At 47.3% G+C, this 60,948-nt stretch overlaps 10 non-coding genes across 10 annotated transcripts; all 10 read left to right on the forward strand.

Moving 5' to 3' along the window:
* The first annotated feature begins 1,463 nt into the window (after window positions 1–1,463).
* On the forward strand, window positions 1,464–1,535 carry trnad-guc (transfer RNA aspartic acid (anticodon GUC)). The gene has a single exon. It is a non-coding gene; the product is annotated as a tRNA-Asp (tRNA).
* Window positions 1,536–18,105: 16,570 nt separating this feature from the next.
* trnad-guc (transfer RNA aspartic acid (anticodon GUC)) lies at window positions 18,106–18,177 on the forward strand. The gene has a single exon. It is a non-coding gene; the product is annotated as a tRNA-Asp (tRNA).
* A 3,258-nt stretch (window positions 18,178–21,435) lies between these two features.
* Window positions 21,436–21,507, forward strand: trnad-guc (transfer RNA aspartic acid (anticodon GUC)). The gene has a single exon. It is a non-coding gene; the product is annotated as a tRNA-Asp (tRNA).
* Window positions 21,508–26,437: 4,930 nt separating this feature from the next.
* trnad-guc (transfer RNA aspartic acid (anticodon GUC)) lies at window positions 26,438–26,509 on the forward strand. Its single transcript has one exon. It is a non-coding gene; the product is annotated as a tRNA-Asp (tRNA).
* Window positions 26,510–28,103: 1,594 nt separating this feature from the next.
* Window positions 28,104–28,175, forward strand: trnad-guc (transfer RNA aspartic acid (anticodon GUC)). The gene has a single exon. It is a non-coding gene; the product is annotated as a tRNA-Asp (tRNA).
* Window positions 28,176–31,435: 3,260 nt separating this feature from the next.
* trnad-guc (transfer RNA aspartic acid (anticodon GUC)) lies at window positions 31,436–31,507 on the forward strand. Its single transcript has one exon. It is a non-coding gene; the product is annotated as a tRNA-Asp (tRNA).
* A 1,584-nt stretch (window positions 31,508–33,091) lies between these two features.
* trnad-auc (transfer RNA aspartic acid (anticodon AUC)) lies at window positions 33,092–33,163 on the forward strand. Its single transcript has one exon. It is a non-coding gene; the product is annotated as a tRNA-Asp (tRNA).
* Window positions 33,164–38,083: 4,920 nt separating this feature from the next.
* Window positions 38,084–38,155, forward strand: trnad-guc (transfer RNA aspartic acid (anticodon GUC)). The gene has a single exon. It is a non-coding gene; the product is annotated as a tRNA-Asp (tRNA).
* Window positions 38,156–48,067: 9,912 nt separating this feature from the next.
* trnad-guc (transfer RNA aspartic acid (anticodon GUC)) lies at window positions 48,068–48,139 on the forward strand. The gene has a single exon. It is a non-coding gene; the product is annotated as a tRNA-Asp (tRNA).
* An 11,580-nt stretch (window positions 48,140–59,719) lies between these two features.
* Window positions 59,720–59,791, forward strand: trnad-guc (transfer RNA aspartic acid (anticodon GUC)). Its single transcript has one exon. It is a non-coding gene; the product is annotated as a tRNA-Asp (tRNA).
* Window positions 59,792–60,948: the final 1,157 nt, after the last annotated feature.

The following is a 60,948-nucleotide window of genomic DNA, read 5'->3' on the forward strand; positions in this document are numbered from 1 at the left end:
TATCAACAGCAAACATGTTCCACACATCCGCCTATCACAATCACCGCACAACATCCGCTCTTTACTCATCAGACTGGCCACTTTCTCTTCTTTGCATTCACAAAGCGGCTCATTCAAAATGCACTAAACACATTTTCCATGGCACATTTCATTGCTTCATTAAACCGCGACGCTTTCTGCAACCAACATGCTTTATAAGCCACGACGCAACACATTTCACTACATCTTTCACGCGGCAGCAACACCATTGCGTTCATAGTCTGACAGCAAAATAACCCTCTAGCAGCCACACACCACCACCTGTTCAAGGCAGATAGACAATCTGAGGAAGAAGGTCACACACCTTGTACGCCATCAAACTTCAGCAAGGGCCACCTGGACGGAAAGAAGTGAAAGGTGGCAAAGGTTAATAACCTCGAATGGCTCAGTAACAAGCGCAACGAGACAAGGTGCTCAGAGGCACTGAAGAAAGTGTTGGGAATGCTACATGCCCAATACACATAGCCTGTGCGATCCCTTTGCAAGAGCTACTCAACGTATTCGAGTGATCAGCCCTCGGCCCTGATTTTTTTTTAAATTCCCTTGCAGCATCCTGCCATTCTCTCTTGAATGTTAACATTCAATCTGAAAGCACACGACTTTCAGTCAGCTCACACAACAACATGCTGCCTAAACTAATCCTTCTTTCCTTGTACGTCTGCTTCGAATGCGAATCACCTTATCTTCTTGTCCTCTGGTTAACCCTTCCCTCCTGCCACAAAAAAGCTTTCTCGCTCAAAACAGTCCTTGTTTGGAACACCAAGATCAAAACTTCTGTGAGCACGAGAGAACAACGCCCACCTTGCACTTTTGCACACCGTGTACCTGAAGTCATCCACGGCGAGCCCATGGTGCCAATCCTTCTCGATACCCACACGAAGGATTTCTTTCTAAAGTGTGGTGTCGGGAAAGGGGAAAAGAATAATGCAGCGTGGGCCAAAACATTGAACTCCAAGTATTTTGCATATCGTGCTTGCTTCTGTTGCAAAGCCAGGAAAAGAGAGAAAAACAAAGAAGTCAAGAAGGAAAGAAACAAACAAACAAACAAGCAAAAAAATTCATATGTGTTTCCTGCTTGCCTGTAGTGGCCGATGATGTGCAATATAAAGCCCGCAAAAGTGCGAATCCGACGTCCAGATCTCTGCAGCTGTCACAGGACTGAACTGGATGAAAGTGTTGAATGTATGCCATCACAGAGAGGAGGCAAATCACTGTGCGATGTAACATCAATGATGTGGGATGAGGGATAAAATTGAATTGATTGAGTCAAGAGCTTTAGCGGTGGTACTGCGTCGGCTGCCTGGCTCCAAAGTAGAAGCCTAAATGGTGATGGAAACGTGCCCCTTCCAAGCTGACACAACATCTCTGAAGCCCAAAGGTGGCTGACAATCTCTGGCAAACTGTCGGAAACGTTTCTGTGTGCTTCCTCGTTAGTATAGTGGTGAGTATCCTCGCCTGTCACGCGGGAGACCGGGGTTCAATTCCCCGATGGGGAGGCGTGAGCGTCGATGAGGCCACCCGAGAGCTGTTAGGGGGAACTTTTTGAATTCCAAATCGCTTTGCACTGCCGCATGGAGACTCTCATCCACAACACGTACGCGGCCCGCCACCCGTTTTATCAAAACTATCAACAGCAAACATGTTCCACACATCCGCCTATCACAATCACCGCACAACTTCCGCTCTTTACTCATCAGACTGGCCACTTTCTCTTCTTTGCATTCTCAAAGCGGCTCATTCAAAATGCACTAAACACATTTTCCTTGGCACATTTCATTGCTTCATTAAACCGCGACGCTTTCCACAACCAACATGCTTTATAAGCCACGACGCAACACATTTCACTACATCTTTCACGCGGCAGCAACACCATTGCGTTCATAGTCTGACAGCAAAATGACCCTCTAGCAGCCACACACCACCACCTGTTCAAGGCAGATAGACAATCTGAGGAGGAAGGTCACACACCTTGTACGCCATCAAACTTCAGCAAGGGCCACCTGGACGGAAAGAAGTGAAAGGTGGCAAAGGTTAATAACCTCGAATGGCTCAGTAACAAGCGCAACGAGACAAGGTGCTCAGAGGCACTGAAGAAAGTGTTGGGAATGCTACATGCCCAATACACATAGCCTGTGCGATCCCTTTGCAAGAGCTACTCAACGTATTCGAGTGATCAGCCCTCGGCCCTGATTTTTTTTTAATTCCCTTGCAGCATCCTGCCATTCTCTCTTGAATGTTAACATTCAATCTGAAAGCACACGCCTTTCAGTCAGCTCACACAACAACATGCTGCCTAAACTAATCCTTCTTTCCTTGTCCGTCTGCTTCGACTGCGAATCACCTTATCTTCTTGTCCTCTGGTTAACCCTTCCCTCCTGCCACAAAAAAGCTTTCTCGCTCAAAACAGTCCTTGTTTGGAACACCAAGATCAAAACTTCTGTGAGCACGAGAGAACAACGCCGATCTTGCACTTTTGCACACCGTGTACCTGAAGTCATCCACGGCGAGCCCATGGTGCCAATCCTTCTCGATACCCACACGAAGGATTTCTTTCTAAAGTGTGGTGTCGGGAAAGGGGAAAAGAATAATGCAGCGTGGGCCAAAACATTGAACTCCAAGTATTTTGCATATCGTGCTTGCTTCTGTTGCAAAGCCAGGAAAAGAGAGAAAAACAAACAAGTAAAGAAAGAAAGAAAGAAACAAGCAAACAAGCAAAAAAAAAACCATATGCGTTTCCTGCTTGCCTGCAGTGGCCGATGATGTGCAATATCAAGCCCGCAAAAGTGCGAATCCGCCGTCCAGATCTCTGCAGCTGTCACAGGACTGAACTGGATGAAAGTGTTGAATGTATGCCATCACAGAGAGGAGGCAAATCACTGTGCGATGTAACATCAATGATGTGGGATGAGGGATAAAATTGAATTGATTGAGTCAAGCCTTTAGCGGTGGTACTGCGTCGGCTGCCTGGCTCCAAAGTAGAAGCCTAAATGGTGATGGAAACGTGCCCCCTCCAAGCTGACACAACATCTCTGAAGCCCAAAGGTGGCTGGCAATCTCTGGCAAACTGTCGGAAGCCTTTCTGTGTGCTTCCTCGTTAGTATAGTGGTGAGTATCCCCGCCTGTCACGCGGGAAACCGGGGTTCAATTCCCCGACGGCTAGGCGTGAGCGTTGATGAGGCCACCCGAGAGCTGTTAGGGGAAACTTTTTGAATTCCAAATCGCTTTGCACTGCCGCATGGAGACTCTCATCCACAACACGTCCGCGGCCCGCCGCCCGTTTTATCAAAACTATCAACAGCAAACATGTTCCACACATCCGCCTATCACAATCACCGCACAACATCCGCTCTTTACTCATCAGACTGGCCACTTTCTAACCTTTGCATTCTCAAAGCGGCTCATTCAAAATGCACTAAACACATTTTCCTTGGCACATTTCATTGCTTCATTAAACCGCGACGCTTTCTACAACCAACATGCTTTATAAGCCACGACGCAACACATTTCACTACATCTTTCACGCGGCAGCAACACCATTGCGTTCATAGTCTGACAGCAAAATGACCCTCCAGCAGCTACACACCACCACCTGTTCAAGGCAGATAGATAATCTGAGGAGGAAGGTCACACACCTTGTACGCCATCAAACTTCAGCAAGGGCCACCTGGACGGAAAGAAGTGAAAGGTGGCAAAGGTTAATAACCTCGAATGGCTCAGTAACAAGCGCAACGAGACAAGGTGCTCAGAGGCACTGAAGAAAGTGTTGGGAATGCTACATGCCCAATACACATAGCCTGTGCGATCCCTTTGCAAGAGCTACTCAACGTATTCGAGTGATCAGCCCTCGGCCCTGATTTTTTTTAAATTCCCTTGCAGCATCCTGCCATTCTCTCTTGAATGTTAACATTCAATCTGAAAGCACACGACTTTCAGTCAGCTCACACAACAACATGCTGCCTAAACTAATCCTTCTTTCCTTGTCCGTCTGCTTCGACTGCGTATCACCTTATCTTCTTGTCCTCTGGTTAACCCTTCCCTCCTGCCACAAAAAAGCTTTCTCGCTCAAAACAGTCCTTGTTTGGAATACCAAGATCAAAACTTCTGTGAGCACGAGAGAACAACGCCGATCTTGCACTTTTGCACACCGTGTACCTGAAGTCATCCACGGCGAGCCCATGGTGCCAATCCTTCTCGATACCCACACGAAGGATTTCTTTCTAAAGTGTGGTGTCGGGAAAGGGGAAAAGAATAATGCAGCGTGGGCCAAAACATTGAACTCCAAGTATTTTGCATATCGTGCTTGCTTCTGTTGCAAAGCCAGGAAAAGAGAGAAAAACAAACAAGTAAAGAAAGAAAGAAAGAAACAAGCAAACAAGCAAAAAAAAACCATATGCGTTTCCTGCTTGCCTGCAGTGGCCGATGATGTGCAATATCAAGCCCGCAAAAGTGCGAATCCGCCGTCCAGATCTCTGCAGCTGTCACAGGACTGAACTGGATGAAAGTGTTGAATGTATGCCATCACAGAGAGGAGGCAAATCACTGTGCGATGTAACATCAATGATGTGGGATGAGGGATAAAATTGAATTGATTGAGTCAAGAGCTTTAGCGGTGGTACTGCGTCGGCTGCCTGGCTCCAAAGTAGAAGCCTAAATGGTGATGGAAACGTGCCCCCTCCAAGCTGACACAACATCTCTGAAGCGCAAAGGTGGCTGGCAATCTCTGGCAAACTGTCGGAAGCCTTTCTGTGTGCTTCCTCGTTAGTATAGTGGTGAGTATCCCCGCATGTCACGCGGGAGACTGGGGTTCAATTCCCCGACGGGGAGGCGTGAGCGTTGCTGAGGCCACCCGAGAGCTGCTAGGGGAAACTTTTTTAATTCCAAATCGCTTTGCACTGCCGCATGGAGACTCTCATCCACAACACGTACGCGGCCCGCCACCCGTTTTATCAAAACTATCAACAGCAAACATGTTCCACACATCCGCCTATCACAATCACCGCACAACATCCGCTCTTTACTCATCAGACTGGCCACTTTCTCTTCTTTGCATTCTCAAAGCGGCTCATTCAAAATGCACTAAACACATTTTCCTTGGCACATTTCATTGCTTCATTAAACCGCGACGCTTTCCACAACCAACATGCTTTATAAGCCACGACGCAACACATTTCACTACATCTTTCACGCGGCAGCAACACCATTGCGTTCATAGTCTGACAGCAAAATGACCCTCTAGCAGCCACACACCACCACCTGTTCAAGGCAGATAGACAATCTGAGGAGGAAGGTCACACACCTTGTACGCCATCAAACTTCAGCAAGGGCCACCTGGACGGAAAGAAGTGAAAGGTGGCAAAGGTTAATAACCTCGGATGGCTCAGTAACAAGCGCAACGAGACAAGGTGCTCAGAGGCACTGAAGAAAGTGTTGGGAATGCTACATGCCCAATACACATAGCCTGTGCGATCCCTTTGCAAGAGCTACTCAACGTATTCAAGTGATCAGCCCTCGGCCCTGATTTTATTTTAATTCCCTTGCAGCATCCTGCCATTCTCTCTTGAATGTTAACATTCAATCTGAAAGCACACGACTTTCAGTCAGCTCACACAACAACATGCTGCCTAAACTAATCCTTCTTTCCTTGTCCGTCTGCTTCGACTGCGAATCACCTTATCTTCTTGTCCTCTGGTTAACCCTTCCCTCCTGCCACAAAAAAGCTTTCTCGCTCAAAACAGTCCTTGTTTGGAACACCAAGATCAAAACTTCTGTGAGCACGATAGAACAACGCCGATCTTGCACTTTTGCACACCGTGTACCTGAAGTCATCCACGGCGAGCCCATGGTGCCAATCCTTCTCGATACCCACACGAAGGATTTCTTTCTAAAGTGTGGTGTCGGGAAAGGGGAAAAGAATAATGCAGCGTGGGCCAAAACATTGAACTCCAAGTATTTTGCATATCGTGCTTGCTTCTGTTGCAAAGCCAGGAAAAGAGAGAAAAACAAACAAGTAAAGAAAGAAAGAAAGAAACAAGCAAACAAGCAAAAAAAAACCATATGCGTTTCCTGCTTGCCTGCAGTGGCCGATGATGTGCAATATCAAGCCCGCAAAAGTGCGAATCCGCCGTCCAGATCTCTGCAGCTGTCACAGGACTGAACTGGATGAAAGTGTTGAATGTATGCCATCACAGAGAGGCGGCAAATCACTGTGCGATGTAACATCAATGATGTGGGATGAGGGATAAAATTGAATTGATTGAGTCAAGAGCTTTAGCGGTGGTACTGCGTCGGCTGCCTGGCTCCAAAGTAGAAGCCTAAATGGTGATGGAAACGTGCCCCCTCCAAGCTGACACAACATCTCTGAAGCCCAAAGGTGGCTGGCAATCTCTGGCAAACTGTCGGAAGCCTTTCTGTGTGCTTCCTCGTTAATATAGTGGTGAGTATCCCCGCATGTCACGCGGTAGACCGGGGTTCAATTCCCCGACGGTGAGGCGTGAGCGTTGCTGAGGCCACCCGAGAGCTGTTAGGGGAAACTTTTTTAATTCCAAATCGCTTTGCACTGCCGCATGGAGACTCTCATCCACAACACGTACGCGGCCCGCCACCCGTTTTATCAAAACTATCAACAGCAAACATGTTCCACACATCCGCCTATCACAATCACCGCACAACATCCGCTCTTTACTCATCAGACTGGCCACTTTCTCTTCTTTGCATTCTCAAAGCGGCTCATTCAAAATGCACTAAACACATTTTCCTTGGCACATTTCATTGCTTCATTAAACCGAGACGCTTTCCACAACCAACATGCTTTATAAGCCACGACGCAACACATTTCACTACATCTTTCACACGGCAGCAACACCATTGCCTTCATAGTCTGACAGCAAAATGACCCTCTAGCAGCCACACACCACCACCTGTTCAAGGCAGATAGACAATCTGAGGAGGAAGGTCACACACCTTGTACGCCATCAAACTTCAGCAAGGGCCACCTGGACGGAAAGAAGTGAAAGGTGGCAAAGGTTAGTAACCTCGAATGGCTCAGTAACAAGCGCAACGAGACAAGGTGCTCAGAGGCACTGAAGAAAGTGTTGGGAATGCTACATGCCCAATACACATAGCCTGTGCGATCCCTTTGCATGAGCTACTCAACGTATTCGAGTGATCAGCCCTCGGCCCTGATTTTTTTTTAATTCCCTTGCAGCATCCTGCCATTCTCTCTTGAATGTTAACATTCAATCTGAAAGCACACGACTTTCAGTCAGCTCACACAACAACATGCTGCCTAAACTAATCCTTCTTTCCTTGTACGTCTGCTTCGAATGCGAATCACCTTATCCTCTTGTCCTCTGGTTAACCCTTCCCTCCTGCAACAAAAAAGCTTTCTCGCTCAAAACAGTCCTTGTTTGGAACACCAAGATCAAAACTTCTGTGAGCACGAGAGAACAACGCCGATCTTGCACTTTTGCACACCGTGTACCTGAAGTCATCCACGGCGAGCCCATGGTGCCAATCCTTCTCGATACCCACACGAAGGATTTCTTTCTAAAGTGTGGTGTCGGGAAAGGGGAAAAGAATAATGCAGCGTGGGCCAAAACATTGAACTCCAAGTATTTTGCATATCGTGCTTGCTTCTGTTGCAAAGCCAGGAAAAGAGAGAAAAACAAACAAGTAAAGAAAGAAGGAAACAAACAAGCAAACAAGCAAAAAAAACCATATGCGTTTCCTGCTTGCCTGCAGTGGCCGATGATGTGCAATATCAAGCCCGCAAAAGTGCGAATCCGCCGTCCAGATCTCTGCAGCTGTCACAGGACTGAACTGGATGAAAGTGTTGAATGTATGCCATCACAGAGAGGAGGAAAATCACTGTGCGATGTAACATCAATGATGTGGGATGAGGGATAAAATTGAATTGATTGAGCTTTAGCGGTGGTACTGCGTCGGCTGCCTGGCTCCAAAGTAGAAGCCTAAATGGTGATGGAAACGTGCCCCCTCCAAGCTGACACAACATCTCTGAAGCCCAATGGTGGCTGGCAATCTCTGGCAAACTGTAAAAAGCATTGCTGTGTGCTTCCACGTTAGTATAGTGGTGAGTATCATCGCCTGACACGCGGGAGACCGGGGTTCAATTCCCCGACGGGGAGGCGTGAGCGTTGCTGAGGCCACCCGAGAGCTGTTCGGGGAAACTTTTTGAATTCCAAATCGCTTTGCACTGCCGCATGGAGACTCTCATCCACAACACGTACGCGGCCCGCCACCCGTTTTATCAAAACTATCAACAGCAAACATGTTCCACACATCCGCCTATCACAATCACCGCACAACATCCGCTCTTTACTCATCAGACTGGCCACTTTCTCTTCTTTGCATTCTCAAAGCGGCTCATTCAAAATGCACTAAACACATTTTCCTTGGCACATTTCATTGCTTCATTAAACCGCGACGCTTTCGACAACCAACATGCTTTATAAGCCACGACGCAACACATTTCACTGCATCTTTCACGCGGCAGCAACACCATTGCGTTCATAGTCTGACAGCAAAATGACCCTCTAGCAGCCACACACCACCACCTGTTCAAGGCAGATAGACAATCTGAGGAGGAAGGTCACACACCTTGTACGCCATCAAACTTCAGTAAGGGCCACCTGGACGGAAAGAAGTGAAAGGTGGCAAAGGTTAATAACCTCGAATGGCTCAGTAACAAGCGCAACGAGACAAGGTGCTCAGAGGCACTGAAGAAAGTGTTGGGAATGCTACATGCCCAATACACATAGCCTGTGCGATCCCTTTGCAAGAGCTACTCAACGTATTCGAGTGATCAGCCCTCGGCCCTGATTTTTTTTTAATTCCCTTGCAGCATCCTGCCATTCTCTCTTGAATGTTAACATTCAGTCTGAAAGCACACGACTTTCAGTCAGCTCACACAACAACATGCTGCCTAAACTAATCCTTCTTGCCTTGTACGTCTGCTTCGAATGCGAATCACCTTATCTTCTTGTCCTCTGGTTAACCCTTCCCTCCTGCCACAAAAAAGCTTGCTCGCTCAAAACAGTCCTTGTTTGGAACACCAAGATCAAACCTTCTGTGAGCATGATAGAACAACGCCCATCTTGCACTTTTGCACACCGTGTACCTGAAGACATCCACGGCGAGCCCATGGTGCCAATCCTTCTCGATACCCACACGAAGGATTTCTTTCTAAAGTGTGGTGTCGGGAAAGGGGAAAAGAATAATGCAGCGTGGGCCAAAACATTGAACTCCAAGTATTTTGCATATCGTGCTTGCTTCTGTTGCAAAGCCAGGAAAAGAGAGAAAAACAAACAAGTAAAGAAAGAAAGAAAGAAACAAACAAACAAGCAAAAAAAAAATCATATGCATTTCCTGTTTGCCTGTAGTGGCCGATGATGTGCAATATCAAGCCCGCAAAAGTGCGAATCCGCCGTCCAGATCTCTGCAGCTGTCACAGGACTGAACTGGATGAAAGTGTTGAATGTATGCCATCACAGAGAGGAGGCAAATCACTGTGCGATGTAACATCAATGATGTGGGATGGGGGATAAAATTGAATTGATTGAGTCAAGAGCTTTAGCGGTGGTACTGCGTCGGCTGCCTGGCTCCAAAGTAGAAGCCTAAATGGTGATGGAAACGTGCCCCCTCCAAGCTGACACAACATCTCTGAAGCCCAATGGTGGCTGGCAATCTCTGGCAAACTGTCGGAAGCCTTTCAGTGTGCTTCTTCGTTAGTATAGTGGTGAGTATCCCCGCCTGTCTCGCGGGAGACCGGGTTTCAATTCCCGCGACGGGGAGGCGTGTACGTTGCTGAGGCCACCCGAGATCTGTTAGGGGAAACTTTTTGAATTCCAAATCGCTTTGCACTGCCGCATGGAGACTCTCATCCACAACACGTACGCGGCCCGCCACCCGTTTTATCAAAACTATCAACAGCAAACATGTTCCACACATCCGCCTATCACAATCACCGCACAACATCCGCTCTTTACTCATCAGACTGGCCACTTTCTCTTCTTTGCATTCACAAAGCGGCTCATTCAAAATGCACTAAACACATTTTCCTTGGCACATTTCATTGCTTCATTAAACCGCGACGCTTTCTACAACCAACATGCTTTATAAGCCACGACGCAACACATTTCACTACATCTTTCACGCGGAGGCAACACCATTGCGTTCATAGTCTGACAGCAAAATAGCCCTCTAGCAGCCACACACCACCACCTGTTCAAGGCAGATAGACAATCTGAGGAGGAAGGTCACACACCTTGTACGCCATCAAACTTCAGCAAGGGCCACCTGGACGGAAAGAAGTGAAAGGTGGCAAAGGTTAATAACCTCGAATGGCTCAGTAACAAGCGCAACGAGACAAGGTGCTCAGAGGCACTGAAGAAAGTGTTGGGAATGCTACATGCCCAATACACATAGCCTGTGCGATCCCTTTGCAAGAGCTACTCAACGTATTCGAGTGATCAGCCCTCGGCCCTGATTTTTTTTTTAATTCCCTTGCAGCATCCTGCCATTCTCTCTTGAATGTTAACATTCAATCTGAAAGCACACGACTTTCAGTCAGCTCACACAACAACATGCTGCCTAAACTAATCCTTCTTTCCTTGTCCGTCTGCTTCGAATGCGAATCACCTTATCTTCTTGTCCTCTGGTTAACCCTTCCCTCCTGCCACAAAAAAGCTTTCTCGCTCAAAACAGTCCTTGTTTGGAACACCAAGATCAAAACTTCTGTGAGCACGAGAGAACAACGCCCACCTTGCACTTTTGCACACCGTGTACCTGAAGTCATCCACGGCGAGCCCATGGTGCCAATCCTTCTCGATACCCACACGAAGGATTTCTTTCTAAAGTGTGGTGTCGGGAAAGGGGAAAAGAATAATGCAGCGTGGGCCAAAACATTGAACTCCAAGTATTTTGCATATCGTGCTTGCTTCTGTTGCAAAGCCAGGAAAAGAGAGAAAAACAAACAAGTAAAGAAAGAAAGAAACAAACAAGCAAACAAGCAAAAAAAAACCATATGCGTTTCCTGCTTGCCTGTAGTGGCCGATGATGTGCAATATCAAGCCCGCAAAAGTGCGAATCCGCCGTCCAGATCTCTGCAGCTGTCACAGGACTGAACTGGATGAAAGTGTTGAATGTATGCCATCACAGAGAGGAGGCAAATCACTGTGCGATGTAACATCAATGATGTGGGATGAGGGATAAAATTGAATTGATTGAGTCAAGAGCTTTAGCGGTGGTACTGCGTCGGCTGCCTGGCTCCAAAGTAGAAGCCGAAATGGTGATGGAAACGTGCCCCCTCCAAGCTGACACAACATCTCTGAAGCCCAAAGGTGGCTGGCAATCTCTGGCAAACTGTAGGAAGCCTTTCTGTGTGTTCCATCGTTAGTATAGTGGTGAGTGTCCCCGCCTGTCACGCGGGAGAGTGGGTTTCAATTCCCCGACGGGGAGGCGTGAGCCTTGCTGAGGCCACCCGAGAGCGATCAGGGGAAACTTTCTGAATTCCAAATCGCTTTGCACTGCCGCATGGAGACTCTCATCCACAACACGTACTTTTCCCACCACCTGTTTTATCAAAACTATCAACAGCAAACATGTTCCACACATCCGCCTATCACAATCACCGCACAACATCCGCTCTTTACTCATCAGACTGGCCACTTTCTCTTCTTTGCATTCACAAAGCGGCTCATTCAAAATGCACTAAACACATTTTCCTTGGCACATTTCATTGCTTCATTAAACCGCGACGCTTTCTACAACCAACATGCTTTATAAGCCACGACGCAACACATTTCACTACATCTTTCACGGGGCAGCAACACCATTGCGTTCATAGTCTGACAGCAAAATGACCCTCTAGCAGCCACACACCACCACCTGTTCAAGGCAGATAGACAATCTGAGGAGGAAGGTCACACACCTTGTACGCCATCAAACTTCAGCAAGGGCCACCTGGACGGAAAGAAGTGAAAGGTGGCAAAGGTTAATAACCTCGAATGGCTCAGTAACAAGCGCAACGAGACAAGGTGCTCAGAGGCACTGAAGAAAGTGTTGGGAATGCCACATGCCCAATACACATAGCCTGTGCGATCCCTTTGCAAGAGCTACTCAACGTATTCGAGTGATCAGCCCTCGGCCCTGATTTTTTTTTTAATTCCCTTGCAGCATCCTGCCATTCTCTCTTGAATGTTAACATTCAATCTGAAAGCACACGACTTTCAGTCAGCTCACACAACAACATGCTGCCTAAACTAATCCTTCTTTCCTTGTCCGTCTGCTTCGAATGCGAATCACCTTATCTTCTTGTCCTCTGGTTAACCCTTCCCTCCTGCCACAAAAAAGCTTTCTCGCTCAAAACAGTCCTTGTTTAGAACACCAAGATCAAAACTTCCGTGAGCACGAGAGAACAACGCCCACCTTGCACTTTTGCACACCGTGCACCTGAAGTCATCCACGGCGAGCCCATGGTGCCAATCCTTCTCGATACCCACACGAAGGATTTCTTTCTAAAGTGTGGTGTCGGGAAAGGGGAAAAGAATAATGCAGCGTGGGCCAAAACATTGAACTCCAAGTATTTTGCATATCGTGCTTGCTTCTGTTGCAAAGCCAGGAAAAGAGAGAAAAACAAACAAGTAAAGAAAGAAAGAAAGAAACAAGCAAACAAGCAAAAAAAAAAACCATATGCGTTTCCTGCTTGCCTGTAGTGGCCGATGATGTGCAATATCAAGCCCGAAAAAGTGCGAATCCGCAAGTCCAGATCTCTGCAGCTGTCACAGGACTGAACTGGATGAAAGTGTTGAATGTATGCCATCACAGAGAGGAGGCAAATCACTGTGCGATGTAACATCAATGATGTGGGATGAGGGATAAAATTGAATTGATTGAGTCAAGAGCTTTAGCGGTGGTACAGCTTCGGCTGCCTGGCTCCAAAGTAGAAGCCTAAATGGTGATGGAAACGTGCCCCCTCCAAGCTGACACAACATCTCTGAAGCCCAAAGGTGGCTGGCAATCTCTGGCAAACTGTAGGAAGATTTTCTGTGTGCTTCCTCGTTAGTATAGTGGTGAGTGTCCCCGCCTGTTATTCGGGAGAGCGGGGTTCAATTCACCGACGGTGAGGCGTGAGCGTTGCTGAGGTCACCCGAGAGCTGTTAGGGGAAACTTTTTGAATTCGAAATCGCTTTGCACTGCCGCATGGAGACTCTCATCCACAACACGTACGCGGCCCGCCACCCGTTTTATCAAAACTATCAACAGCAAACATGTTCCACACATCCGCCTATCACAATCACCGCACAACATCCGCTCTTTACTCATCAGACTGGCCACTTTCTCTTCTTTGCATTCACAAAGCGGCTCATTCAAAATGCACTAAACACATTTTCCTTGGCACATTTCATTGCTTCATTAAACCGCGACGCTTTCTACAACCAACATGCTTTATAAGCCACGACGCAACACATTTCACTACATCTTTCACGCGGCAGCAACACCATTGCGTTCATAGTCTGACAGCAAAATAGCCCTCTAGCAGCCACACACCACCACCTGTTCAAGGCAGATAGACAATCTGAGGAGGAAGGTCACACACCTTGTACGCCATCAAACTTCAGCAAGGGCCACCTGGACGGAAAGAAGTGAAAGGTGGCAAATGTTAATAACCTCGAATGGCTCAGTAACAAGCGCAACGAGACAAGGTGCTCAGAGGCACTGAAGAAAGTGTTGGGAATGCTACATGCCCAATACACATAGCCTGTGCGATCCCTTTGCAAGAGCTACTCAACGTATTCGAGTGATCAGCCCTCGGCCCTGATTTTTTTTTTAATTCCCTTGCAGCATCCTGCCATTCTCTCTTGAATGTTAACATTCAATCTGAAAGCACACGACTTTCAGTCAGCTCACACAACAACATGCTGCCTAAACTAATCCTTCTTTCCTTGTACGTCTGCTTCGAATGCGAATCACCTTATCTTCTTGTCCTCTGGTTAACCCTTCCCTCCTGCCACAAAAAAGATTTCTCGCTCAAAACAGTCCTTGTTTGGAACACCAAGATCAAAACTTCTGTGAGCACGAGAGAACAACGCCCATCTTGCACTTTTGCACACCGTGTACCTGAAGTCATCCACGGCGAGCCCATGGTGCCAATCCTTCTCGATACCCACACGAAGGATTTCTTTCTAAAGTGTGGTGTCGGGAAAGGGGAAAAGAATAATGCAGCATGGGCCAAAACATTGAACTCCAAGTATTTTGCATATCGTGCTTGCTTCTGTTGCAAAGCCAGGAAAAGAGAGAAAAACAAACAAGTAAAGAAAGAAAGAAACAAACAAGCAAACAAGCAAAAAAAAACCATATGCGTTTCCTGCTTGCCTGTAGTGGCCGATGATGTGCAATATCAAGCCCGCAAAAGTGCGAATCCGCCGTCCAGATCTCTGCAGCTGTCACAGGACTGAACTGGATGAAAGTGTTGAATGTATGCCATCACAGAGAGGAGGCAAATCACTGTGCGATGTAACATCAATGATGTGGGATGAGGGATAAAATTGAATTGATTGAGTCAAGAGCTTTAGCGGTGGTACTGCGTCGGCTGCCTGGCTCCAAAGTAGAAGCCTAAATGGTGATGGAAACGTGCCCCCTCCAAGCTGACACAACATCTCTGAAGCCCAAAGGTGGCTGGCAATCTCTGGCAAACTGTAGGAAGCCTTCCTGTGTGTTTCATCGTTAGTATAGTGGTGAGTGACCCCGCCTGTCACGCGGGAGACTGGGGTTCAATTCCCCGACGGGGAGGCGTGAGCCTTGCTGAGGCCACCCAAGAGCGGTCAGGGGAAATTTTCTGAATTCCAAATCGCTTTGCACTGCCGCATGGAGACTCTCATCCACAACACGTACTTTTCCCGCCACCCGTTTTATCAAAACTATCAACAGCAAACATGTTCCACACATCCGCCTATCACAATCACCGCACAACATCCGCTCTTTACTCATCAGACTGGCCACTTTCTCTTCTTTGCATTCACAAAGCGGCTCATTCAAAATGCACTAAACACATTTTCCTTGGCACATTTCATTGCTTCATTAAACCGCGACGCTTTCTACAACCAACATGCTTTATAAGCCACGACGCAACACATTTCACTACATCTTTCACGCGGCAGCAACACCATTGCGTTCATAGTCTGACAGCAAAATGACCCTCTAGCAGCCACACACCACCACCTGTTCAAGGCAGATAGACAATCTGAGGAGGAAGGTCACACACCTTGTACGCCATCAAACTTCAGCAAGGGCCACCTGGACGGAAAGAAGTGAAAGGTGGCAAAGGTTAATAACCTCGAATGGCTCAGTAACAAGCGCAACGAGACAAGGTGCTCAGAGGCACTGAAGAAAGTGTTGGGAATGCCACATGCCCAATACACATAGCCTGTGCGATCCCTTTGCAAGAGCTACTCAACGTATTCGAGTGATCAGCCCTCGGCCCTGATTTTTTTTTTAATTCCCTTGCAGCATCCTGCCATTCTCTCTTGAATGTTAACATTCAATCTGAAAGCACACGACTTTCAGTCAGCTCACACAACAACATGCTGCCTAAACTAATCCTTCTTTCCTTGTCCGTCTGCTTCGAATGCGAATCACCTTATCTTCTTGTCCTCTGGTTAACCCTTCCCTCCTGCCACAAAAAAGCTTTCTCGCTCAAAACAGTCCTTGTTTGGAACACCAAGATCAAAACTTCCGTGAGCACGAGAGAACAACGCCCACCTTGCACTTTTGCACACCGTGTACCTGAAGTCATCCACGGCGAGCCCATGGTGCCAATCCTTCTCGATACCCACACGAAGGATTTCTTTCTAAAGTGTGGTGGCGGGAAAGGGGAAAAGAATAATGCAGCGTGGGCCAAAACATTGAACTCCAAGTATTTTGCATATCGTGCTTGCTTCTGTTGCAAAGCCAGGAAAAGAGAGAAAAACAAACAAGTAAAGAAAGAAAGAAAGAAACAAGCAAACAAGTAAATAAAAAACCATATGCGTTTCCTGCTTGCATGTAGTGGCCGATGATGTGCAATATCAAGCCCGCAAAAGTGCGAATCCGCCGTCCAGATCTCTGCAGCTGTCACAGGACTGAACTGAATGAAAGTGTTGAATGTATGCCATCACAGAGAGGAGGCAAATCACTGTGCGATGTAACATCAATGATGTGGGATGAGGGATAAAATTGAATTGATTGAGTCAAGAGCTTTAGCGGTGGTACTGCGTCGGCTGCCTGGCTCCAAAGTAGAAGCCTAAATGGTGATGGAAACGTGCCCCCTCCAAGCTGACACAACATCTCTGAAGCCCAAAGGTGGCTGGCAATCTCTGGCAAACTGTAGGAAGATTTTCTGTGTGCTTCCTCGTTAGTATAGTGGTGAGTGTCCTCGCCTGTCATTCGGGAGAGCGGGGTTCAATTCACCGACGGGGTGGCGTGAGCGTTGCTGAGGCCACCCGAGAGCTGTTAGGGGAAACTTTTTGAATTCCAAATCGCTTTGCACTGCCGCATGGAGACTCTCATCCACAACACGTACGCGGCCCGCCACCCGTTTTATCAAAACTATCAACAGCAAACATGTTCCACACATCCGCCTATCACAATCACCGCACAACATCCGCTCTTTACTCATCAGACTGGCCACTTTCTCTTCTTTGCATTCTCAAAGCGGCTCATTCAAAATGCACTGAACACATTTTCCTTGGCACATTTCATTGCTTCATTAAACCGCGACGCTTTCTACAACCAACATGCTTTATAAGCCACGACGCAACACATTTCACTACATCTTTCACGCGGCAGCAACACCATTGCGTTCATAGTCTGACAGCAAAATGACCCTCTAGCAGCCACACACCACCACCTGTTCAAGGCAGATAGACAATCTGAGGAGGAAGGTCACACACCTTGTACGCCATCAAACTTCAGTAAGGGCCACCTGGACGGAAAGAAGCGAAAGGTGGCAAAGGTTAATAACCTCGAATGGCTCAGTAACAAGCGCAACGAGACAAGGTGCTCAGAGGCACTGAAGAAAGTGTTGGGAATGCTACATGCCCAATACACATAGCCTGTGCGATCCCTTTGCAAGAGCTACTCAACGTATTCGAGTGATCAGCCCTCGGCCCTGATTTTTTTTTAATTCCCTTGCAGCATCCTGCCATTCTCTCTTGAATGTTAACATTCAATCTGAAAGCACACGACTTTCAGTCAGCTCACACAACAACATGCTGCCTAAACTAATCCTTCTTTCCTTGTACGTCTGCTTCGAATGCGAATCACCTTATCTTCTTGTCCTCTGGTTAACCCTTCCCTCCTGCCACAAAAAAGCTTTCTCGCTCAAAACAGTCCTTGTTTGGAACACCAAGATCAAAACTTCTGTGAGCACGAGAGAACAACGCCCATCTTGCACTTTTGCACACCGTGTACCTGAAGTCATCCACGGCGAGCCCATGGTGCCAATCCTTCTCGATACCCACACGAAGGATTTCTTTCTAAAGTGTGGTGTCGGGAAAGGGGAAAAAAATAATGCAGCGTGGGCCAAAACATTGAACTCCAAGTATTTTGCATATCGTGCTTGCTTCTGTTGCAAAGCCAGGAAAAGAGAGAAAAACAAACAAGTAAAGAAAGAAAGAAACAAACAAGCAAACAAGCAAAAAAAAACCATATGCGTTTACTGCTTGCCTGTCGTGGCCGATGATGTGCAATATCAAGCCCGCAAAAGTGCGAATCCGCCGTCCAGATCTCTGCAGCTGTCACAGGACTGAACTGGATGAAAGTGTTGAATGTATGCCATCACAGAGAGGAGGCAAATCACTGTGCGATGTAACATCAATGATGTGGGATGAGGGATAAAATTGAATTGATTGAGTCAAGAGCTTTAGCGGTGGTACTGCGTCGGCTGCCTGGCTCTAAAGTAGAAGCCTAAATGGTGATGGAAACGTGCCCCCTCCAAGCTGACACAACATCTCTGAAGCCCAAAGGTGGCTGGCAATCTCTGGCAAACTGTAGGAAGCCTTTTTGTGTGCTTCCTCGTTAGTATAGTGGTGAGTATCCCCGCCTGTCACGCGGGAGACTGGGGTTCAATTCCCCGACGGGGAGGCGTGAGCGTTGGTGAGGCCACCCGAGAGCTGTCAGGGGTAACTTTTTGAATTTCAAATCGCTTTGCACTGCCGCATGTAGACTCTCATCCACAACACGTACGCGGCCCGCCACCCATTTTATCAAAACTATCAACAGCAAACATGTTCCACACATCTGCCTATCACAATCACCGCACAACATCCGCTCTTTACTCATCAGACTGGCCACTTTCTCTTCTTTGCATTCACAAAGCGGCTCATTCAAAATGCACTAAACACATTTTCCTTGGCACATTTCATTGCTTCATTAAACCGCGACGCTTTCCACAACCAACATGCTTTATTAGCCACGACGCAACACATTTCACTACATCTTTCACGCGGCAGCAACACCATTGCGTTCATAGTCTGACAGCAAAATAACCATCTAGCAGCCACACACCACCACCTGTTCAAGGCAGATAGACAATCTGAGGAGGAAGGTCACACACCTTGTACGCCATCAAACTTCAGCAAGTGCCACCTGGACGGAAAGAAGTGAAAGGTGGCAAAGGTTAATAACCTCGAATGGCTCAGTAACAAGCGCAACGAGACAAGGTGCTCAGAGGCACTGAAGAAAGTGTTGGGAATGCTACATGCCCAATACACATAGCCTGTGCGATCCCTTTGCAAGAGCTACTCAACGTAATCGAGTGATCAGCCCTCGGCCCTGATTTTTTTTAAATTCCCTTGCAGCATCCTGCCATTCTCTCTTGAATGTTAACATTCAATCTGAAAGCACACGACTTTCAGTCAGCTCACACAACAACATGCTGCCTAAACTAATCCTTCTTTCCTTGTACGTCTGCTTCGAATGCGAATCACCTTAACTTCTTGTCCTCTGGTTAACCCTTCCCTCCTGCCACAAAAAAGCTTTCACGCTCAAAACAGTCCTTGTTTGGAACACCAAGATCAAAACTCCTCTGAGAACGGGAGAACAACGCCCATCTTGCACTTTTGCACACCGTGTACCTGAAGTCATCCACGGCGAGCCCATGTTGCCAATCCTTCTCGATACCCACACGAAGGATTTCTTTCTAAAGAGTGGTGTCGGGAAAGGGGAAAAGAATAATGCAGCGTGGGCCAAAACATTGAACTCCAAGTATTTTGCATATCGTGCTTGCTTCTGTTGCAAAGCCAGGAAAAGAGAGAAAAAAAAACAAGTAAAGAAAGAAAGAAACAAACAAGCAAACAAGCAAAAAAAAAATCATATGCGTTTCCTGCTTGCCTGTAGTGGCCGATGATGTGCAATATCAAGCCCGCAAAAGTGCGAATCCGCCGTCCAGATCTCTGCAGCTGTCACAGGACTGAACTGGATGAAAGTGTTGAATGTATGCCATCACAGAGAGGAGGCAAATCACTGTGCGATGTAACATCAATGATGTGGGATGAGGGATAAAATTGAATTGATTGAGTCAAGAGCTTTAGCGGTGGTACTGCGTCGGCTGCCTGGTTCCAAAGTAGAAGCCTAAATGGTGATGGAAACGTGCCCCCTCCAAGCTGACACAACATCTATGAAGCCCAAAGGTGGCTGGCAATCTCTGGCAAACTGTAGAAAGCGTCTCTGTGTGCTTCCTCGTTAGTATAGTGGTGAATATCCCCGCCTGTCACGCGGGACACCGCGGTTCAATTCTCCGACGGGGAGGCGTGAGCGTTGCTGAGGCCACCCGAGAGCGGGAAGAGAAAACTTTTTGAATTCCAAATCGCTTTGCACTGCCGCATGGAGACGCTCATCCACAACACGTACGCGGCCCGCCACCCGTTTTATCAAAACTATCAACAGCAAACATGTTCCACACATCCGCCTATCACAATCACCGCACAACATCCGCTCTTTACTCATCAGACTGGCCACTTTCTCTTCTTTGCATTCACAAAGCGGCTCATTCAAAATGCACTAAACACATTTTCCTTGGCACATTTCATTGCTTCATTAAACCGCGACGCTTTCCACAACCAACATGCTTTATAAGCCAGGACGCAACACATTTCACTACATCTTTCACGCGGCAGCAACACCATTGCGTTCATAGTCTGACAGCAAAATAACCCTCTAGCAGCCACACACCACCACCTGTTCAAGGCAGATAGACAATCTGAGGAGGAAGGTCACACACCTTGTACGCCATCAAACTTCAGCAAGGGCCACCTGGACGGAAAGAAGTGAAAGGTGGCAAAGGTTAATAACCTCGAATGGCTCAGTAACAAGCGCAACGAGACAAGGTGCTCAGAGGCACTGAAGAAAGTGTTGGGAATGCTACATGCCCAATACACATAGCCTGTGCGATCCCTTTGCAAGAGCTACTCAACGTATTCGAGTGATCAGCCCTCGGCCCTGATTTTTTTTTAATTCCCTTGCAGCATCCTGCCATTCTCTCTTGAATGTTAACATTCAATCTGAAAGCACACGACTTTCAGTCAGCTCACACAACAACATGCTGCCTAAACTAATCCTTCTATCCTTGTACGTCTGCTTCGAATGCGAATCACCTTATCTTCTTGTCCTCTGGTTAACCCTTCCCTCCTGCCACAAAAAAGCTTTCTCGCTCAAAACAGTCCTTGTTTGGAACACCAAGATCAAAACTTCTGTGAGCACGAGAGAACAACGCCCATCTTGCACTTTTGCACACCGTGTACCTGAAGTCATCCACGGCGAGCCCATGGTGCCAATCCTTCTCGATACCCACACGAAGGATTTCTTTCTAAAGTGTGGTGTCGGGAAAGGGGAAAAGAATAATGCAGCGTGGGCCAAAACATTGAACTCCAAGTATTTTGCATATCGTGCTTGCTTCTGTTGCAAAGCCAGGAAAAGAGAGAAAAACAAACAAGTAAAGAAAGAAAGAAACAAACAAGCAAACAAGCAAGAAAAAAATCATATGCGTTTCCTGCTTGCCTGCAGTGGCCGATGATGTGCAATATCAAGCCCGCAAAACTGCGAATCCGCCGTCCAGATCTCTGCAGCTGTCACAGGACTGAACTGGATGAAAGTGTTGAATGTATGCCATCACAGAGAGGAGGAAAATCACTGTGCGATGTAACATCAATGATGTGGGATGAGGGATAAAATTGAATTGATTGAGTCAAGAGCTTTAGCGGTGGTACTGCGTCGGCTGCCTGGCTCCAAAGTAGAAGCCTAAATGGTGATGGAAACGTGCCCCCTCCAAGCTGACACAACATCTCTGAAGCCCAATGGTGGCTGGCAATCTCTGGCAAACTGTCGGAAGCATTTCTGTGTGCTTCCTCGTTAGTATAGTGGTGAGTATCCCCGCCTGTCACGCGGGAGACTGGGGTTCAATTCCCCGACGGGGAGGCGTGAGTGTTGCTGAGGCCACCCGAGAGCTGTTAGGGGAAACGTTTTGAATTCCAAATCGCTTTGCACTGCCGCATGGAGACTCTCATCCGCAACACGTACGCGGCCCGCCACCCATTTTATCAAAACTATCAACAGCAAACATGTTCCACACATCCGCCTATCACAATCACCGCACAACATCTGCTCTTTACTCATCAGACTGGCCACTTTCTCTTCTTTGCATTCTCAAAGCGGCTCATTCAAAATGCACCAAACACATTTTCCTTGGCACATTTCATTGCTTCATTAAACCGCGACACTTTCTACAACCAACATGCTTTATAAGCCACGACGCAACACATTTCACTACATCTTTCACGCGGCAGCAACACCATTGCGTTCATAGTCTGACAGCAAAATGACCCTCTAGCAGTCACACACCACCACCTGTTCAAGGCAGATAGACAATCTGAGGAGGAAGGTCACACACCTTGTACGCCATCAAACTTCAGTAAGGGCCACCTGGACGGAAAGAAGTGAAAGGTGGCAAAGGTTAATAACCTCGAATGGCTCAGTAACAAGCGCAACGAGACAAGGTGCTCAGAGGCACTGAAGAAAGTGTTGGGAATGCTACATGCCCAATACACATAGCCTGTGCGATCCCTTTGCAAGAGCTACTCAACGTATTCGAGTGATCAGCCCTCGGCCCTGATTTTTTTTAAATTCCCTTGCAGCATCCTGCCATTCTCTCTTGAATGTGAACATTCAGTCTGAAAGCACACGACTTTCAGTCAGCTCACACAACAACATGCTGCCTAAACTAATCCTTCTTGCCTTGTACGTCTGCTTCGAATGCGAATCACCTTATCTTCTTGTCCTCTGGTTAACCCTTCCCTCCTGCCACAAAAAAGCTTGCTCGCTCAAAACAGTCCTTGTTTGGAACACCAAGATCAAACCTTGTGTGAGCATGATAGAACAACGCCCATCTTGCACTTTTGCACACCGTGTACCTGAAGACATCCACGGCGAGCCCATGGTGCCAATCCTTCTCGATACCCACACGAAGGATTTCTTTCTAAAGTGTGGTGTCGGGAAAGGGGAAAAGAATTATGCAGCGTGGGCCAAAACATTGAACTCCAAGTATTTTTCATATCGTGCTTGCTTCTGTTGCAAAGCCAGGAAAAGAGAGAAAAACAAACAAGTAAAGAAAGAAAGAAAGAAACAAACAACAAGCAAAAAAAAAATCATATGCATTTCCTGTTTGCCTGTAGTGGCCGATGATGTGCAATATCAAGCCCGCAAAAGTGCGAATCCGCCGTCCAGATCTCTGCAGCTGTCACAGGACTGAACTGGATGAAAGTGTTGAATGTATGCCATCACAGAGAGGAGGAAAATCACTGTGCGATGTAACATCAATGATGTGGGATGAGGGATAAAATTGAATTGATTGAGTCAAGAGCTTTAGCGGTGGTACTGCGTCGGCTGCCTGGCTCCAAAGTAGAAGCCTAAATGGTGATGGAAACGTGCCCCCTCCAAGCTGACACAACATCTCTGAAGCCCAATGGTGGCTGGCAATCTCTGGCAAACTGTCGGAAGCCTTTCTGTGTGCTTCCTCGTTAGTATAGTGGTGAGTATCCCCGCCTGTCACGCGGGAGACTGGGGTTCAATTCGCTGACGGGGAGGCGTGAGCGTTGCTGAGGCCACCCGAGAGCTGTTAGGTGGAACGTTTTGAATTCCAAATCGCTTTGCACTGCCGCATGGAGACTCTCATCCGCAACACGTACGCGGCCCGCCACCCGTTTTATCAAAACTATCAACAGCAAACATGTTCCACACATCCGCCTATCACAATCACCGCACAACATCCGCTCTTTACTCATCAGACTGGCCACTTTCTCTTCTTTGCATTCTCAAAGCGGCTCATTCAAAATGCACTAAACACATTTTCCTTGGCACATTTCATTGCTTCATTAAACCGCGACGCTTTCTACAACCAACATGCTTTATAAGCCACGACGCAACACATTTCACTACATCTTTCACGCGGCAGCAACACCATTGCGTTCATAGTCTGACAGCAAAATGACCCTCTAGCAGTCACACACCACCACCTGTTCAAGGCAGATAGATAATCTGAGGAGGAAGGTCACACACCTTGTACGCCATCAAACTTCAGTAAGGGCCTCCTGGACGGAAAGAAGTGAAAGGTGGCAAAGGTTAATAACCTCGAATGGCTCAGTAACAAGCGCAACGAGACAAGGTGCTCAGAGGCACTGAAGAAAGTGTTGGGAATGCTACATGCCCAATACACATAGCCTGTGCGATCCCTTTGCAAGAGCTACTCAACGTATTCGAGTGATCAGCCCTCGGCCCTGATTTTTTTTTAATTCCCTTGCAGCATCCTGCCATTCTCTCTTGAATGTGAACATTCAGTCTGAAAGCACACGACTTTCAGTCAGCTCACACAACAACATGCTGCCTAAACTAATCCTTCTTGCCTTGTACGTCTGCTTCGAATGCGAATCACCTTATCTTCTTGTCCTCTGGTTAACCCTTCCCTCCTGCCACAAAAAAGCTTGCTCGCTCAAAACAGTCCTTGTTTGGAACACCAAGATCAAACCTTCTGTGAGCATGATAGAACAACGCCCATCTTGCACTTTTGCACACCGTGTACCTGAAGACATCCACGGCGAGCCCATGGTGCCAATCCTTCTCGATACCCACACGAAGGATTTCTTTCTAAAGTGTGGTGTCGGGAAAGGGGAAAAGAATAATGCAGCGTGGGCCAAAACATTGAACTCCAAGTATTTTGCATATCGTGCTTGCTTCTGTTGCAAAGCCAGGAAAAGAGAGAAAAACAAACAAGTAAAGAAAGAAAGAAACAAACAAACAAAGAAGCAAAAAAAAAATCATATGCATTTCCTGTTTGCCTGTAGTGGCCGATGATGTGCAATATCAAGCCCGCAAAAGTGCGAATCCGCCGTCCAGATCTCTGCAGCTGTCACAGGACTGAACTGGATGAAAGTGTTGAATGTATGCCATCACAGAGAGGAGGAAAATCACTGTGCGATGTAACATCAATGATGTGGGATGAGGGATAAAATTGAATTGATTGAGTCAAGAGCTTTAGCGGTGGTACTGCGTCGGCTGCCTGGCTCCAAAGTAGAAGCCTAAATGGTGATGGAAACGTGCCCCCTCCAAGCTGACACAACATCTCTGAAGCCCAATGGTGGCTGGCAATCTCTGGCAAACTGTCGGAAGCCTTTCTGTGTGCTTCCTCGTTAGTATAGTGGCTAGTGGCGAGTATCCCCGCCTGTCACGCGGGAGACCGGGTTTCAATTCCCCGACGGGGAGGCGTGAGCGTTGCTGAGGCCACCCGAGAGCTGTTAGGGGAAACTTTTTGAATTCCAAATCGCTTTGCACTGCCGCATGGAGACTCTCATCCACAACACGTACGCGGCCCGCCCCCCGTTTTATCAAAACTATCAACAGCAAACATGTTCCACACATCCGCCTATCACAATCACCGCACAACATCCGCACTTTACTCATCAGACTGGCCACTTTCTCTTCTTTGCATTCTCAAAGCGGCTCATTCAAAATGCACGAAACACATTTTCCTTGGCACATTTCATTGCTTCATTAAACCGCGACGCTTTCTACAACCAACATGCTTTATAAGCCACGACGCAACACATTTCACTACATCTTTCACGCGGCAGCAACACCATTGCGTTCATAGTCTGACAGCAAAATGACCCTCTAGCAGTCACACACCACCACCTGTTCAAGGCAGATAGACAATCTGAGGAGGAAGGTCACACATCTTGTACGCCATCAAACTTCAGCAAGGGCCACCTGGACGGAAAGAAGTGAAAGGTGGCAAAGGTTAATAACCTCGAATGGCTCAGTAACAAGCGCAACGAGACAAGGTGCTCAGAGGCACTGAAGAAAGTGTTGGGAATGCTACATGCCCAATAAACATAGCCTGTGCGATCCCTTTGCAAGAGCTACTCAACGTATTCGAGTGATCAGCCCTCGGCCCTGATTTTTTTTTAAATTCCCTTGCAGCATCCTGCCATTCTCTCTTGAATGTTAACATTCAGTCTGAAAGCACACGACTTTCAGTCAGCTCACACAACAACATGCTGCCTGAACTAATCCTTCTTGCCTTGTACGTCTGCTTCGAATGCGAATCACCTTATCTTCTTGTCCTCTGGTTAACCCTTCCCTCCTGCCACAAAAAAGCTTGCTCGCTCAAAACAGTCCGTGTTTGGAACACCAAGATCAAACCTTCTGTGAGCATGATAGAACAACGCCCATCTTGCACTTTTGCACACCGTGTACCTGAAGACATCCACGGCGAGCCCATGGTGCCAATCCTTCTCGATACCCACACGAAGGATTTCTTTCTAAAGTGTGGTGTCGGGAAAGGGGAAAAGAATAATGCAGCGTGGGCCAAAACATTGAACTCCAAGTATTTTGCATATCGTGCTTGCTTCTGTTGCAAAGCCAGGAAAAGAGAGAAAAACAAACAAGTAAAGAAAGAAAGAAACAAACAAATAAACAAGCAGAAAAAAAAACATATGCGTTTCCTGTTTGCCTGTCGTGGCCGATGATGTGCAATATCAAGCCCGCAAAAGTGCGAATCCGCCGTCCAGATCTCTGCAGCTGTCACAGGACTGAACTGGATGAAAGTGTTGAATGTATGCCATCACAGATAGGAGGAAAATCACTGTGCGATGTAACATCAATGATGTGGGATGAGGGATAAAATTGAATTGATTGAGTCAAGAGCTTTAGCGGTGGTACTGCGTCGGCTGCCTGGCTCCAAAGTAGAAGCCTAAATGGTGATGGAAACGTGCCCCCTCCAAGCTGACACAACATCTCTGAAGCCCAATGGTGGCTGGCAATCTCTGGCAAACTGTCGGAAGCCTTTCTGTGTGCTTCCTCGTTAGTATAGTGGTGAGTATCCCCGCCTGTCACGCGGGAGACCGGGGTTCAATTCCCCGACGGGGAGGCGTGAGCGTTGCTGCGGCCACACGAGAGCTGTTAGGGGAAACTTTTTGAATTCCAAATCGCTTTGCACTGCCGCATGGAGACTCTCATCCACAACACGTACGCGGCTCGCCACCCGTTTTATCAAAACTATCAACAGCAAACATGTTCCACACATCCGCCTATCACAATCACCGCACAACATCCGCTCTTTACTCATCAGACTGGCCACTTTCTCTTCTTTGCATTCTCAAAGCGGCTCATTCAAAATGCACTAAACACATTTTCCTTGGCACATTTCATTGCTTCATTAAACCGCGATGCTTTCTACAACCAACATGCTTTATAAGCCACGACGCAACACATTTCACTACATCTTTCACGCGGCAGCAACACCATTGCGTTCATAGTCTGACAGCAAAATGACCCTCTAGCAGCCACACACCACCACCTGTTCAAGGCAGATAGACAATCTGAGGAGGAAGGTCACACACCTTGTACGCCTTCAAACTTCAGCAAGGGCCACCTGGACGGAAAGAAGTGAAAGGTGGCAAAGGTTAATAACCTCGAATGGCTCAGTAACAAGCGCAATGAGACAAGGTGCTCAGAGGCACTGAAGAAAGTGTTGGGAATGCTACATGCCCAATACACATAGCCTGTGCGATCCCTTTGCAAGAGCTACTCAACGTATTCGAGTGATCAGCCCTCGGCCCTGATTTTTTTTTAAATTCCCTTGCAGCATCCTGCCATTCTCTCTTGAATGCTAACATTCAATCTGAAAGCACACGACTTTCAGTCAGCTCACACAACAACATGCTGCCTAAACTAATCCTTCTTTCCTTGTACGTCTGCTTCGAATGCGAATCACCTTATCTTCTTGTCCTCTGGTTAACCCTTCCCTCCTGCCACAAAAAAGCTTTCTCGCTCAAAACAGTCCTTGTTTGGAACACCAAGATCAAAACTTCTGTGAGCACGAGAGAACAACGCCCACCTTGCACTTTTGCACACCGTGTACCTGAAGTCATACACGGCGAGCCCATGGTGCCAATCCTTCTCGATACCCACACGAAGGATTTCTTTCTAAAGTGTGGTGTCGGGAAAGGGGAAAAGAATAATGCAGCGTGGGCCAAAACATTGAACTCCAAGTATTTTGCATATCGTGCTTGCTTCTGTTGCAAAGCCAGGAAAAGAGAGAAAAACAAACAAGTAAAGAAAGAAAGAAACAAACAAATAAACAAGCAGAAAAAAAAACATATGCGTTTCCTGTTTGCCTGTCGTGGCCGATGATGTGCAATATCAAGCCCGCAAAAGTGCGAATCCGCCGTCCAGATCTCTGCAGCTGTCACAGGACTGAACTGGATGAAAGTGTTGAATGTATGCCATCACAGATAGGAGGAAAATCACTGTGCGATGTAACATCAATGATGTGGGATGAGGGATAAAATTGAATTGATTGAGTCAAGAGCTTTAGCGGTGGTACTGCGTCGGCTGCCTGGCTCCAAAGTAGAAGCCTAAATGGTGATGGAAACGTGCCCCCTCCAAGCTGACACAACATCTCTGAAGCCCAATGGTGGCTGGCAATCTCTGGCAAACTGTCGGAAGCCTTTCTGTGTGCTTCCTCGTTAGTATAGTGGTGAGTATCCCCGCCTGTCACGCGGGAGACCGGGGTTCAATTCCCCGACGGGGAGGCGTGAGCGTTGCTGCGGCCACACGAGAGCTGTTAGGGGAAACTTTTTGAATTCCAAATCGCTTTGCACTGCCGCATGGAGACTCTCATCCACAACACGTACGCGGCTCGCCACCCGTTTTATCAAAACTATCAACAGCAAACATGTTCCACACATCCGCCTATCACAATCACCGCACAACATCCGCTCTTTACTCATCAGACTGGCCACTTTCTCTTCTTTGCATTCTCAAAGCGGCTCATTCAAAATGCACTAAACACATTTTCCTTGGCACATTTCATTGCTTCATTAAACCGCGATGCTTTCTACAACCAACATGCTTTATAAGCCACGACGCAACACATTTCACTACATCTTTCACGCGGCAGCAACACCATTGCGTTCATAGTCTGACAGCAAAATGACCCTCTAGCAGCCACACACCACCACCTGTTCAAGGCAGATAGACAATCTGAGGAGGAAGGTCACACACCTTGTACGCCTTCAAACTTCAGCAAGGGCCACCTGGACGGAAAGAAGTGAAAGGTGGCAAAGGTTAATAACCTCGAATGGCTCAGTAACAAGCGCAATGAGACAAGGTGCTCAGAGGCACTGAAGAAAGTGTTGGGAATGCTACATGCCCAATACACATAGCCTGTGCGATCCCTTTGCAAGAGCTACTCAACGTATTCGAGTGATCAGCCCTCGGCCCTGATTTTTTTTTAAATTCCCTTGCAGCATCCTGCCATTCTCTCTTGAATGCTAACATTCAATCTGAAAGCACACGACTTTCAGTCAGCTCACACAACAACATGCTGCCTAAACTAATCCTTCTTTCCTTGTACGTCTGCTTCGAATGCGAATCACCTTATCTTCTTGTCCTCTGGTTAACCCTTCCCTCCTGCCACAAAAAAGCTTTCTCGCTCAAAACAGTCCTTGTTTGGAACACCAAGATCAAAACTTCTGTGAGCACGAGAGAACAACGCCCACCTTGCACTTTTGCACACCGTGTACCTGAAGTCATACACGGCGAGCCCATGGTGCCAATCCTTCTCGATACCCACACGAAGGATTTCTTTCTAAAGTGTGGTGTCGGGAAAGGGGAAAAGAATAATGCAGCGTGGGCCAAAACATTGAACTCCAAGTATTTTGCATATCGTGCTTGCTTCTGTTGCAAAGCCAGGAAAAGAGAGAAAAACAAACAAGTAAAGAAAGAAAGAAACAAACAAGCAAACAAGCAAAAAAAAAAAACCATATGCGTTTCCTGCTTGCCTGTAGTGGCCGATGATGTGCAATATCAAGCCCGCAAAAGTGCGAATCCGCCGTCCAGATCTCTGCAGCTGTCACAGGACTGAACTGGATGAAAGTGTAGAATGTATGCCATCACAGGGAGGAGGCAAATCACTGTGCGATGTAACATCAATGATGTGGGATGAGGGATAAAATTGAATTGATTGAGTCAAGAGCTTTAGCGGTGGTACTGCGACGGCTGCCTGGCTCCAAAGTAGAAGCCTAAATGGTGATGGAAACGTGCCCCCTCCAAGCTGACACAACATCTCTGAAGCCCAAAGGTGGCTGGCAATCTGGCAAACTGTAGGAAGATTTTCTGTGTGCTTCCTCGTTAGTATAGTGGTGAGTGTCCCCGCCTGTCATTCGGGAGAGCGGGGTTCAATTCACCGACGGTGAAGCGTGAGCCTTGCTGAGGTCACCCGAGAGCTGTTCAGGGAAACATTTTGAATTCCAAATCGCTTTGCACTGCCGCATGGAGACTCTCATCCACAACACGTACGCGGCCCGCCACCCGTTTTATCAAAACTATCAACAGCAAACATGTTCCACACATCCGCCTATCACAATCACCGCACAACATCCGCTCTTTACTCATCAGACTGGCCACTTTCTCTTCTTTGCATTCACAAAGCGGCTCCTTCAAAATGCACTAAACACATTTTCCTTGGCACATTTCATTGCTTCATTAAACCGCGACGCTTTCTCCAACCAACATGCTTTATAAGCCACGACGCAACACATTTCACTACATCTTTCACGCGGCAGCAACACCATTGCGTTCATAGTCTGACAGCAAAATAGCCCTCTAGCAGCCACACACCACCACCTGTTCAAGGCAGATAGACAATCTGAGGAGGAAGGTCACACACCTTGTACGCCATCAAACCTCAGCAAGGGCCACCTGGACGGAAAGAAGTGAAAGGTGGCAAAGGTTAATAACCTCGAATGGCTCAGTAACAAGCGCAACGAGACAAGGTGCTCAGAGGCACTGAAGAAAGTGTTGGGAATGCTACATGCCCAATACACATAGCCTGTGCGATCCCTTTGCAAGAGCTACTCAACGTATTCGAGTGATCAGCCCTCGGCCCTGATTTTTTTTTAAATTCCCTTGCAGCATCCTGCCATTCTCTCTTGAATGTTAACATTCAATCTGAAAGCACACGACTTTCAGTCAGCTCACACAACAACATGCTGCCTAAACTAATCCTTCTTTCCTTGTACGTCTGCTTCGAATGCGAATCACCTTATCTTCTTGTCCTCTGGTTAACCCTTCCCTCCTGCCACAAAAAAGCTTTCTCGCTCAAAACAGTCCTTGTTTGGAACACCAAGATCAAAACTTCTGTGAGCACGAGAGAACAATGCCCACCTTGCACTTTTGCACACCGTGTACCTGAAGTCATCCACGGCGAGCCCATGGTGCCAATCCTTCTCGATACCCACACGAAGGATTTCTTTCTAAAGTGTGGTGTCGGGAAAGGGGAAAAGAATAATGCAGCGTGGGCCAAAACATTGAACTCCAAGTATTTTGCATATCGTGCTTGCTTCTGTTGCAAAGCCAGGAAAAGAGAGAAAAACAAACAAGTAAAGAAAGAAAGAAACAAACAAGCAAACAAGCAAAAAAAAACCCATATGCGTTTCCTGCTTGCCTGTAGTGGCCGATGATGTGCAATATCAAGCCCGCAAAAGTGCGAATCCGCCGTCCAGATCTCCGCAGCTGTCACAGGACTGAACTGGATGAAAGTGTTGAATGTATGCCATCACAGAGAGGAGGCAAATCACTGTGCGATGTAACATCAATGATGTGGGATGAGGGATAAAATTGAATTGATTGAGTCAAGAGCTTTAGCGGTGGTACTGCGTCGGCTGCCTGGCTCCAAAGTAGAAGCCTAAATGGTGATGGAAACGTGCCCCCTCCAAGCTGACACAACATCTCTGAAGCCCAAAGGTGGCTGGCAATCTCTGGCAAACTGTCGGAATCCTTTCTGTGTGCTTCCTCGTTAGTATAGTGGTGAGTATCCTCGCCTGTCACGCGGGAGACCGGGGTTCAATTCCCCGACGGGGAGGCGTGAGCGTTGCTGAGGCCACCCGAGAGCTGTTAGGGGAAACTTCTTGAATTCCAAATCGCTTTGCACTGCCGCATGGAGACTCTCATCCACAACACGGACGCGGCCTGCCACCAGATTTATCAAAACTATCAACAGCAAACATGTTCCACACATCCGCCTATCACAATCACCGCACAACATCCGCTCTTTACTCATCAGACTGGCCACTTTCTCTTCTTTGCATTCTCAAAGCGGCTCATTCAAAATGCACTAAAGACATTTTCCTTGGCACATTTCATTGCTTCATTAAACCGCGACGCTTTCTCCAACCAACATGCTTTATAAGCCACGACGCAACACATTTCACTACATCTTTCACGCGGCAGCAACACCATTGCGTTCATAGTCTGACAGCAAAATAGCCCTCTAGCAGCCACACACCACCACCTGTTCAAGGCAGATAGACAATCTGAGAAGGAAGGTCACACACCTTGTACGCCATCAAACTTCAGTAAGGGCCACCTGGACGGAAAGAAGTGAAAGGTGGCAAAGGTTAATAACCTCGAATGGCTCAGTAACAAGCGCAACGAGACAAGGTGCTCAGAGGCACTGAAGAAAGTGTTGGGAATGCTACATGCCCAATACACATAGCCTGTGCGATCCCTTTGCAAGAGCTACTCAGCGTATTCGAGTGATCAGCCCTCGGCCCTGATTTTTCTTTAATTCCCTTGCAGCATCCTGCCATTCTCTCTTGCATGTTAACATTCAATCTGAAAGCACACGACTTTCAGTCAGCTCACACAACAACATGCTGCCTAAACTAATCCTTCTTTCCTTGTACGTCTGCTTCGAATGCGAATCACCTTATCTTCTTGTCCTCTGGTTAACCCTTCCCTCCTGCCACAAAAAAGCTTTCTCGCTCAAAACAGTCCTTGTTTGGAACACCAAGATCAAAACTTCTGTGAGCACGAGAGAACAACGCCCATCTTGCACTTTTGCACACCGTGTACCTGAAGTCATCCACGGCGAGCCCATGGTGCCAATCCTTCTCGATACCCACACGAAGGATTTCTTTCTAAAGTGTGGTGTCGGGAAAGGGGAAAAGAATAATGCAGCGTGGGCCAAAACATTGAACTCCAAGTATTTTGCATATCGTGCTTGCTTCTGTTGCAAAGCCAGGAAAAGAGAGAAAAACAAACAAGTAAAGAAAGAAAGAAACAAACAAGCAAAAAAAAACCATATGCGTTTGCTGCTTGCCTGTAGTGGCCGATGATGTGCAATATCAAGCCCGCAAAAGTGCGAATCCGCCGTCCAGATCTCTGCAGCTGTCACAGGACTGAACTGGATGAAAGTGTTGAATGTATGCCATCACAGAGAGGAGGCAAATCACTGTGCGATGTAACATCAATGATGTGGGATGATGGATAAAATTGAATTGATTGAGTCAAGAGCTTTAGCGGTGGTACTGCGTCGGCTGCCTGGCTCCAAAGTAGAAGCCTAAATGGTGATGGAAACGTGCCCCCTCCAAGCTGACACAACATCTCTGAAGCCCAAAGGTGGCTGGCAATCTCTGGCAAACTGTCGGAAACGTTTCTGTGTCCTTCCTCGTTAGTATAGTGGTGAGTATCCTCGCCTATCACGCGGGAGACCGGGGTTCAATTCCCCGACGGGGAGGTGTGAGCGTTGCTCAGGCCACCCGAAAGCTGTTAGAGGAAACTTTTTGAATTCCAAATCGCTTTGCACTGCCGCATGGCGACTCTCATCCACAACACGTACGCGGCCCGCCACCCGTTTTATCAAAACTATCAACAGCAAACATGTTCCACACATACGCCTATCACAATCACCGCACAACATCCGCTCTTGACTCATCAGACTGGCCACTTTCTCTTCTTTGCATTCACAAAGCGGCTCATTCAAAATGCACTAAACACATTTTCCTTGGCACATTTCATTGCTTCATTAAATCGCGGCGCTTTCGACAACCAACATGCTTTATAAGCCACGACGCAATACTTTTCATTACATCATTCACGCGGCAGCAACACCATTGCGTTCATAGTCTGACAGCAAAATAACCCTCTAGCAGCCACACACCACCACCTGTTCAAGGCAGATAGACAATCTGAGGAGGAAGGTCACACACCTTGTACGCCATCAAATTTCAGCAAGGGCCACCTGGACGGAAAGAAGTGAAAGGTGGCAAAGGTTAATAACCTCGAATGGCTCAGTAACAAGCGCAACGAGACAAGGTGCTCAGAGGCACTGAAGAAAGTGTTTGGAATGCTACATGCCCAATACACATAGCCTGTGCGTTCCCTTTGCAAGAGCTACTCAACGTATTCGAGTGATCAGCCCTCGGCCCTGATTTTTTTTAAAATTCCCTTGCAGCATCCTGCCATTCTCTCTTGAATGTTAACATTCAATCTGAAAGCACACGACTTTCAGTCAGCTCACACAGCAACATGCTGCCTAAACTAATCCTTCTTTCCTTGTACGTCTGCTTCGAATGCGAATCACCTTATCTTCTTGTCCTCTGGTTAACCCTTCCCTCCTGCCACAAAAAAGCTTTCTCGCTCAAAACAGTCCTTGTTTGGAACACCACGATCAAAACTTCTGTGAGCACGGGAGAACAACGCCCATCTTGCACTTTTGCACACCGTGTACCTGAAGTCATCCACAGCGAGCCCATGGTGCCAATCCTTCTCGATACCCACACGAAGGATTTCTTTCTAAAGTGTGGTGTCGGGAAAGGGGAAAAGAATAATGCAGCGTGGGCCAAAACATTGAACTCCAAATATTTTGTATATCGTGCTTGCTTCTGTTGCAAAGCCAGGAAAAGAGAGAAAAACAAACAAGTAAAGAAAGAAAGAAACAAACAAACAAACAAGCAAAAAAAATCATATGCGTTTCCTGCTTGCCTGTAGTGGCCGATGATGTGCAATATCAAGCCCGCAAAAGTGCGAATCCGCCGTCCAGATCTCTGCAGCTGTCACAGGACTGAACTGGATGAAAGTGTTGAATGTCTGCCATCACAGAGAGGAGGCAAATCACTGTGCAATGTAACATCAATGATGTGGGATGAGGGATAAAATTGAATTGATTGAGTCAAGAGCTTTAGCGGTGGTACTGCGTCGGCTGCCTGGCTCCAAAGTAGAAGCCTAAATGGTGATGGAAACGTGCCCCCCTCCAAGCTGACACAACATCTATGAAGCCCAAAGGTAGCTGGCAATCTCTGGCAAACTGTAGAAAGCGTTTCCGTGTGCTTCCTCGTTAGTATAGTGGTGAGTGCCCCGCCTCTCACGCGGGAGACCGCTGTTCAATTCCCCGACGGGGAGGCGTGAGTGTTGCTGAGGCCACCCAGAGCGGGAAGGGAAAACTTTTTGAATTCCAAATCGCATTGCACTGCCGCATGGAGACTCTCATCCACAACACGTACGCGGCCCGCCACCCGTTTTATCAAAACTATCAACAGCAAACATGTTCCACACATCCGCCTATCACAATCACCGCACAACATCCGCTCTTTACTCATCAGACTGGCCACTTTCTCTTCTTTGCATTCACAAAGCGGCTCATTCAAAATGCACTAAACACATTTTCCTTGGCACATTTCATTGCTTCATTAAACCGCGACGCTTTCTACAACCAACATGCTTTATAAGCCACGACGCAACACATTTCACTACATCTTTCACGCGGCAGCAACACCATTGCGTTCATAGTCTGACAGCAAAATAACCCTCTAGCAGCCACACACCACCACCTGTTCAAGGCAGATAGACAATCTGAGGAGGAAGGTCACACACCTTGTACGCCATCAAACTTCAGCAAGGGCCACCTGGACGGAAAGAAGTGAAAGGTGGCAAAGGTTAATAACCTCGAATGGCTCAGTAACAAGCGCAACGAGACAAGGTGCTCAGAGGCACTGAAGGAAGTGTTGGGAATGCGACATGCCCAATACACATAGCCTGTGCGATCCCTTTGCAAGAGCTACTCAACGTATTCGAGTGATCAGCCCTCGGCCCTGATTTTTTTTTAATTCCCTTGCAGCATCCTGCCATTCTCTCTTGAATGTTAACATTCAATCTGAAAGCACACGACTTTCAGTCAGCTCACACAACAACATGCTGCCTAAACTAATCCTTCTTTCCTTGTACGTCTGCTTCGAATGCGAATCACCTTATCTTCTTGTCCTCTGGTTAACCCTTCCCTCCTGCCACAAAAAAGCTTGCTCGCTCAAAACAGTCCTTGTTTGGAACACCAAGATCAAAACTTCTGTGAGCACGATAGAACAACGCCCATCTAGCACTTTTGCACACCGTGTACCTTAAGTCATCCACGGCGAGCCCATGGTGCCAATCCTTCTCGATACCCACATGAAGGATTTCTTTCTAAAGTGTGGTGTCGGGAAAGGGGAAAAGAATAATGCAGCGTGGGCCAAAACATTGAACTCCAAGTATTTTGCATATTGTGCTTGCTTCTGTTGCAAAGCCAGGAAAAGAGAGAAAAAGAAACAAGTAAAGAAAGAAAGAAACAAACAAGCAAACAAGCAAAAAAAAATCATATGCGTTTCCTGCTTGCCTGTAGTGGCCGATGATGTGCAATATCAAGCCCGCAAAAGTGCGAATCCGCCGTCCAGATCTCTGCAGCTGTCACAGGACTGAACTGGATGAAAGTGTTGAATGTATGCCATAACAGAGAGGAGGCAAATCACTGTGCGATGTAACATCAATGATGTGGGATGAGGGATAAAATTGAATTGATTGAGTCAAGAGCTTTAGCGGTGGTACTGCGTCGGCTGCCTGGCTCCAAAGTAGAAGCCTAAATGGTGATGGAAACGTGCCCCCTCCAAGCTGACACAACATCTATGAAGCCCAATGGTGGCTGGCAATCTCCGGCAAACTGTTGGAAGCGTTTCTGCGTGCTTCCTCGTTAGTATAGTGGTGAGTATCCCCACCTGTCTCGCGGGAGTCCGGGGTTCAATTCCCCGACGGGGAGGCGTGAGCGTTGCTGAGGCCACCCGAGAGCTGTTCAGGGAAACGTTTTGAATTCCAAATCGCATTGCACTGCCGCATGGAGACTCTCATCCACAACACGTACGCGGCCCGCCACCCGTTTTATCAAAACTATCAACAGCAAACATGTTCCACACATCCGCCTATCACAATCACCGCACAACATCCGCTCTTTACTCATCAGACTGGCCACTTTCTCTTCTTTGCATTCACAAAGCGGCTCATTCAAAATGCACTAAACACATTTTCCTTGGCACATTTCATTGCTTCATTAAACCGCGACGCTTTCTACAACCAACATGCTTTATAAGCCACGACGCAACACATTTCATTACATCTTTCACGCGGCAGCAACACCATTGCGTTCATAGTCTGACAGCAAAATAACCCTCTAGCAGCCACACACCACCACCTGTTCAAGGCAGATAGACAATCTGAGGAGGAAGGTCACACACCTTGTACGCCATCAAACTTCAGCAAGGGCCACCTGGACGGAAAGAAGTGAAAGGTGGCAAAGGTTAATAACCTCGAATGGCTCAGTAACAAGCGCAACGAGACAAGGTGCTCAGAGGCACTGAAGAAAGTGTTGGGAATGCGACATGCCCAATACACATAGCCTGTGCGATCCCTTTGCAAGAGCTACTCAACGTATTCGAGTGATCAGCCCTCGGCCATGATTTTTTTTTTAATTCCCTTGCAACATCCTGCCATTCTCTCTTGAATGTTAACATTCAATCTGAAAGCACACGACTTTCAGTCAGCTCACACAACAACATGCTGCCTAAACTAATCCTTCTTTCCTTGTACGTCTGCTTCGAATGCGAATCACCTTATCTTCTTGTCCTCTGGTTAACCCTTCCCTCCTGCCACAAAAAAGCTTTCTCGCTCAAAACAGTCCTTGTTTGGAACACCAAGATCAAAACTTCTGTGAGCACGAGAGAACAACGCCCATCTTGCACTTTTGCACACCGTGTACCTGAAGTCATCCACGGCGAGCCCATGGTGCCAATCCTTCTCGATACCCACGCGAAGGATTTCTTTCTAAAGTGTGGTGTCGGGAAAGGGGAAAAGAATAATGCAGCGTGGGCCAAAACATTGAACTCCAAGTATTTTGCATATCGTGCTTGCTTCTGTTGCAAAGCCAGGAAAAGAGAGAAAAACAAACAAGTAAAGAAAGAAAGAAACAAACAAGCAAACAAGCAAAAAAAAATCATATGCGTTTCCTGCTTGCCTGTAGTGGCCGATGATGTGCAATATCAAGCCCGCAAAAGTGCGAATCCGCCGTCCAGATCTCTGCAGCTGTCACAGGACTGAACTGGATGAAAGTGTTGAATGTATGCCATCACAGAGAGGAGGCAAATCACTGTGCGATGTAACATCAATGATGTGGGATGAGGGATAAAATTGAATTGATTGAGTCAAGAGCTTTAGCGGTGGTACTGCGTCGGCTGCCTGGCTCCAAAGTAGAAGCCTAAATGGTGATGGAAACGTGCCCCCTCCAAGCTGACACAACATCTATGAAGCCCAATGGTGGCTGGCAATCTCCGTCAAACTGTAGGAAGCGTTTCTGAGTGCTTCCTCGTTAGTATAGTGGTGAGTATCCCCGCCTGTCCCGCGGGAGACCGGGGTTCAATTCCCCGACGGGGAGGTGTGAGTCTTGCTGAGGCCACCCGAGAGCTGTTCGGGGAAACTTTTTGAATTCCAAATCGCTTTGCACTGCCGCATGGAGACTCTCATCCACAACACGTACGCGACCCGCCACCCGTTTTATCAAAACTATCAACAGCAAACATGTTCCACACATCCGCCTATCACAATCACCGCACAACATCCGCTCTTTACTCATCAGACTGGCCACTTTCTCTTCTTTGCATTCACAAAGCGGCTCATTCAAAATGCACTAAACACATTTTCCTTGGCACATTTCATTGCTTCATTAAACCGCGACGCTTTCTACAACCAACATGCTTTATAAGCCACGACGCAACACATTTCACTACATCTTTCACGCGGCAGCAACACCATTGCGTTCATAGTCTGACAGCAAAATAACCCTCTAGCAGCCACACACCACCACCTGTTCAAGGCAGATAGACTATCTGAGGAGGAAGGTCACACACCTTGTACGCCATCAAACTTCAACAAGGGCCACCTGGACGGAAAGAAGTGAAAGGTGGCAAAGGTTAATAACCTCGAATGGCTCAGTAACAAGCGCAACGAGACAAGGTGCTCAGAGGCACTGAAGAAAGTGTTGGGAATGCGACATGCCCAATACACATAGCCTGTGCGATCCCTTTGCAAGAGCTACTCAACGTATTCGAGTGATCAGCCCTCGGCCCTGATTTTTTTTTTAATTCCCTTGCAGCATCCTGCCATTCTCTCTTGAATGTTAACATTCAATCTGAAAGCACACGACTTTCAGTCAGCTCACACAACAACATGCTGCCTAAACTAATCCTTCTTTCCTTGTACGTCTGCTTCGAATGCGAATCACCTGATCTTCTTGTCCTCTGGTTAACCCTTCCCTCCTGCCACAAAAAAGCTTTCTCGCTCAAAACAGTCCTTGTTTGGAACACCAAGATCAAAACGTCTGTGAGCACGATAGAACAACGCCCATCTTGCACTTTTGCACACCGTGTACCTGAAGTCATCCACGGCGAGCCCATGGTGCCAATCCTTCTCGATACCCACACGAAGGATTTCTTTCTAAAGTGTGGTGTCGGGAAAGGGGAAAAGAATAATGCAGCGTGGGCCAAAACATTGAACTCCAAATATTTTGCATATCGTGCTTGCTTCTGTTGCAAAGCCAGGAAAAGAGAGAAAAACAAACAAGTAAAGAAAGAAAGAAACAAACAAACAAACAAGCAAAAAAAATCATATGCGTTTCCTGCTTGCCTGTAGTGGCCGATGATGTGCAATATCAAGCCCGCAAAAGTACGAATCCGCCGTCCAGATCTCTGCAGCTGTCACAGGACTGAACTGGATGAAAGTGTTGAATGTATGCCATCACAGCGAGGAGGCAAATCACTGTGCGATGTAACATCAATGATGTGGGATGAGGGATAAAATTGAATTGATTGAGTCAAGAGCTTTAGCGGTGGTACTGCGTCGGCTGCCTGGCTCCAAAGTAGAAGCCTAAATGGTGATGGAAACGTGCCCCCTCCAAGCTGACACAACATCTATGAAGCCCAAAGGTAGCTGGCAATCTCTGGCAAACTGTAGAAAGCGTTTCTGTGTGCTTCCTCGTTAGTATAGTGGCGAGTATCCCCGCCTGTCACGCGGGCGACCGGGGTTCAATTCCCCGACGGGAAGGCGTGAGTGTTGCTGAGGCCACCCGAGAGCAGGAAGGGAGAACTATTTGAATCTTAAATCGTTTTGCACTGCCGCATTGAGACTCTCATCCACAACACGTACGCGGCCCGCCACCCGTTTTATCAAAACGATCAACAGCATACATGTTCCACACATCCGCCTATCACAGTCACCGCACAACATCCGCTCTTTACTCATCAGACTGGCCACTTTCTCTTCTTTGCATTCACAAAGCGGCTCATTCAAAATGCACTAAACACATTTTCCTTGGCACATTTCATTGCTTCATTAAACCGCGACGCTTTCTACAACCAACATGCTTTATAAGCCACGACGCAACACATTTCACTACATCTTTCACGCGGCAGCAACACCATTGCGTTCATAGTCTGACAGCAAAATAACCCTCTAGCAGCCACACACCACCACCTGTTCAAGGCAGATAGACAATCTGAGGAAGAAGGTCACACTTCTTGTACGCCATCAAACTTCAGCAAGGGCCACCTGGACGGAAAGAAGCGAAAGGTGGCAAAGGCTAATAACCTCGAATGGCTCATTAACAAGCGCAACGAGACAAGGTGCTCAGAGGCACTGAAGAAAGTGTTGGGAATGCGACATGCCCAATACACATAGCCTGTGCGATCCCTTTGCAAGAGCTACTCAACGTATTCGAGTGATCAGCCCTCGGCCCTGATTTTTTTTTAAATTCCCTTGCAGCATCCTGCCATTCTCTCTTGAATGTTAACATTCAATCTGAAAGCACAGGACTTTCAGTCAGCTCACACAACAACATGCTGCCTAAACTAATCCTTCTTTCCTTGTACGTCTGCTTCGAATGCGAATCACCTTATCTTCTTGTCCTCTGGTTAACCCTTCCCTCCTGCCACAAAAAAAGCTTTCTCGCTCAAAACAGTCCTTGTTTGGAACACCAAGATCAAAACTTCTGTGAGCACGAGAGAACAACGCCCATCTTGCACTTTTGCACACCGTGTACCTGAAGTCATCCACGGCGATCCCATGGTGCCATTCCTTCTCGATACCCACACGAAGGATTTCTTTCTAAATTGTGGTGTCGGGAAAGGGGAAAAGAATAATGCAGCGTGGGCCAAAACATTGAACTCCAAGTATTTTGCATATCGTGCTTGCTTCTGTTGCAAAGCCAGGAAAAGAGAGAAAAACAAACAAGTAAAGAAAGAAAGAAACAAACAAACAAACAAGCAAAAAAAATCATATGCGTTTCCTGCTTGCCTGTAGTGGCCGATGATGTGCAATATCAAGCCCGCAAAAGTGCGAATCCGCCGTCCAGATCTCTGCAGCTGTCACAGGACTGAACTGGATGAAAGTGTTGAATGTATGCCATCACAGAGAGGAGGCAAATCACTGTGCGATGTAACATCAATGATGTGGGATGAGGGATAAAATTGAATTGATTGAGTCAAGAGCTTTAGCGGTGGTACTGCGTCGGCTGCCTGGCTCCAAAGTAGAAGCCTAAATGGTGATGGAAACGTGCCCCCTCCAAGCTGACACAACATCTATGAAGCCCAAAGGTGGCTGGCAATCTCTGGCAAACTGTAGAAAGCGTCTCTGCGTGCTTTCTCGCTATTATAGTGTTGAGTATCCCCGCCTGTCACGCGGGAGGCCGGGGTTCAATTCCCCGACGGGGAGGCTGAGCGTTGCTGAGGTCACCAGAGAGCGGTAAGAGAAAACTTATTGAATTCCAAATCGCTTTGCTCTGCCGCATGGAGACTCTCATCCACAACACGTACGCGGCCCGCCACCCGCTTTATCAAAACTATCAACAGCAAACATGTTCCACACATCCGCCTATCACAATCACCGCACAACATCCGCACTTTACTCATCAGACTGGCCACTTTCTCTTCTTTGCATTCACAAAGCGGCTCATTCAAAATGCACTAAACACATTTTCCTTGGCACATTTCATTGCTTCATTAAACCGCGACGCTTTCTGCAACCAACATGCTTTATAAGCCACGACGCAACACATTTCACGACATCTTTCACGCGGCAGCAACACCATTGCGTTCATAGTCTGACAGCAAAATAACCCTCTAGCAGCCACACACCACCACCTGTTCAAGGCAGATAGACAATCTGAGGAAGAAGTTCACACTCCTTGTACACCATCAAACTTCAGCAAGGGCCACCTGGACGGAAAGAAGTGAAAGGTGGCAAAGGTTAATAACCTCGAATGGCTCAGTAACAAGCGCAACGAGACAAGGTGCTCAGAGGCACTGAAGAAAGTGTTGGGAATGCGACATGCCCAATACACATAGCCTGTGCGATCCCTTTGCAAGAGCTACTCAACGTATTCGAGTGATCAGCCCTCGGCCCTGATTTTTTTTTAAATTCCCTTGCAGCATCCTGCCATTCTCTCTTGAATGTTAACATTCAATCTGAAAGCACAGGACTTTCAGTCAGCTCACACAACAACATGCTGCCTAAACTAATCCTTCTTTCCTTGTACGTCTGCTTCGAATGCGAATCACCTTATCTTCTTGTCCTCTGGTTAACCCTTCCCTCCTGCCACAAAAAAAGCTTTCTCGCTCAAAACAGTCCTTGTTTGGAACACCAAGATCAAAACTTCTGTGAGCACGAGAGAACAACGCCCATCTTGCACTTTTGCACACCGTGTACCTGAAGTCATCCACGGCGATCCCATGGTGCCATTCCTTCTCGATACCCACACGAAGGATTTCTTTCTAAATTGTGGTGTCGGGAAAGGGGAAAAGAATAATGCAGCGTGGGCCAAAACATTGAACTCCAAGTATTTTGCATATCGTGCTTGCTTCTGTTGCAAAGCCAGGAAAAGAGAGAAAAACAAACAAGTAAAGAAAGAAAGAAACAAACAAACAAACAAGCAAAAAAAATCATATGCGTTTCCTGCTTGCCTGTAGTGGCCGATGATGTGCAATATCAAGCCCGCAAAAGTGCGAATCCGCCGTCCAGATCTCTGCAGCTGTCACAGGACTGAACTGGATGAAAGTGTTGAATGTATGCCATCACAGAGAGGAGGCAAATCACTGTGCGATGTAACATCAATGATGTGGGATGAGGGATAAAATTGAATTGATTGAGTCAAGAGCTTTAGCGGTGGTACTGCGTCGGCTGCCTGGCTCCAAAGTAGAAGCCTAAATGGTGATGGAAACGTGCCCCCTCCAAGCTGACACAACATCTATGAAGCCCAAAGGTGGCTGGCAATCTCTGGCAAACTGTAGAAAGCGTCTCTGCGTGCTTTCTCGCTATTATAGTGGTGAGTATCCCCGCCTGTCACGCGGGAGGCCGGGGTTCAATTCCCCGACGGGGAGGCTGAGCGTTGCTGAGGTCACCAGAAAGCGGTAAGAGAAAACTTATTGAATTCCAAATCGCTTTGCTCTGCAGCATGGAGACTCTCATCCACAACACGTACGCGGCCCGCCACCCGCTTTATCAAAACTATCAACAGCAAACATGTTCCACACATCCGCCTATCACAATCACCGCACAACATCCGCTCTTTACTCATCAGACTGGCCACTTTCTCTTCTTTGCATTCACAAAGCGGCTCATTCAAAATGCACTAAACACATTTTCCTTGGCACATTTCATTGCTTCATTAAACCGCGACGCTTTCTGCAACCAACATGCTTTATAAGCCACGACGCAACACATTTCACGACATCTTTCACGCGGCAGCAACACCATTGCGTTCATAGTCTGACAGCAAAATGACCCTCCAGCAGCCACACACCACCACCTGTTCAAGGCAGATAGACAATCTGAGGAAGAAGGTCACACACCTTGAACGCCATCAAACTTCAGCAAGGGCCACCTGGACGGAAAGAAGTGAAAGGTGGCAAAGGTTAATAACCTCGAATGGCTCAGTAACAAGCGCAACGAGACAAGGTGCTCAGAGGCACTGAAGAAAGTGTTGGGAATGCTACATGCCCAATACACATAGCCTGTGCGATCCCTTTGCAAGAGCTACTCAACGTATTCGAGTGATCAGCCCTCGGCCCTGATTTTTTTTTAATTCCCTTGCAGCATCCTGCCATTCTCTCTTGAATGTTAACATTCAATCTGAAAGCACAGGACTTTCAGTCAGCTCACACAACAACATGCTGCCTAAACTGATCCTTCTTTCCTTGTACGCCTGCTTCGAATGCGAATCACCTTATCTTCTTGTCCTCTGGTTAACCCTTCCCTCCTGCCACAAAAAAGCTTTCTCGCTCAAAACAGTCCTTGTTTGGAACACCAAGATCAAAACTTCTGTGAGCACGAGAGAACAACGCCCATCTTGCACTTTTGCACTCCGTGTACCTGAAGTCATCCACGGCGAGACCATGGTGCCAATCCTTCTCGATACCCACACGAAGGATTTCTTTCTAAAGTGTGGTGTCGGGAAAGGGGAAAAGAATAATGCAGCGTGGGCCAAAACATTGAACTCCAAATATTTTGCATATCGTGCTTGCTTCTGTTGCAAAGCCAGGAAAAGAGAGAAAAACAAACAAGTAAAGAAAGAAAGAAACAAACAAACAAACAAGCAAAAAAAATCATATGCGTTTCCTGCTTGCCTGTAGTGGCCGATGATGTGCAATATCAAGCCCGCAAAAGTGCGAATCCGCCGTCCAGATCTCTGCAGATGTCACAGGACTGAACTGGATGAAAGTGTTGAATGTATGCCATCACAGAGAGGAGGCAAATCATTGTGCGATGTAACATCAATGATGTTTGATGAGGGATAAAATTGAATTGATTGAGTCAAGAGCTTTAGCGGTGGTACTGCGTCGGCTGCCTGGCTCCAAAGTAGAAGCCTAAATGGTGATGGAAACGTGCCCCCCTCCAAGCTGACACAACATCTATGAAGCCCAAAGGTAGCTGGCAATCTCTGGCAAACTGTAGAAAGCGTCTCTGTGTGCTTCCTCGTTAGTATAGTGGTGAGTATCCCCGCCTGTCACGCGGGCGACCGGGGTTCAATTTCCCGACGGAGAGGCGTGAGCGTTGCTGAGGCCACCCGAGAGCGGGAAGGGTAAATGTTTTGAATTCCAAATCGCTTTGCACTGCCGCATGGAGATTCTCATCCACAACACGTACGCGGCCCGCCACCCGCTTTCTCAAAACTATCAACAGCAAACATGTTCCACACATCCGCCTATCACAATCACCACACAACATCCGCTCTTTACTCATCAGACTGGCCACTTTCTCTTCTTTGCATTCACAAAGCGGCTCATTCAAAATGCACTAAACACATTTTCCTTGGCACATTTCATTGCTTCATTAAACCGCGACGCTTTCTACAACCAACATGCTTTATAAGCCACGACGCAACACATTTCACTACATCTTTCACGCGGCAGCAACACCATTGCGTTCATACTCTGACAGCAAAATAACCCTCTAGCAGCCACACACCACCACCTGTTCAAGGCAGATAGACAATCTGAGGAAGAAAGTCACACACCTTGTACGCCATCAAACTTCAGCAAGGGCCACCTGGACGGAAAGAAGTGAAAGGTGGCAAAGGTTAATAACCTCGAATGGCTCAGTAACAAGCGCAACGAGACAAGGTGCTCAGAGGCACTGAAGAAAGTGTTGGGAATGCTACATGCCCAATACACATAGCCTGTGCGATCCCTTTGCAAGAGCTACTCAACGTATTCGAGTGATCAGCCCTCGGCCCTGATTTTTTTTTAATTCCCTTGCAGCATCCTGCCATTCTCTCTTGAATGTTAACATTCAATCTGAAAGCACATGACTTTCTGTCAGCTCACACAACAACATGCAGCCTAAACTAATCCTTCTTGCCTTGTACGTCTGCTTCGAATGCGAATCACCTTATCTTCTTGGCCTCTGGTTAACCCTTCCCTCCTGCCACAAAAAAGCTTTCTCGCTCAAAACAGTCCTTGTTTGGAACACCAAGATCAAAACTTCTGTGAGCACGAGAGAACAACGCCCATCTTGCACTTTTGCACACCGTGTACCTGAAGTCATCCACGGCGAGCCCATGGTGCCAATCCTTCTCGATACCCACACGAAGGATTTCTTTCTAAAGTGTGGTGTCGGGAAAGGGGAAAAGAATAATGCAGCGTGGGCCAAAACATTGAACTCCAAGTATTTTGCATATCGTGCTTGCTTCTGTAGCAAAGCCAGGAAAAGAGAGAAAAACAAACAAGTAAAGAAAGAAAGAAACAAACAAACAAACAAGCAAAAAAAATCATATGCGTTTCCTGCTTGCCTGTAGTGGCCGATGATGTGCAATATCAAGCCCGCAAAAGTGCGAATCCGCCGTCCAGATCTCTGCAGCTGTCACAGGACTGAACTGGATGAAAGTGTTGAATGTATGCCATCACAGAGAGGAGGCAAATCACTGTGCGATGTAACATCAATGATGTGGGATGAGGGATAAAATTGAATTGATTGAGTCAAGAGCTTTAGCGGTGGTACTGCGTCGGCTGCCTGGCTCCAAAGTAGAAGGCTAAATGGTGATGGAAACGTGCCCCCTCCAAGCTGACACAACATCTATGAAGCCCAAAGGTGGCTGGCAATCTCTGGCAAACTGTAGAAAGCGTCTCTGCGTGCTTCCTCGCTATTATAGTGGTGAGTATCCCTGCCTGTCACGCGGGTGGCCGGGGTTCAATTCCCCGATGGGGAGGCTGAGCGTTGCTGAGACCACCAGAGAGCGGTAAGAGAAAACTTTTTGAATTCCAAATCGCTTTGCACTGCCGCATGGAGACTCTTATCCACAACACGTACGCGGCCCGCCACCCGTTTTATCAAAACTATCAACAGCAAACATGTTCCACACATCCGCCTATCACAATCACCGCACAACATCCGCTCTTTACTCATCAGACTGGCCACTTTCTCTTCTTTGCATTCACAAAGCGGCTCATTCAAAATGCACTAAACACATTTTCCTTGGCACATTTCATTGCTTCATTAAACCGCGACGCTTTCTACAACCAACATGCTTTATAAGCCACGACGCAACACATTTCACTACATCTTTCACGCGGCAGCAACACCATTGCGTTCATAGTCTGACAGCAAAATAACCCTCTAGCAGCCACACACCACCACCTGTTCAAGGCAGATAGACAATCTGAGGAAGAAGGTCACACACCTTGTACGCCATCAAACTTCAGCAAGGGCCACCTGGACGGAAAGAAGTGAAAGGTGGCAAAGGTTAATAACCTCGAATGGCTCAGTAACAAGCGCAACGAGACAAGGTGCTCAGAGGCACTGAAGAAAGTGTTGGGAATGCTACATGCCCAATACACATAGCCTGTGCGATCCCTTTGCAAGAGCTACTCAACGTATTCGAGTGATCAGCCCTCGGCCCTGAAATTTTTTTAATTCCCTTGCAGCTTCCTGCCATTCTCTCTTGAATGTTAACATTCAATCTGAAAGCACACGACTTTCAGTCAGCTCACACAACAACATGCTGCCTAAACTGATGCTTCTTGCCTTGTACGTCTGCTTCGAATGCGAATCACCTTATCTTCTTGTCCTCTGGTTAACCCTTCCCTCCTGCCACAAAAAAGCTTTCTCGCTCAAAACAGTCCTTGTTTGGAACACCAAGATCAAAACTTCTGTGAGCACGAGAGAACAACGCCCATCTTGCACTTTTGCACACCGTGTACCTGAAGTCATCCACGGCGAGCCCATGGTGCCAATCCTTCTCGATACCCACACGAAGGATTTCTTTCTAAAGTGTGGTGTCGGGAAAGGGGAAAAGAATAATGCAGCGTGGGCCAAAACATTGAACTCCAAGTATTTTGCATATCGTGCTTGCTTCTGTTGCAAAGCCAGGAAAAGAGAGAAAAACAAACATGTAAAGAAAGAATGAAACAAACAAGCAAACAAGCAAAAAAAAAAATCATATGCGTTTCCCGCTTGCCTGTAGTGGCCGATGATGTGCAATATCAAGCCCGCAAAAGTGCGAATCCGCCGTCCAGATCTCTGCAGCTGTCACAGGACTGAACTGGATGAAAGTGTTGAATGTATGCCATCACAGAGAGGAGGCAAATCACTGTGCGATGTAACATCAATGATGTGGGATGAGGGATAAAATTGAATTGATTGAGTCAAGAGCTTTAGCGGTGGTACTGCGTCGGCTGCCTGGCTCCAAAGTAGAAGCCTAAATGGTGATGGAAACGTGCCCCCTCCAAGCTGACACAACATCTATGAAGCCCAAAGGTGGCTGGCAATCTCTGGCAAACTGTAGAAAGCGTTTCTGTGTGCTACCTCGTTAGTATAGTGGTGAGTGTTCCCGCCTGTCACGCGGGCGACCGGGGTTCAATTCCCCGACGGGGAGGCGTGAGTGTTGTTGAGGCCACCCGAGAGCGGGAAGAGAAAACATTTTGAATTCCAAATCGCTTTGCACTGCCGCATGGAGACTCTCATCCACAACACGTACGCGGCCCGCCACCCGTTTTATCAAAACTATCAACAGCAAACATGTTCCACACATCCGCCTATCACAATCACCGCACAACATCCGCTCTTTACTCATCAGACTGGCCACTTTCTCTTCTTTGCATTCACAAAGCGGCTCATTCAAAATGCACTAAACACATTTTCCTTGGCACATTTCATTGCTTCATTAAACCGCGACGCTTTCCACAACCAACATGCTTGATAAGCCACGACGCAACACATTTCACTACATCTTTCACGCGGCAGCAACACCATTACGTTCATAGTCTGACAGCAAAATAACCCTCTAGCAGCCACACACCACCACCTGTTCAAGGCAGATAGACAATCTGAGGAGGAAGGTCACACACCTTGTACGCCATCAAACTTCAGCAAGGGCCACCTGGACGGAAAGAAGTGAAAGGTGGCAAAGGTTAATAACCTCGAATGGCTCAGTAACAAGCGCAACGAGACAAGGTGCTCAGAGGCACTGAAGAAAGTGTTGGGAATGCTACATGCCCAATACACATAGCCTGTGCGATCCCTTTGCAAGAGCTACTCAACGTATTCGAGTGATCAGCCCTCGGCCGTGATTTTCTTTTTAATTCCCTTGCAGCATCCTGCCATTCTCTCTTGAATGTTAACATTCAATCTGAAAGCACACGACTTTCAGTCAGCTCACACAACAACATGCTGCCTAAACTAATCCTTCTTTCCTTGTACGTCTGCTTCGAATGCGAATCACATTATCTTCTTGTCCTCTGGTTAACCCTTCCCTCTGGCCACAAAAAAGCTTTCTCGCTCAAAACAGTCCTTGTTTGGAACACCAAGATCAAAACTTCTGTGAGCACGAGAGAACAACGCCCATCTTGCACTTTTGCACACCGTGTACCTGAAGTCATCCACGGCGAGCCCATGGTGCCAATCCTTCTCGATACCCACACGAAGGATTTGTTTCTAAAGTGAGGTGTCGGGAAAGGGGAAAAGAATAATGCAGCGTGGGCCAAAACATTGAACTCCAAGTATTTTGCATATCGTGCTTGCTTCTGTAGCAAAGCCAGGAAAAGAGAGAAAAACAAACAAGTAAAGAAAGAAAGAAACAAACAAACAAACAAGCAAAAAAAATCATATGCGTTTCCTGCTTGCCTGTAGTGGCCGATGATGTGCAATATCAAGCCCGCAAAAGTGCGAATCCGCCGTCCAGATCTCTGCAGCTGTCACAGGACTGAACTGGATGAAAGTGTTGAATGTATGCCATCACAGAGAGGAGGCAAATCACTGTGCGATGTAACATCAATGATGTGGGATGAGGGATAAAATTGAATTGATTGAGTCAAGAGCTTTAGCGGTGGTACTGCGTCGGCTGCCTGGCTCCAAAGTAGAAGCCTAAATGGTGATGGAAACGTGCCCCCTCCAAGCTGACACAACATCTATGAAGCCCAAAGGTGGCTGGCAATCTCTGGCAAACTGTAGAAAGCGTCTCTGCGTGCTTCCTCGCTATTATAGTGGTGAGTATCCCTGCCTGTCACGCGGGTGGCCGGGGTTCAATTCCCCGACGGGGAGGCTGAGCGTTGCTGAGACCACCAGAGAGCGGTAAGAGAAAACTTTTTGAATTCCAAATCGCTTTGCACTGCCGCATGGAGACTCTTATCCACAACACGTACGCGGCCCGCCACCCGTTTTATCAAAACTATCAACAGCAAACATGTTCCACACATCCGCCTATCACAATCACCGCACAACATCCGCTCTTTACTCATCAGACTGGCCACTTTCTCTTCTTTGCATTCACAAAGCGGCTCATTCAAAATGCACTAAACACATTTTCCTTGGCACATTTCATTGCTTCATTAAACCGCGACGCTTTCTACAACCAACATGCTTTATAAGCCACGACGCAACACATTTCACTACATCTTTCACGCGGCAGCAACACCATTGCGTTCATAGTCTGACAGCAAAATAACCCTCTAGCAGCCACACACCACCACCTGTTCAAGGCAGATAGACAATCTGAGGAAGAAGGTCACACACCTTGTACGCCATCAAACTTCAGCAAGGGCCACCTGGACGGAAAGAAGTGAAAGGTGGCAAAGGTTAATAACCTCGAATGGCTCAGTAACAAGCGCAACGAGACAAGGTGCTCAGAGGCACTGAAGAAAGTGTTGGGAATGCTACATGCCCAATACACATAGCCTGTGCGATCCCTTTGCAAGAGCTACTCAACGTATTCGAGTGATCAGCCCTCGGCCCTGAAATTTTTTTAATTCCCTTGCAGCATCCTGCCATTCTCTCTTGAATGTTAACATTCAATCTGAAAGCACACGACTTTCAGTCAGCTCACACAACAACATGCTGCCTAAACTGATGCTTCTTGCCTTGTACGTCTGCTTCGAATGCGAATCACCTTATCTTCTTGTCCTCTGGTTAACCCTTCCCTCCTGCCACAAAAAAGCTTTCTCGCTCAAAACAGTCCTTGTTTGGAACACCAAGATCAAAACTTCTGTGAGCACGAGAGAACAACGCCCATCTTGCACTTTTGCACACCGTGTACCTGAAGTCATCCACGGCGAGCCCATGGTGCCAATCCTTCTCGATACCCACACGAAGGATTTCTTTCTAAAGTGTGGTGTCGGGAAAGGGGAAAAGAATAATGCAGCGTGGGCCAAAACATTGAACTCCAAGTATTTTGCATATCGTGCTTGCTTCTGTTGCAAAGCCAGGAAAAGAGAGAAAAACAAACATGTAAAGAAAGAATGAAACAAACAAGCAAACAAGCAAAAAAAAAATCATATGCGTTTTCCGCTTGCCTGTAGTGGCCGATGATGTGCAATATCAAGCCCGCAAAAGTGCGAATCCGCCGTCCAGATCTCTGCAGCTGTCACAGGACTGAACTGGATGAAAGTGTTGAATGTATGCCATCACAGAGAGGAGGCAAATCACTGTGCGATGTAACATCAATGATGTGGGATGAGGGATAAAATTGAATTGATTGAGTCAAGAGCTTTAGCGGTGGTACTGCGTCGGCAGCCAGGCTCCAAAGTAGAAGCCTAAATGGTGATGGAAACGTGCGCCCTCCAAGCTGACACAACATCTATGAAGCCCAAAGGTGGCTGGCAATCTCTGGCAAACTGTAGAAAGCGATTCTGTGTGCTTCCTCGTTAGTATAGTGGTGAGTGTCCCCGCCTGTCACGCGGGAGACTGGGATTCAATTCCCCGACGGGGAGGCGTGAGCGTTGCTGAGGCCACCCGAGAGCGGAAGTGAAAATTTTTATGAATTCCAAATCGCTTTGCACTGCCGCATGGAGACTCTCATCCACAACACGTACGCGGACCGCCACCCGTTTTATCAAAACTATCAACAGCAAACATGTTCCACACATCCGCCTATCACAATCACCGCACAACATCCGCTCTTTACTCATCAGACTGGCCACTTTCTCTTCTTTGCATTCACAAAGCGGCTCATTCAAAATGCACTAAACACATTTTCCTTGGCACATTTCATTGCTTCATTAAACCGCGACGCTTTCCACAACCAACATGCTTGATAAGCCACGACGCAACACATTTCACTACATCTTTCACGCGGCAGCAAAACCATTACGTTCATAGTCTGACAGCAAAATAACCCTCTAGCAGCCACACACCACCACCTGTTCAAGGCAGATAGACAATCTGAGGAGGAAGGTCACACACCTTGTACGCCATCAAACTTCAGCAAGGGCCACCTGGACGGAAAGAAGTGAAAGGTGGCAAAGGTTAATAACCTCGAATGGCTCAGTAACAAGCGCAACGAGACAAGGTGCTCAGAGGCACTGAAGAAAGTGTTGGGAATGCTACATGCCCAATACACATAGCCTGTGCGATCCCTTTGCAAGAGCTACTCAACGTATTCGAGTGATCAGCCCTCGGCCGTGATTTTCTTTTTAATTCCCTTGCAGCATCCTGCCATTCTCTCTTGAATGTTAACATTCAATCTGAAAGCACACGTCTTTCAGTCAGCTCACACAACAACATGCTGCCTAAACTAATCCTTCTTTCCTTGTACGTCTGCTTCGAATGCGAATCACATTATCTTCTTGTCCTCTGGTTAACCCTTCCCTCTTGCCACAAAAAAGCTTTCTCGCTCAAAACAGTCCTTGTTTGGAACACCAAGATCAAAACTTCTGTGAGCACGAGAGAACAACGCCCATCTTGCACTTTTGCACACCGTGCACCTGAAGTCATCCACGGCGAGCCCATGGTGCCAATCCTTCTCGATACCCACACGAAGGATTTCATTCTAAAGTGTGGTGTCGGGAAAGGGGAAAAGAATAATGCAGCGTGGGCCAAAACATTGAACTCCAAGTATTTTGCATATCGTGCTTGCTTCTGTTGCAAAGCCAGGAAAAGAGAGAAAAACAAACAAGTAAAGAAAGAAAGAAACAAACAAGCAAACAAGCAAAAAAAAAATCATATGCGTTTCCTGCTTGCCTGTAGTGGCCGATGATGTGCAATATCAAGCCCGCAAAAGTGCGAATCCGCCGTCCAGATCTCTGCAGCTGTCACAGGACTGAACTGGATGAAAGTGTTGAATGTATGCCATCACAGAGAGGAGGCAAATCACTGTGCGATGTAACATCAATGATGTGGGATGAGGGATATAATTGAATTGATTGAGTCAAGAGCTTTAACGGTGGTACTGCGTCGGCTGCCTGGCTCCAAAGTAGAAGTTTAAATGGTGATGGAAACATGCCCCCCTCGAAGCTGACACAACATCCATGAAGCACAAAGGTGGCTGGCAATCTCTGGCAAACTGTAGAGAGCGGCTCCCTGTGCTTCCTCGTTAGTATAGTGGTGAGTGTCCCCGCCTGTCACGCGGGAGACTGGGATTCAATTCCCCGACGGGGAGGCGTGAGCGTTGCTGAGGCCACCCGAGAGCGGAAGTGAAAATTTTTTTGAATTCCAAATCGCTTTGCACTGCCGCATGGAGACTCTCATCCACAACACGTACGCGGCCCGCCACCCGTTTTATCAAAACTATCAACAGCAAACATGTTCCACACATCCGCCTATCACAATCACCGCACAACATCCGCTCTTTACTCATCAGACTGGCCACTTTCTCTTCTTTGCATTCACAAAGCGGCTCATTCAAAATGCACTAAACACATTTTCCTTGGCACATTTCATTGCTTCATTAAACCGCGACGCTTTCTACAACCAACATGCTTTATCAGCCACGACGCAACACATTTCACTACATCTTTCACGCGGCAGCAACACCATTGCGTTCATAGTCTGACAGCAAAATAACCCTCTAGCAGCCACACACCACCACCTGTTCAAGGCAGACGGACAATCTGAGGAGGAAGGTCACACACCTTGTACGTCATCAAACTTCAGCAAGGGCCACCTGGACGGAAAGAAGTGAAAGGTGGCAAAGGTTAATAACCTCGAATGGCTCAGTAACAAGCGCAACGAGACTAGGTGCTCAGAGGCACTGAAGAAAGTATTGGGAATGCTACATGCCCAATACACATAGCCTGTGCGATCCCTTTGCAAGAGCTACTCAACGCATTCGAGTGATCAGCCCTCGGCCCTGATTTTTTTTTAATTCCCTTGCAGCATCCTGCCATTCTCTCTTGAATGTTAACATTCAATCTGAAAGCACACGACTTTCAGTCAGCTCACGCAACAACATGCTGCCTAAACTAATCCTTCTTTCCTTGTACGTCTGCTTCGAATGCGAATCACCTTATCTTCTTGTCCTCTGGTTAACCCTTCCCTCCTGCCACAAAAAAGCTTTCTCTCTCAAAACAGTCCTTGTTTGGAACACCAAGATCAAAACTTCTGTTAGCACGAGAGAACAACGCCCATCTTGCACTTTTGCACACCGTGTACCTGAAGTCATCCACGGCGAGCCCATGGTGCCAATCCTTCTCGATACCCACACGAAGGATTTCTTTCCAAAGTGTGGTGTCGGGAAAGGGGAAAAGAATAATGCAGCGTGGGCCAAAACATTGAACTCCAAGTATTTTGCATATCGTGCTTGCTTCTGTTGCAAAGCCAGGAAAAGAGAGAAAAACAAACAAGTAAAGAAAGAAAGAAACAAACAAGCAAACAAGCAAAAAAAAATCATATGCGTTTCCTGCTTGCCTGTAGTGGCCGATGATGTGCAATATCAAGCCCGCAAAAGTGCGAATCCGCCGTCCAGTTCTCTGCAGCTGTCACAGGACTTAACTGGATGAAAGTGTTGAATGTATGCCATCACAGAGAGGAGGCAAATCACTGTGCGATGTAACATCAATGATGTGGGATGAGGGATAAAATTGAATTGATTGAGTCAAGAGCTTTAGCGGTGGTACTGCGTCGGCTGCCTGGCTCCAAAGTAGAAGACTAAATGGTGATGGAAACGTGCCCCCTCCAAGCTGACACAACATCTTTGAAGCCCAAAGGTAGCTGGCAATCTCAGGCAAACTGTAGAATGGGTCTCTGTGTGCTTCCTCGTTAATATAGTGGTGAGTATCCACGCCTGTCACGCGGGAGACCGGGGTTCAATTCCCCGACGGGGAGGCGTGAGCGTTGCTGAGGCCACCCGAGAGCGGTAAGTGAAATTTTTTTTGAATTCCAAATCGCTTTGCACTGCCGAATGGAGACTCTCATCCACAACACGTACGCGGCCCGCCACCCGTTTTATCAAAACTATCAACAGCAAACATGTTCCACACATCCGCCTATCACAATCACCGCACAACATCCGCTCTTTACTCATCAGACTGGCCACTTTCTCTTCTTTGCATTCACAAAGCGGCTCATTCAAAATGCACTAAACACATTTTCCTTGGCACATTTCATTGCTTCATTACACCGCGACGCTTTCTACAACCAACATGCTTTATAAGCCACGACGCAACACATTTCACTACTTCTTTCACGCGGCAGCAACACCATTGCGTTCATCGTCTGACAGCAAAATAACCCTCCAGCAGCCACACACCACCACCTGTTCAAGGCAGATAGACAATCTGAGGAGGAAGGTCACACACCTTGTACGCCATCAAACTTCAGCAAGGGCCACCTGGACGGAAAGAAGTGAAAGGTGGCAAAGGTTAATAACCTCGAATGGCTCAATAACAAGCGCAACGAGACAAGGTGCTCAGAGGCACTGAAGAAAGTGTTGGGAATGCTACATGCCCAATACACATAGCCTGTGCGATCCCTTTGCAAGAGCTACTCAACGTATTCGAGTGATCAGCCCTCGGCCCTGATTTTTTTTTAATTCCCTTGCAGCATCCTGCCATTCTCTCTTGAATGTTAACATTCAATCTGAAAGCACACGACTTTCAGTCAGCTCACACAACAACATGCTGCCTAAACTAATCCTTCTTTCCTTGTACGTCTGCTTCGAATGCGAATCACCTTATCTTCTTGTCCTCTGGTTAACCCTTCCCTCCTGCCACAAAAAAGCTTTCTCGCTCAAAACAGTCCTTGTTTGGAACACCAAGATCAAAACTTCTGTGAGCACGAGAGAACAACGCCCATCTTGCAATTTTGCACACCGTGTACCTGAAGTCATCCACGGCGAGCCCATGGTGCCAATCCTTCTCGATACCCACACGAAGGATTTCTTTCCAAAGTGTGGTGTCGGGAAAGGGGAAAAGAATAATGCAGCGTGGGCCAAAACATTGAACTCCAAGTATTTTGCATATCGTGCTTGCTTCTGTTGCAAAGCCAGGAAAAGAGAGAAAAACAAACAAGTAAAGAAAGAAAGAAACAAACAAGCAAACAAGCAAAAAAAAATCATATGCGTTTCCTGCTTGCCTGTAGTGGCCGATGATGTGCAATATCAAGCCCGCAAAAGTGCGAATCCGCCGTCCAGATCTCTGCAGCTGTCACAGGACTGAACTGGATGAAAGTGTTGCATGTATGCCATCACAGAGAGGAGGCAAATCACTGTGCGATGTAACATCAATGATGTGGGATGAGGGATAAAATTGAATTGATTGAGTCAAGAGCTTTAGCGGTGGTACTGCGTCGGCTGCCTGGCTCCAAAGTAGAAGCCTAAATGGTGATGGAAACGTGCCCCCTCCAAGCTGACACAACATCTATGAAGCCCAAAGGTGGATGGCAATCTCTGGCAAACTGTAGAAAGCGTCTCTGTGTGCTTCCTCGTTAGTATAGTGGTGCGTATCCCCGCCTGTCACGCGGGAGACCGGTGTTCAATTTCCCGACGGGGAGGCGTGAGCGTTGCTGAGGCCACCCGAGAGCAGGAAGAGAAAACTTTTTGAATTCCAAATCGCTTTGCACTGCCGCATGGAGACTCTCATCCACAACACGTACGCGGCCCGCCACCCGTTTTATCAAAACTATCAACAGCAAACATGTTCCACACATCCGCCTATCACAATCACCGCACAACATCCGCTCTTTACTCATCAGACTGGCCACTTTCTCTTCTTTGCATTCACAAAGCGGCTCATTCAAAATGCACTAAACACATTTTCCTTGGCACATTTCATTGCTTCATTAAACCGCGACGCTTTCTACGACCAACATGCTTTATAAGCAACGACGCAACACATTTCACTACATCTTTCACGCGGCAGCAACACCATTGCGTTCATAGTCTGACAGCAAAATAACCCTCCAGCAGCCACACACCACCACCTGTTCAAGGCAGATAGACAATCTGAGGAGGAAGGTCACACACCTTGTACGCCATCAAACTTCAGCAAGGGCCACCTGGACGGAAAGAAGTGAAAGGTGGCAAAGGTTAATAACCTCGAATGGCTCAGTAACAAGCACAACGAGACAAGGTGCTCAGAGGCACTGAAGAAAGTGTTGGGAATGCTACATGCCCAATACACATAGCCTGTGCGATCCCTTTGCAAGAGCTACTCAACGTATTCGAGTGATCAGCCCTCGGCCCTGATTTTTTTTTAATTCCCTTGCAGCATCCTGCCATTCTCTCTTGAATGTTAACATTCAATCTGAAAGCACACGACTTTCAGTCAGCTCACACAACAACATGCTGCCTAAACTAATCCTTCTTTCCTTGTACGTCTCCTTCGAATGCGAATCACCTTATCTTCTTGTCCTCTGGTTAACCCTTCCCTCCTGCCACAAAAACGCTTTCTCGCTCAAAACAGTCCTTGTTTGGAACACCAAGATCAAAACTTCTGTGAGCACGAGAGAACAACGCCCATCTTGCACTGTTGCACACCGTGTACCTGAAGTCATCCACGGCGAGCCCATGGTGCCAATCCTTCTCGATACCCACATGAAGGATTTCTTTCTAAAGTGTGGTGTCGGGAAAGGGGAAAAGAATAATGCAGCGTGGGCCAAAACATTGAACTCCAAGTATTTTGCATATCGTGCTTGCTTCTGTTGCAAAGCCAGGAAAAGAGAGAAAAACAAACAAGTCAAGAAAGAAAGAAACAAACAAGCAAACAAGCAAAATAAAATCATATGCGTTTCCTGCTTGCCATCAGTGGCCGATGATGTGCAATATCAAGCCCGCAAAAGTGCGAATCCGCCGTCCAGATCTCTGCAGCTGTCACAGGACTGAACTGGATGAAAGTGTTGAATGTATGCCATCACAGAGAGGAGGCAAATCACTGTGCGATGTAACATCAATGATGTGGGATGAGGGATAAAATTGAATTGATTGAGTCAAGAGCTTTAGCGGTGGTACTGCGTCGGCTGCCTGGCTCCAAAGTAGAAGCCTAAATGGTGATGGAAACGTGCCCCCTCCAAGCTGACACAACATCTTTGAAGCCCAAAGGTGGCTGGCAATCTCTGGCAAACTGTAGAAAACGTCTCTGTGTGCTTCTTCGTTAGTATAGTGGTGAGTGTCCCCGTCTGTCACGCGGGAGACCGGGGTTCAATACCCCGACGGGGAGGCGTGAGCGTTGCTAGGGCCACCCGAGAGCTGTTCGGGGTGACCTTTTGAATTCCAAATCGCTTTGCACTGCCGCATGGAGACTCTCATCCACAACACGTCCGCGGCCCGCCACCCGTTTTATCAAAACTATCAACAGCAAACATGTTCCACACATCCGCCTATCACAATCACCGCACAACATCCGCTCTTTACTCATCAGACTGGCCACTTTCTCTTCTTTGCATTCACAAAGTGGCTCATTCAAAATGCACTAAACACATTTTCCTTGGCACATTTCATTGCTTCATTCAACCGCGAAGCTTTCGACAACCAACATGCTTTATAAGCCGCGACGCAACACATTTCACTACATCTTTCACGTGGCAGCAACACCAATGCGTTCATAGTCTGACAGCAAAATAACCCTCCAGCAGCCACACACCACCACCTGTTCAAGGCAGATAGACAATCTGAGGAGGAAGGTCACACTCCTTGTACGCCATCAAACTTCAGCAAGGGCCACCTGGACGGAAAGAAGTGAAAGGTGGCAAAGATTAATAACCTCGAATGGCTCAGTAACAAGCGCAACGAGACAAGGTGCTCAGAGGCACTGAAGAAAGTGTTGGGAATGCTACATGCCCAATACACATAGCCTGTGCGATCCCTTTGCAAGAGCTACTCAACGTATTCGAGTGATCAGCCCTCGGCCCTGATTTTTTTTTAATTCCCTTGCAGCATCCTGCCATTCTCTCTTGAATGTTAACATTCAATCTGAAAGCACACGACTTTCAGTCAGCTCACACAACAACATGCTGCCTACACTAATCCTTCTTTCCTTGTCCGTCTGCTTCGAATGCGAATCACCTTATCTTCTTGTCCTCTGGTTAACCTTTTACTCCTGCCACAAAAAAGCTTTCTCGCTCAAAACAGTCCTTGTTTGGAACACCAAGATCAAAACTTCTGTGAGCACGAGAGAACAACGCCCATCTTGCACTTTTGCACACCGTGTACCTGAAGTCATCCACGGCGAGCCCATGGTGCCAATCCTTCTCGATACCCACACGAAGGATTTCTTTCTAAAGTGTGGTGTCGGGAAAGGGGAAAAGAATAATGCAGCGTGGGCCAAAACATTGAACTCCAAGTATTTTGCATATCGTGCTTGCTTCTGTTGCAAAGCCAGGAAAAGAGAGAAAAACAAACAAGTAAAGAAAGAAAGAAAGAAACAAGCAAACAAGCAAAATAAAATCATATGCGTTTCCTGCTTGCCTGTAGTGGCCGATGATGTGCAATATCAAGCCCGCAAAAGTGCGAATCCACCGTCCAGATCTCTGCAGCTGTCACAGGACTGAACTGGATGAAAGTGTTGAATGCATGCCATCACAGAGAGGAGGCAAATCACTGTGCGATGTAACATCAATGATGTGGGATGAGGGATAAAATTGAATTGATTGAGTCAAGAGCTTTAGCGGTGGTACTGCGTCGGCTGCCTGGCTCCAAAGTCGAAGCCGAAATGGTGATGGAAACGTGCCCCCTCCAAGCTGACACAACATCTTTGAAGCCCAAAGGTGGCTGGCAATCTCTGGCAAACTGTAAAAAGCGCCTCCGTGTGCTTTCTCGTTAGTATAGTGGTGAGTATCCCCGCCTGTCACGCGGGAGACCGGGGTTCAATACCCCGACGGGGAGGCGTGAGCGTTGCCAAGGCCACCCGAGAGCTGTTCGGGGAAACTTTTTGAATTCCAAATCGCTTTGCACTGCCGCATGGAGACTCTCATCCACAACACGTACGCGGCACGCCACCCGTTTTATCAAAACTATCAACAGCAAACATGTTCCACACATCCGCCTATCACAATCACCGCACAACATCCGCTCTTTACTCATCAGACTGGCCACTTTCCCTTCTTTGCATTCACAAAGCGGCTCATTCAAAATGCACTAAACACATTTTCCTTGGCACATTTCATTGCTTCATTAAACCGCGACGCTTTCTACAACCAACATGCTTTATAAGCCACGACGCAACACATTTCACTACATCTTTCACGCGGCAGCAACACCATTGCGTTCATAGTCTGACAGCAAAATAGCCCTCTAGCAGCCACACACCACCACCTGTTCAAGGCAGATAGACAATCTGAGGAGGAAGGTCACACACCTTGTACGCCATCAAACTTCAGCAAGGGCCACCTGGACGGAAAGAAGTGAAAGGTGGCAAAGGTTAATAACCTCGAATGGCTCAGTAACAAGCGCAACGAGACAAGGTGCTCAGAGGCACTGAAGAAAGTGTTGGGAATGCTACATGCCCAATGCACATAGCCTGTGCGATCCCTTTGCAAGAGCTACTCAACGTATTCGAGTGATCAGCCCTCGGCCCTGATTTTTTTTTAATTTCCTTGCAGCATCCTGCCATTCTCTCTTGAATGTTAACATTCAATCTGAAAGCACACGACTTTCAGTCAGCTCACACAACAACATGCTGCCTAAACTAATCCTTCTTTCCTTGTACGTCTGCTTCGAATGCGAATCACCTTACCTTCTTGTCCTCTGGTTAACCCTTCCCTCCTGCCACAAAAAAGCTTTCTGGTTCAAAACAGTCCTTGTTTGGAACACCAAGATCAAAACTTCTGTGAGCACGAGAGAACAACGCCCATCTTGCACTTTTGCACACCGTGTACCTGAAGTCATCCACGGCGAGCCCATGGTGCCAATCCTTCTCGATACCCACACGAAGGATTTCTTTCTAAAGTGTGGTGTCGGGAAAGGGGAAAAGAATAATGCAGCGTGGGCCAAAACATTGAAATCCAAATATTTTGCATATCGTGCTTGCTTCTGTTGCAAAG

Source organism: Heterodontus francisci, chromosome 34, assembly GCF_036365525.1.
Source record: "Heterodontus francisci isolate sHetFra1 chromosome 34, sHetFra1.hap1, whole genome shotgun sequence".
In the NCBI taxonomy this organism is placed as follows: Eukaryota; Metazoa; Chordata; class Chondrichthyes; order Heterodontiformes; family Heterodontidae; genus Heterodontus; species Heterodontus francisci.